This window comes from Eschrichtius robustus, chromosome 19 (assembly GCF_028021215.1).
Source record: "Eschrichtius robustus isolate mEscRob2 chromosome 19, mEscRob2.pri, whole genome shotgun sequence".
In the NCBI taxonomy this organism is placed as follows: domain Eukaryota; kingdom Metazoa; phylum Chordata; class Mammalia; order Artiodactyla; family Eschrichtiidae; genus Eschrichtius; species Eschrichtius robustus.
The window spans coordinates 473,227-541,416 of record NC_090842.1 but is presented as its reverse complement, the minus strand read 5'-3'; the positions used below and the strand labels follow the sequence as shown (position 1 = coordinate 541,416).

Genomic DNA, 68,190 nt, shown 5'->3' with positions numbered 1-68,190 from the left:
ATACGCCTCATTATAGATCCTAGGATCCAGGGGTCCCAGACAGCCCAGGACAGATCTCCAGCCCCTACAGGCACAGTGGCCTTTTGTACTCATTGTAAGAAGCACATTTTATCAAATTTCAGTATCCCCGAAACAGCAAACCATCTAGTCGATGGTGTCACAGAGCCAATGGAGTATGGTAATGGTTAACTTTTAAAGTCACCTTATGTCTACTTTTTTATTCTTTTCAGCTCCCTTTGGCAGTGGTCTGGTCTTTATTTTGTAAATCCTGGTGTCCTGGCCTGTGTCAAAGCTGTGCAGGGGAGGAAGAAAAAGCAGAAGATGCAACTTCTGGCATCAAGGACACTGATCTTTTGGCTGGAAGGATGTGAAGGAAGCAGGACCTTTGCTTGGTCCTCGTGCACAGTAGGTGCACCGTAAATGCTGGTTGAATGAATGAGCCCAAGACCCCACCCCAGAGTCACTAAGCGGCTGTGCTAGGAATCACCTGGGTCTGTCTGATACCCTCTCGATAAGCCCTTGTAGGAGGAAGGGAGAAATTCTTCCCGAGTGAGACCCCCTGCTCTTTCTGGGGTGTGAAGCAGAGGAGTGACCGATCACACAGGCAGGCACAAGGGCAGGGGTCCTTGGCAGCCTGGCCAAGCCGTAGGCTGGGTGGGTTCAGCAGACCCCAGGGTTGCCCAGGCCAGGGCAAAGGTGAGCGGTGTTTCTGATGCCCCAGGGTCAGCAGAGCACTGGCAGCCTGGCAGAGCCCCCAGTGAGGGCGTGAAGCCCCTGGCCCCTGCTGGGGGGCCTGCTGCCCTGCCCTGCGGAAGCAGCACCCGTGTGGGGAGGCTGGAAGTGGCGGCCCAGGGCCTGGTATGAACGGATACGATAGTGTTACCCTGTGCTACACTGCTGACCTATTTTCTAGCACATTCGTGCCAAGAACTTGGCCCAAATCTCAAGTTCCCTGCTGTGTGCCCAGGGTTTTGCCCCAAGCATGGAGGAGGTGCTCTGCACATACCCAACACGAATGAGTGAAGTAATGAAGTGAATGAATGAATAGCATAAAAACCAGCGTGGCTGCAGGGAGGGAGGGATGGGCACTGTCCCCCATTTCCCCGGCCCCTGTCCCTGGAGTCAGTGCTCCTCCTTGGAGCATTTTGAGGATGCCGGGTGGGCCCCGTCTAGGCTCAGCCCCCACAGGGCAGGGCCCAGGCCTCTCTCTCCCAGTCGGACAGACTTGGAGGTAGGTGGGCTAGAGACTTGGTCTCCCAAAGGCACCTTCGAGAAGCGCACCCTGTCCTCTCCCCTCCATGTCTGTGCACTTTGATATTAAGAAATTACTGTTAATTCATTTAGGTGCAAAAATGCTGTTTTAATTATAAAAGCCTTATCTTTTAGAGGTAATTTCAGAGATACTTAAGGATGAAACAATATGTCTAGATTGGCTACAAATTACTACTGAAGGAAGGTGGGTGCAGGCGGGTGAGCAGCCGGCAGGTAGCATGGGGTGAGGGGCGGGGGGGGGCGCTTTACCATACTGTTCTCTCTACTTGTGTGTGTGCCCCTCTCTCCAGAGTAAGTTCCAAAAAGTCAGCAAACTCAGAAAATGACAGTCACAGCTACCCATGCGTCACGCCCCCATGTGGGCAGGACGTGGCTACGGGGTAAGAAGCGTGTGAAGGCCACCTCCCGCTGCTGTGGCCCAGCCCCACCACGGTGCCTGCACAGAGGAGGTCCCTGGTTAATAACATGTCTGAGCACTGCATGAGTTAGGTCTCTGGGGCTCCAGTAAGTGACGTTCAGAAATTGAAGGGTCGTTAAGCTCCCCCCCGTCAGGCCTGCCCTCTGCTCCCTCTCTCTGCAGGCAAGGGGGGGGGTCTCCACTGAGAGAAGGGGACACGGAGCTCAGAGGGGCCTGGCTGCTTTGCCGGCATCCCCAGCCCTTGCTCTCCAAACCTGCCCCATCAAATCCTCGCAAAGCCGCCACCCGGAAGCCCCGGGGTCCTCCTACTGCCAATGGGAAGAAAAAGCTGGATCCCTCCCACAAACAACAAAACAAAGAAAACCCACACCCACTAGCCCCTGAATGTCTCTGGTGGTGCTTGGAGGGAGCGTGACATGGGCCCCTAGACAGCCGTCTGGAATGCACCTGCCCAACTCAGCCTGCAGACAGAGCAGTAGGTGGACCCACTGCTGCAGGACACCGCCAGGGCCAGCATTTTGGTCTCCAGAGCAGGCCACTGGTGTGGCTAGGGGACCCCCAGCGGACCCCTTTGTGGTTAGGGAGTGGCTCCTTGGCATGGGACCTCCAGGAAACCCCGGGTGCATCTGGGGCCTGGCTGGGTGGGTGGAGGAGCCCGGCACTTTGCATCCAAGTTCCGAGGCCGATGGCACAGGAAACCCCTCCTGAAAGGTTCCTGGGAGGTTCCTATGAACCTGTCCTAGGAAAGGTTTCCCTCCCACCGGGCCAGGGCCAGAGTAGGGCCAGACTCCAAGGGGAGAGACCCCCGGTACATCTCTACCGTCCCGACAGCTGGCAGGGGCCGTGAGGAGGGGTCACTCCGTGCACACCTGCCCTCCCAGATGTGTGAGCTCCTGGGCCTCGCCCCGGCAGCCAGCAACCCCTGCCGGCGTGGGAGCCCCGCAGGCGGCGCCAGGTGCGCCCCCCGCTCCGAGCCCCTATCTCAGCCTGGTGCCCCGAGGATCCCGGCCGCGGCCTCCCCGCCCTACCCCCAGGGAGGCTCGGCTGGGCCGAACAAAGCAGACGCGCAGCTAGGAGGGCAGCATCCCCCCCCCCACGCCTCGCTGACCTGCATCCCGACTCTGGCCCTGGCACGCCCCATCTTCCAGATCCCCGGCTCCGCTGGGAGGGGGCTCAGGACCAAGCTCTGGGCCAACCACTCAGGAGCGCGCCAGGCACCGCTGCCCGGGTCGGGAGCGCGGAGGACGAGGGGGCGGGGACGCGATCCGTGCGCCCCCCGCCCAGCGCGGGGGCCGTTCCGGGCGGTGCCCCCGCTCGTCTTCCCGGGCGCGGCGCACGAGGCTCCCCCCACTTCGGCCCGGCGCAGGGGGACTCGGAGCTGCCGGTGGGTCTTCACGGCCCCGGGGCGTGGCCGATGTGTGGGCCCAGGGGGAAGGGGCTGCGGGCCGCTGCGGGGAAGGCGCAGCTCGTGGGCTCCCGGGGGCTGGGGCCGCACTCACCTCCCGGGCTGGCGCCCTCCGGGGGCTCCATGCGGCCGGCAGGGCCTGGGAGGGGCGCGCGCGGCGGCGTCGTCACCCGGCCCGGGCGCCCCTGCAGCTGCGGCGGCGACTCGGCCCCGGCTCCCGGCGCAGCGCATTGGGGCAGCAGCCGGGGGGCCGCGGCGGCGGGGAGGAGCCCGCGGGGCGGGGCGCGCAGCTGCTCCGGGGCCCTGTTCTTCACCCACCCCCACCCCCCCCCCACCCCCCCGCCACCCCGTTCTCTTTCCCAGGCCCCGCAGCACAGGTGCGGCCCCGCCCCGCCCCGCGCGCGCCCCCTGCCGGGCCCTGCCCCTGAGGACCCCCTCCCACATGGAGGCTACCCCCTCCTGCAGACCCACCCCGACCTGGCCGCGTCCCCCAACGCTGGCCCGGCCCCTGCGGCCCCTGCGCGCGCCCTCATTCAGCAGCCGCGCCGGCTTCCGTCCGTTTGTTCTCCCCCGCAAATTTGTGGGCCGCCAACTACGTGCCGGCGCTCTGCGGGGTATGGAGGGGCGGGCCTAACACCCTAGGGCCCTTAAGCCAAGAATTGCAGATTGTGATAAATGCTATGGAGAGACACGGCGAGGGGGCGGGGGGGGGGCGGCGAGAGCGTCTAAGGGCTAGGCTGGGGGCAGGGGCGGGGGGAAGGGAGGTCAGGAGAAGGAGGCGGGCAGAGAGGGGGCCCCGGAAGGAAGGCAGGCAGGGTCTGGGCGTGCTGAGAGCACCAAACGGTTCGATGGAGCCCCACTTCCAGACGCTGGACCCTGCACGAGGCCCTGGAATGCGGCTTTGTGCCAGGCCCTTGGTGCATTAATTCTCCCGGGGAATCCTTAGAAGACGGGATCCTGATTTTCCAGGTGAAGCTGAACACAGGGTAGGCAGCCGACCAAGGTGCCACAGCCGGGCGCTGGAAGCCAGGAGATCCAAATGCAAGCCCATGGTCTGCACAAAGACAAAACAAACCGAAGAAAAGCATCAGGGAGACAGAGTTTGTTCCCAGCTGGGCGTGGAAAAATCCTCAGAGGAAGGAGGTATGAACTTGGTGTTTGCAGGAAAGGCACCCTCCCAGAGGCAGGTTGTCCATACAGCTTCAGCCAACCAAGGGCCTCACCACCTGGTCCAGCTCCAGTCACACGGAGCCCATGGACTTTGAAACGGTCAGTCAGTGAGGCAGGCTAATAGTTCCCATTTTTCTTTAGTTTACAAAACAAACAAAAACAAAAACTGCTAAAATGATCTCATGACCCACGAGGACAAGCCGCTGCAGTTTGTACTCTGTGCCACTCCAAGAGGCAGGTCAGCCCCTTGGGGACAAAGCTGAGCTACAGGGTGGGTGGTGGGGACATAAGGAGGTCAGGACAGTAGGTGGGCACTGGCTGCTCAGACTCAGCTGGGGTGGAAGTTTGTATTGTCTCAAAATGGTCAGAGCAGTATTTCTGATTCCCCGTGTCTTCCAGAACCTTCTGCTCCCGTCAAGACATTCCCTGTCTGTGCCCCTTCTGCTCGAACCTGGGCAAGCTTGTGGCTGCTCTGGCCAGTGGACTGTGGCAGGTTGATGCCATGTGACTTCCAAGGCTGGGTCTTAAGAAGGATTCAGCTCTTTCCGAAGGCTCCCCTGGGACCCGGCCACCCTGTGTGAGAAAGCCCAGGCCATTTGAGGGGCCACTTGAGTGTTTTCTGGCCCACAGTAGCCAATGAACCAGGCATAAGGTCTCAGCCAGTAGCCAGGCGTGAGAGCCTGCCTTTGAGCCACCCCCAGGGGTAATACGTAGAACCGAGGTGGGCTGTCCCCACCGAGTCCCAGCCAAGTTGCAGATTCATGGGCAAAACAGATGTTGTCGGGCTTCCCTGGTGGCGCAGTGGCTAAGAATCCGCCTGCCAATGCAGGAGACACAGGTTCGAGCCCTGGTCCGGGAAGATCCCACATGCCGTGGAGCAACAAAGCCCGTGCGCCACAACTACTGAGCCTGTGCTCTACAGCCCGTGCTCTGCAACAAGAGAAGCCACCGTAATGAGAAGCCTGCGCACTGCAATGAAGAGTAGCCCCCCGCTCGCCACAACCAGAGAAAGCCCGCACGCAGCAACGAAGACCCAACGCAACCAAAAATAAACAAAGAAAGAAACTTATTAAAAAACAAACAAACAGATGTTGTCACTGTATTTCATTTGGGGGCAAGCTGTCACACAGCCATAGTAACTGTAACAGTATTGGTGTTTATTAATTATCCCCATTTGACATATGAATAAATGGATACAGACGGAGTCTTGTCAAGGGCATCCCAGCTGGTAAACAGCAGGTGATCTGACTCCAGAGGCCAGTGCTTATTTTTAACTTTTCATTGAAAGCCTTTTCATGTAAATCAACTATACTTCAATTAAAAAATAAACTAAAATAAAAAAGGAAAAAATCCATTTTCAAACAAAAGTAGAGAGAATAGCACAGTTAACCTACGTGAACCATCATCCAGATTCAACGATTACCAACTCATGGCTGATCCTGATTTTTCTTTACTTTCAATGCCTCCCCCCACTGCTGGGTTGTTTTGAAGCAAATCCTATATACATTATGCCATTTCATTTGTAAATACTTCACTGTTTATCTCTAAAAGAGAGTCTAGGCTTCTTAAGCACTGTGTTATCCTAACATCCAGGCCTCCATCGAGTTGCTGCTGTGGTCTGAGGCAGTTTACCTGGATGACCAGGTACGTGGGTGTTAGGAAGAGCCAGGTATTAGACATAGGTCGGTGGATTTGTATGTATTAACATTTGGTCTTTGATTTTACAGGAAACTCAGATGCCACTTATCTGGATTTCCGAGATGCACAGCTTGATGCTGAATAAAAGTATCTCAAGCCACCCATGTGAAGAAAAGGCTCTTTTCTAAAAATCTGAACTCAAATATGAAAAGCACAGGTCGCTGTGGGTCTTACTGGGAGCCCAGAGAGCTGGCAGCAAGGCCTCCCTGAACTATTCATCTCTGCAGTGCACACTGATAAACCACGCCGTGCTGTTGATTTGTGGCAGATGAATACCCTGTCTCATTATCCTGAGCTAACCCTCCTATTCTTGCCCTTTTTGTTGAAAGGAATTATTGTTAATGCATTTATTTAATTCAGGACTCCCAGCCAGACTTCTAAAACAAAAAGCCCGTCAGCATGAGGCACCTAGCGTATTGGGTCTGCAAAGTAAGTGTTAAATAATTATCATTACCCCACTGTGCTACCCAGCTGCACTGTCTCACCTGCCAAAACCCCTCTGGGAGGACCCCATCTTAGGGGAGAAGACCCCTATCAGGCCAGAGGTTTCTGACACAGAGGCTCAGGCTCTTGTCTGCCCGGCACAGTGACACCACCAGACCTCACAAAGGCCTCAGGGCTGCTATAAATAAATCACGGCCCTGTGCCATACAGTCCCTCCAAAGGGCTGTTCCTTTCCAGGAACGATCAGGGCTTGGGTGGGCAAACAGGAGGCCCCCCAGGCTCGTCGCTGTGGCTCTCACATGCATGCCCCTGTGTGGGTGCCTGAGCCTAAGCAAGCCCAGCTACGGAGGCACCTTTGTCTCCCACCTGAGCCTTGTTTCATCATTCACACCCTGCTCCCAAGGAAGCTCTCCAGGGAGAGAAGATTCTTCTCCATCCCAAAACTGATGGAAAAACATGACCTCATGCAAAACCACTATTTAGGAAGATGCTAAAGTTGAGAGTGTAGAAAAAAGACAACAAATGGTGTGTAAAGACAGCACCTTGCATGTAGGTAATTGGGTGGGAGGAGGGATTGGAAATTTGCTTTGGAAATCTTAAAGCGGTTAGCAGTTTTCAGAGCAAGAGCTTAGGAAAGGAACCTGATGACTTTTTTTTTCCTGCAGTGCGTGTCTGGAAACCTCTGGCAAAGGTTTCTAGTTTTTCCTCATCACAAGGACAAGGCCTCTTCAGGCAGACCGGTTAATTTTTGTGAAGGGGAGACTTGCTGATTGCAAAACTTCGGACCCAGCTGGAACATGTTCTCTTCCCTACTTTTGTTTCTTCTGAGGGTTTGTGGAAACCCAGCTATCTTCCAGCCTCAGGTGGGAGGAATCTTCAAAGATGGGCGGGGGTGGGGGTGGGGGTGGGGGTGGGGGTGGGGGTGGGGGTGGGGTGGGCCCAGGGGCAGAGCCTCAGCCTGAATTTGAATCTAATTTGGAAAACGTCGCGGTGCATATCTTTCCGGCCCCTCCCGTCACTCACTCACTGAAATTATGCACTGTAGGACCCGTACGCACGTACAGTAAGAAGTGGATGGAAACAGTTCCTCCCACCTCCATGGAGCTTAAGTTCTAGTGGGGAAGACCCGCAATAAACAAGACACGTCCCGCAACGAACGCGTTCACGGGCGTCGTGGAAATCTAGCTTGTGGATGACGCCCAGCTGCGGCCCAAACCCAGTGACTCAGCCCAGCGCGTTGCTGGGGACGCGCTCCCGCCGTTGCCAGGCCCTGACCCCTCGGGCGGACTCTCGCGAGGGTCCTCGAGACTTCGCGCGGAACCTAGCAGCGGTTGCCTGGAGACCGCGCAGCCTGTGCTGTGTTGGCGCGGTGGTCTGCGGGTCGCGGCCGGCGGGACTCCGGAGCCATGGTGAGGAGGGGTGGGGGTCTGGTAGGGTCCGCGCCGGGTGCCTGGGGCTCGGGGGCCTGCCCTGCGCGCAGGGAGACCCCGGGACGGGAGGCCTGGAGCTCTGGGGTCCCGGAACTGAGGGCTTGGCGCTCTCGTGGAGTCCTCGCGGGGAGGGCCCAGGGTGCTGCGGACCCTGGACCCCGGACCCCGCACCCCGCACGCACCTGGAGCTGAGAGACCTGGGCTCTCCAGGATCCTGTGCTCACAGGGGTGGGTGGTCAGAGAGCACCCGCCTCCCCCGCCCCCCAGATCCAGGGCCTGGTGTGCACGGCGTCCAGAACAGAGGACTTGGGTCGAGGGGCTTTCCTACCTGGAATGGAAGGCTCATTGATGAGATCCTTGGGACCTAGGGTCTCACGTGGCAGGGGCCTGGGACACACAGGTCCTCCAGTCTCTGGGGTCGAGAGCCCGCGGCATACCAGGGTGGTCAGAGGACCCTGTACACCGGAGGGTCCTGACAGCGGGTCCAGTGCCCGTGGAGTCCTTCGGGGCAGAGCTTCAGGGTAGAGGAACCGCTGTTTCCTTGGAGAGCCCGCGAGGAGTGAGGCCGGTACTGAGCAGAGCAAGGCGGGAGCTTGCTGCCTCTGGGGCTCTCCATCCCGACCCCTCTCTGTGGTGGGGCTCACAGCTGCGCCACCCCACCCCCGCCATGATGTAGGGGTTGTCGGTAACTCAGTTTCCAGGCAGGGTGGCCATCAGCTGTGGGAGGCAGGGACGATGCCTCTCTGTGGGGGAGCCCCAGGGGCTCTACCGGCTGACTGTGCCTGACGCTGGGTGGTGACAAACCTTCAGGCTCTTCTGATGGGGTGGACTTACTGGAGTAGAGGGATTGGAAAGAGGGCATTGTATTAGGAGTGAAGATTTCCGTGGATGGGTCTTTTGAAAGTCAACTGGAAAAAGACCACCAAAATACATTACTTTTACTAGCTTGTGGGAGTATAGGGTGATTTTCCTTTTTTCTTTACGTTTTGTAAGATTTCCACCAAAACTTTTTTTGTAGTGAAAATGTTACAGAGTCATGTAGATGCGCGTACACACACACATACACACACACAACACGCACACACGCACACACGCACAAGCATGGGCCACAGAAACTCGGGAGAAGTAAAGGCAGAAGGATAAGGAAATTCATCTGCTGAGCGGCCCTCGGGAAGGGAGTGAGGGTGGAAGGTCTCCTCTGGCACCTTGTTAAAGTTGTTAAAAGCGGCCTCGCCCCATTGACAGAGCCCACAGTGAGTGCCACGGTCTGGTCCGGCTCCCTCCACCAGGGTTCTCTGAGGTTTTGTGTTTTGAAGGAAGGAACCCTCATCTTGCCAGCTTTGATTGTTGCTGTGAGGCACCTCTCCGTACACTCGCTGAACAATTTATTGCAGGTTTCCTCATGGTGCTTGCCAAGCACTATAACCAGTGTGGTAACGTTTGACAGTGTGGTACTGGGGAATCTTCCTTTTTGAGGCCGAGTAGACTTTGCATCCACACCAAGGAGGTCTCTGCTATATACTAAGGAACAAGTTTCCCTCCCTTCCTTTCTGAGGGAAAACAATATTCTCTTCTGAGAAGGCAGATTTCCCCTTGCTGCTCCAAAGGTGTCAACAGAATGTGCCTGTGGTTAACAGTGGGAAACCTTAGGGCAGAGTGATGTGGTCTGGGTGGGAGCAGGAGACAGTGGGCAGTCAGATGGACGTTCCAGAACAGGAATTCCTCTCCCAAGCGGCCCCGGGAGGGAATCAGCCAGCCAGAAGGCGAGCTCTAACCCAACCATCTATTCTTCAACCGAAGGCGCCCAAAAAGAAAGGGAAGAAAGGGGAAGCCAAAGGTACCCCGATCGTTGACGGTCTCGCTCCGGAGGACATGAGCAAGGAACAGGTGAGCGGGCTGGCCTGAGCCGCGGACCAGCGCTCGGTTGGAGTGGGATGGGTTTGCTACTCCGCGCTTCTGGGAGCCTCTTTCAGACCGCTGCCCCCGCTTCCGCGTGCACCTCCCCTCAGCCTGGCTCCTGCTGCCCTGCCCACACGAGGATACGCCCCTCCCACGCCTGCACGCCCAAGCACAGCACGTTTGTAAAACAACGCGGTACAGGCACATGGGTGAACTTTTTTATAGGGTAGTAGGCATTTGGAAGGAAATGTCTTTCTGATATAAAAGCTGTTTTAAGTTTTCTGTGTTTTCTTTCATTCTTATCTTTTTTAGGCACCTGATGTTTACAGAGCTGTTATCGTAGTACATACACCTATAGCATTCTCATTTATTTTATTTACCATTAAACATTGTGAATTATTTTTGGCCACTTGTTCATTTTGATGAACTTAAGGGCTAGAGAACATGGTTATATAATTACAATTTCAATTACAAGGCTCCTGAAACCTGTAACATGTGCAAACTGTGAGAGCAAGTGTGGTCTGGGAGCATCTGACATGCACTCCTGTGAGCGTTAATGACACTTACTTACTTTTGATGGTTTTGAGATAAGGAAATGAAAGGTGACTGAAAGAGGCATAAGACCTGAAGTTGGAGAGCTGGGCCGAGGCCCTTGAACAGTGGTGGAGAGGCTTTGTGTCACAGGCAGGGAGCCCGTTGGCAGTGTCCGCAGAGGGTGGTGGGTCAGGTTGTGCTTTGGAAAGGTCCCCAGGCTGCCGCGTGAACGGCTTACCCACCGCGCTGCCCCAGCCGTCAGGCTGTTTCTCGGCTCCCCGTTTCCTCCTGTCCGGCGGGGACAGAACTGTGACACGGCAGTGGTCAGTCTGCAGAGCAGAGCTTGCTGTCCGGTGTTCCAGGTGTGGACACCTCGGAAGCTTCCAGGGTCCAGGCAGGAGTGAGAGACTCAGGGCAGCTGTGGCCAGTTCGCTGCATGTTAACCTGTGGGCCCTGGGCTCCAGAGCTGTCTGTTTGCTGATTTTTGAAGAGAAGCTTGAAATCTAGATATTTATAAGAAATCTAGATATCGAGTGATGGAACGTCCAGAGTGAGCCAGTCAGAGTCTGGAGGAGCCTGGTTTGGGTCCTTTGTTTGATTGACACAGTAGACCCCCCTGTAGACCTCCCTCCTGGGGAGCCCAGCCCCGCCCCGGCCTGGTGGCCCTGTTTTTTTTTTTTTTTTTCTTTAACCTATTTGCAGATTTGCATTTGGCTCTGGACCAAACCATCTTGACTGTTTTGGGTCTACTGGTTTTGTATATTTTTTGCTTAACGTATATCTTTAAAGGTGAAAGGTTTTTTACATTTTGCATTGTTTTGTGAATATATTTACATCATTCTCATATCTTTGTGTTGTTGGGCCATATAACCTTCCAGCTGTTATACTCTAATTTCTCAACCATTCTCCTATTTATTTATTTATTTATTGGCCGCGCTGCGTGGCTTGTGGGATCTTAGTTCCCTGACCAGGGATTGAACCCGGGCCCCGGCAGTGAGAGTGCGAAGTCCTTATCACAAGACCGCCAGGGAATTCCCAACCATTCTCCTACTTAAAAGCATCTTAGATCATTTCCTTTTTAATTATTTTGCTGTTGTAATAATTGTGTAGCTAATATCTTTAAGTGGAAAGCTCCTGTGTTCTTTTGAGAAATTTCTTTAGTGTAAATCCCCAGGAAGGAATAAAAGGATATAATCATTTTATGACTCTTGGCCAAATACAAGAGATTTCTGCTGTTTGCTGAACGTTCCCTGTCCCCGAGCCTTCCCAGCCCCCTACTTTAACTTCTCACTTTTAGCTCTGATTTACTTTGAGGTGAGAGCGGCCCCTCCCTCTTTCTTCCTGGCCTTTCTCCGTCCACGCTCCCCTGGCGGCAGGTGGCCCCGTCCACCCCGCCTGCCTCACTGGCCCCGTTCTGCCGGCCAGGTGGAGGAGCACATTGGCCGCGTCCGGGAGGAGCTGAGCCGTGAGCGGGAGGAGCGCAGCTACTTCCAGCTGGAGCGGGACAAAATCCACACTTTCTGGGAGATCACGCGGAGGCAGCTGGAGGAGAAGAAGGCTGAACTGAGGAACAAAGACCGGGAGATGGAGGAGGCTGAGGAGAGGCACCAGGTGGAGATCAAGGTGAGTGGGGCTGGCCTGTCCCCATAGGAGTTGCCACATGGGCAGAGGAGCTGGACCGGGGGCCAGGGACATTGTCTCGCCTTGCTTTTGGGAGTCACAGCCCTTTGTGTCCTTGACGTGGGGAACCTGAGGGTATTTTTTATGTGTGTGCAGGTGGGCATGTGTGTGCAGGTGGGCATGTGTGTGCAGGTGGGCATGTGAGTGCAGGTGAGCCTCTGTGTGCAGGTGGGCATGTGTATGCAGGTGGGCAGGTGTGTGCAGGTGAGCCTGTGCAGGTGGGCATGTGTGTGCAGGTGAGCCTCTGTGTGCAGGTGGGCATGTGTATGCAGGTGGGCATGTGCGTGCAGGTGAGCCTGTGCAGGTGGGCATGTGTGTGCAGGTGAGCAGGTGTGTGCAGGTGGGCATGTGTGTGCAGGTGGGCATGTGTGTGCAGGTGGGCATGTGAGTGCAGGTGAGCCTCTGTGTGCAGATGGGCATGTGTGTGCAGGTGGGCAGGTGTGTGCAGGTGAGCCTGTGCAGGTGGGCATGTGTGTGCAGGTGAGCAGGTGTGTGCAGGTGAGCCTGTGCAGGTGGGCATGTGTGTGCAGGTGGGCATGTGTGTGCAGGTGGGCAGGTGTGTGCAGGTGAGCAGGTGTGTGCAGGTGGGCATGTGTGTGCAGGTGAGCCTGTGCAGGTGAGCAGGTGTGTGCAGGTGGGCATGTGTGTGCAGGTGAGCCTGTGCAGGTGAGCAGGTGTGTGCAGGTGGGCATGTGTGTGCAGGTGAGCCTGTGCAGGTGAGCAGGTGTGTGCAGGTGGGCATGTATGTGCAGGTGGGCATGTATGTGCAGGTGGGCGTGTGTGCAGGTGGGCATGTGTGTGCAGGTGAGCCTGTGCAGGTGGGCATGTGTGTGCAGGTGGGCATGTGTGTGCAGGTGGGCAGGTGCGTGCAGGTGAGCGGCGGTCCTCCCCCGGCCCGCAGGTCTATAAGCAGAAAGTGAAGCACTTGCTGTACGAGCATCAGAACAGCTTGATGGAGATGAAGGCGGAGGGCACCGTGGTCATGAAGCTGGCGCAGAAGGAGCACCGCGTGCAGGAGGGGACGCTGTGCAGGGACGTGCGGGCGCTGAAGGTGGGGCTGAAGGAGCAGGAGCTGGCCAGCGAGGTGGCGGTGAAGAACCTAAGGCTGGTAGGTACCGGGCTGGCTGTGGACGCCTCGGGATTCAGTCGAACTGGGAATTCATATTTCTGTATAATAACTCCTGCATTTTGGCAATTAAATGTTAAACAACAACAGCAGTAGCATGCAGCCAAACAAGCCCTGTTTGGGGTCCAGACGCAGAATTCTGTCTCAGGCTTGAGCAACAGGTTGGCTTCCCACGAGGGAAATCCAGCCCAGGGTCCCTCTCTGCATACTGCTGACCGCTGACCCCAGAGACGCGTGCACGGCCCCTGAAGCGAGCAGCCCTCCAGCCCTTTGGCAGCCACAGCAGTTTGTCCTGTGATCTGTGCTCTCAAGTGCCTCGCTGACCTTTGAGACTCTTTGGTCCTTTCTGAGGGAGGCTGCGGGGTTCCTGGTGGAGGTTGGAATTCCTTCTTAAGCGCCGGGCCCGGTTCTGATCTCTGGGGACACAGAGGATGGGGCTGACAAAATGCCTGCCCATGCGCGGCTGATGGTCTAGAATGGAGAGGCTACCCCTGAGACAGAAGACAAAATAAATTGTCAAACCTGTGTCGCAGGTCTGCGGGCATTAGCGCTACAGGAAGGTGCTGAGAATGAGGGTGGTTGCATTTTTCTACGCGTTCTGGAAATTCATTGAGAAGGTGATACCTGGGCAAGGGCTGGGGGAAGGCAGGGCTGGGGGAGACCAGGCCCTGAGAAGGGCTGGGGATGGACCAGTGCCACGGCCCCCAGGAGTGAGGAATGAGGGGTCTGGGGGACAGGACTGAGTCGGGGACCTCTGGAGGGCGTGGGCAAAGGGAGGATATGTCCAACTTTGGTTTTCAAAGGTTGTTCCTGGCTGTGGGTTGAAAGACTTTGTCGGTGCACTTGCCTCTGTGTATGTCTGGAGGCAGCCCAGCCTCAACTGAATCTGGAAATAAATCAGTAACACTGCAGACTTTGCCGTGAAGCTTGAGGGTGCTGAAGTCTTGGACGCTTGAGGGCGGTCTGGTCTTTCTGACAGAAGCACAGAGCGGGCTGCCTTCCAACAAGTACAGCGGTGCGGGCTCTCTGCTTACGCGAGGCCTGGGCGTGGAGTAGGTACCTGGTCAGAGTGCCGCTCTGAGTGAAAACACTGCTCTAAAGTCTAATTTAAACTTTTTATTCAGAATTTATAACTGTCTCTTAAAATAATTTGTAACGGTGTTCTAAGCCTAAGCAGGTTAGCAGACAGCGGGGAGCCGGCAGCTCTGTGTGGGTCTGGCCCCTGCTGTGCAGCCTCTGGGCAGGGTGGGAGGGGCTGGGCAAGGCCAGGGCTCGGGATGTGTGTCAGCGTTCTCTGCAGCTCCGAGGCGACCTGCGCTGAGGGAAGTCCATTATCAAACATGGAATTTACCAAACCTTGTTATTCCGGGCTGGGTCCATGAGCTCGGAGGTGGGGGGCCCAGCAGACGCAGCACAGGTTTACTGAGCCGGGCTTTCCTTGCCAGTGAGGCGAGGGGCCGGGCTGAGGGGCCGGCGTCTGTCCCGTCCCGTCTGACCTCCAGTGACCGGCCACTTCCGCCTCTGCAGAAACACGCCGAGGAGATCACCAAGATACGCAAGGACTTTGAGCGGCAGGTGCGAGGTCAGCGTCTCCCGCGCTCCGTGTAAGACGGCCCCAGAGCCCCTCCCGTCAGGAAGGAACTGCCCAACAGCGCTTGCTAACCAGGCACATAAACCAGTTAAAACAGCCCAGACGTGCAAAGCGAGGCTGGTGGACTATTCAGGATCCCAGAACACCCTATTTCCACGAGAGGTGGGAGGCTGTGAGGACCACCCACTACCCGCCCATACCCCCAGGCACAAAGCGGCACCTAGAAGCGGGTGGTAGTTATCCAGCCTCGTGGGCAGCGTCCAGGTCTCCCGGCCTGCGGAGGCTCCAGCCTCGGAAGTCTGTCTGGTTTACTAATAGAGCCCGTAGTCTGGCTGGCTGGCCGTGGTTAGAGCCCGTCGGGACTGGGTGACACTCGGCTGTTGGGATCCCTGAGGCAGGGATTGATTAGCAATGCCTGCGATGGGCAAGGAGGGCAGGCAGGTGTGTGTGCTGGTGCCACAGAGCAGGAGAAACTCCCCGCCCCGTCCTGCTGTCCGCAGAGCTGGTTGGTGAGGCCTTTGTCCTGGTGGGTGTTCTCGGCCCTGGGCACAGCTGCCATCTCTTCTCGTAGCCACAGGGCGAGCATTCTCCTCAGCCGCTCTGTGTGCTGCTGCCTTTCAGAAATCGAGGCCAAGTATGATAAGAAGGTCAGGATGCTTAGGGATGAGCTTGACCTGCGCCGGAAGACAGAGATCCACGAGGTGGAGGAGAGGAAGAACGGCCAGATCAGCATGCTTATGCAGCGCCACGAGGAGGCCTTCACGGACATCAGGAACTATTACAACGAAATCACCCTCAACAACCTGGCTCTCATCAACTCCCTCAAGGTGCCGCCGGGGTGCCCAGCCCCCTTGGGCCGACACCCCTGCTTGTAGAAACATTTGAGCCTGCCCTTCTGCTGCCCTTGATCGAAGCTCACAAGTTGTGTTGCCCGCTACAGCCGTCGCTGCGGCCTGGCTGTTGCCCTAACCCTCACGTGGCAGGGAAGTGATACACCTGTGTGCACTGGGGTGTCAGAGGTCAGGCGGAACCACAGGGGCGTCATCGTCGCCCAAGTGCTGGCAGCCGTGCAGGATGTCCTCTGGGGGTCACAGCAAAGTGTAATCTCTCAATTTGCACGGAGGCTGAATTACTAGAAAATTCAGAATAAATTAAAACTGCGAAAAAATACTGTGTGTTTACACATAAAACAGATGCAGGTCCTCACGGTGCCGGCAGGACCATTCTCTGTGGGCAGGAGAGCTCGCGGCCCTCTCCCTGCAGACCGCAGCCCCTGGTCCCGGCTGCCGACGCCCCGCCCCTCGCGCCCACGGGAGCCCCCTGACCCCCCCGCCCCTCGCGCCCACAGGAGCGGATAGAGCGCATGCGGAAGAGGGAGGAGCTCCTGGAGAAGGAGGTGACGGAGGCGTCCACGCAGAACAGGCGCCTGGCAGACCCCCTGCAGGAGGCTCGGGACGAGATGAGTGAGATGCAGAAGCAGCTTGGGGGCTACGAGAGGGACAAGCAGATCCTGCTGGTGGGTTTCTGCCCAATTCCTGGCCCCCCCCGGCACCTCCTCCTGGGCGTGGAAGGGCAGGAAGGGCAGGGGTGCTGAGCCCCTCCTTCCTGGGCCTGGTGGCCCTGGGGCATGTGCGGTTGGCACCTGTTCTGGGAGATGGGTGGCCCCGGCGGGCCGCCCTGGCGGCTCAGCCCCTCAGGTCTGGGAGCCGGTTCCCTCTGACGCTCCCCTGGCCTGGCTGTTGCTCGGGAGCTGCATCGTGCGGGTGCCTGAGCCACCCCCACCCCCATTTTCTCTCCAGTGCACGAAAGCCCGTCTGAAAGTCACCGAGAAGGAGCTGAAGAGCCTGCGGTGGGAGCACGAGGTGCTGGAGCAGCGCTTCACCAAGGTGAGCGCCCGGGACGCCCGAGGGCCGGGCAGGGCTCCCAGCTCCAGCAGCTGGAGCTCCCGTTGCCCTCCCCGTTCTGCGCGGCTCGCAGTGGACAGCCCGGGTCTCAGAGGGCAGTTCCTGGTGGGGAGCGGGTTGTGCCCACTGCCGTCCCCCGGGGCTCTCCCCTGAAGCGTGGAGGTGGCCTGGCCCCTTGAAGGAAGGGCTTTTTTCACCTGTGTGTGTGTTTCTAAGTCCCAAACCTTTATGTGTGCGTTGTAAGAAAGCCTGTGGGTGCAAACACGAGGGCCCTGGGGCTGTGCGCTGGTCCTCACAAGTGGTCAGAGCTTCCTGACTCTCCTCCCAGACTCTTGTGTGTCCCGGCGTAGGGACACTGCTTCCCAGAAGTGAGGGCGTCTGGAGCGCCCGTGTTCTCTTCTCAGCCTGTGTGCCGTCTCTCCGATCGGGTCACACTTGAAATCTCTGTTTCAGTCCTTTGCTGTTACAAGCATCCTTTTAAGTTCGTCTTTGTGCAACTGTGTATCCCTTTCAGGGAAGTCGATTCCTAGCAGGGGAACTGCTGGGCGAGAAGGTTCACGTTCAGGGTGCAGATAGTCTGCCGGGAGGGATGTTCAGAGTTGTGACCCGACCCACAGTGCCCAAGGGGCCACTTCTGCCGGCACCAGGTCTTCGCTGACGTGATTGGGTGGCAGGTGTCTCGCTGCACGTGCTTTTCTGCAAAGATGGCCCTCCCTGCCTGCAGGTCCCGGGCTCTGGATTGAAGCACATCTTGAGAATACGATCCTGTACTTAGAAAGACACGGTGCTACAGGGTTTCAGCACAGCCCTCTCCTCTTCCTAGCAGTGATGTGTGTTTTTACGGCAGTGCAGAACGTTCTGGAAGGAGTCCCAGCAAATGCTCAGATGGTGGCCTCTGGGAAGCGGGGTTGAGGAGTGTTTACTTTTTCCGTTTTACACCCCTACTCAGTCTTGATTTTTTAATGGTGCACTGTTAACAGTTAAAGGAGATGGAAAGGACCCTGTCCTTGGTGGACAGGCGGGTGGCTCCAGCGCTCGCTCTAGGCCCGTGTTCCAGGGTCTGGGGCCGGCAGAGGGAGCGGACCTCCAAGGGGCCCCCACCCCAACACTGCTGAGTCAGGCCCTGGACCTCATGGGGATGATCAGGGATGTGGTCCCGAGTCTGCTGCCCAGACCCAGGGCAGGGCTGGCCCCAGCCCCTCTGGGGGTCTGTGCAACTTGTACTAGGGTCCCCGTGGCTTCCTGAGACACCTTCCCAGAGTTGTTTCCTCCTGCCGCCCATGGTGTGGACAGCCGTACACCTCTAATTCGGTCACAGAGAGTGGGGCTCAGGCAGTGTAGAGGATGCAGACCCACCTGCCCGTGGCCGGGCGCTGGTGAAGGTGGTGTGTCGTGGCCCTGGGGCAGAGCCGGGAGGGCCTTCTTGCCAGTGAGATGCCCGGGCGCATCCCGCAGGTGCAGCAGGAGCGGGACGAGCTGTACCGGAAGTTCACCGCAGCCATCCTGGAGGTGCAGCAGAAGGTGGGCTTCCAGAACCTCGTCTTGGAGCGCAAGGTACAGGCACTGGCCGCCGTGGTGGAGAAGAAGGAGGTGCAGTTCAACGAGGTGCTGGCAGCCTCCAGCCTGGACCCTGCGGCCCTGACCCTCGTGTCCCGCAAGCTGGAGGTCGGTCCCGGGGGCTCCCGGGGAGGGGCTTCCGGCAGCCTGGGCTCCGGTCGGGGCTCCTGTCTTGTGCCCCAGCCTCCGTCCCTCAGTGGAGAGTCTCAGTTCGCCTCGGGGAGGGGCGGCTGTGGCTTCCTGGGCCCGAGCGCCCAGGCCCGTGTGTGCCATCGGGCTCCCCAGGTTCCCGGGCTCTGCCCTAGCATCTCTGAGGTCTGCCCCGGCCCCTCCTTAGCCTCCCGGCACCTTCGAGCCCGCGTCCACTGCCCATTCCAGCTTAGCCTCTCAGCCAAGGCCGCGGCCGCCGTCCGCCTGGGACACTGAGACGTGCTGGTCGAGGCCGTGGCAGGGGGAATGCAGGGCCGTGGGTGGCCTTTGTGATGGCTGCTGGGAAGGCTTCCCAGAGGGAGTCACATCTGAGCAGAAGCTGGAGCGTCTGTTCACTCGTGAGTCTGCACTTGTGTGTGGCTTTCCTCTGTGCTGGGACTGTCCCGGGCATGGGGCACAGCAGTAAAAAGACAGACGAGGCCTCGGTGCCCACAAGCCAGCAGGGTGAGCTGAGGACTCAGGACGGCGGTTGCCACTGCCGCTGGCTCAGCAGGCAGGAGCCCTGATGCCCCTGGCGGTGACCTTACCTGGAACTGGCCTTGCCCCTCTGCTCCCTGACCTGGGTGGGACGTGCCACAGAAAAAAATGGGTGATGACGGACAAGGGGTCTTTGGTGCTGCTAGGGAAGCGTGACCTAGCTCTGGGATCCTGGCCAGTTGGGTGACCTGTAGCTGCCAGGCCTGAGGTGGCCCCAGGTACGGTTTCCCTGGGGGTCTAGGAGACGGACACAGACCACAGCTGTCCCCATGACTCCACGGAAGGTCCTTCCACGCTGGAGGGCCTGTCCGTCCCTGCTGCTCATTCACACAGAAGCAGGTCTTCTGGGTTACAGGCCTCAGATGGCAACAGGAGGGCAGGAGAGGGTGGGCAGGGCTGACACAGGATGACTCGTCACCAGTGGAGGAGGGGGCTGGGGTCCGAGGTGATGCCGTGCCCACGGTTCTGGCTGAGACCAGGTGTTTGCTCACAGGGGAGCGGTGGCCCTGGCTCAGTGGGTGGCAGTGCCTGGAGGACCCCAGTTACCCAGGCTAGGCTCTCGGGGCTGGGGTAGTGCAGCCTCGTGGTGGCGCCTCGTCTGGGCCGGCATCACCATGGTCCCGAGTCTGGGGGCTCGTCTCTGTTCTTGTCCCTGTCGTGTGTGAATCACAAAGGGGAGGAGGGCTTTCCTGCTCTCCTCTTGGGAAGGACAGCCGGTCTGGCAGCTCGGCCAGGCCCTGTGCTGCCAGCGACCAGGATGAGGGGATAAAAGCTAGGCCCGTCCATGGCAGTCACCATGGCTGCGCCTGGGGGCCAGGGCAGGGCAGGTGGGGGATCGAGGGGGTTTTCCCTGGGATGGGGTTGGCAGCCGGGGTGGCTCCAGAAACAGGCCAGGCTGCCCCTTCTCACCATCTGGGCAGTTTCCTTATGGAGACGCAGATCTGTCTCCCTTGGAGACCTTTCCACATCAGCCGCTCCCCGTGTGGACATCCTGACACCTTCCTTTCCTCAGGACGTTCTGGAATCGAAGAACAGCACCATCAAGGACTTGCAGTACGAGCTGGCCCGGATCTGCAAGGTGCGAGGAGACCCCCGCCCCTCCCCCATGTTCTGCAAGGTGCCCGGGGCTCCACACCCCTCCCTCAGGCCCCTTCCTCACCCGCGACCCCACCTGATCTTTACCTTTGGGTGCTGACACAGTCTGAGGCCATCTGCGCCTGCCCAGGGTCACTTGGCGTGCACGTGGCCTGCAGCACATCCGCATGGCTCTGACGCTGTCCTGGTGTCCCTGATGGGGCCTGCCCAGTGCATGTCTGGTGTCCTGTCCAGCAGGCTCTGTCCCTGTGTCCCTGTCCGACCCTTGCTCTGGCCCCACGGTGCTAGCCTGGCCTCTGGGGCGGTTTGGGGCGGGGGGTCTCTGCCCCTTCAGTTTAACGTCCACGCCTTCCAAGCAGGGGCAGTTAGGGTCTGATCTCTCCTGAGTCCGTTGTGAGTCTGGCGAAAGCCACACGCAGAGGCCTCCTGCAGCTGGGGAGTGCAGTGCCCTGACCCTGGTGCCGTCCGTGCCCTGCACCCAGCGTCCCCAGCTCCGTGGCTGAGCCCGCAGCTCTGTCAGTGCTTGGCCCGTGGGGACGCAGACACGGTGCTGCCTGCAGACGCGCTGACCGAGAGCGCGCACCCCGCGGCTGTGACTCATGTGAGCCCTGGGCTGTGGAGCCCCAGGATGAAGGCAGTGCCCATCATGGGCACCGGGCTCCGTGGTGACCAAATCCCCTGGGCCTTCCCTGCCCATAGGGCCCTCCCCAGGTGCTCTGGGAACCCCTGATACTTATATGCATTCTTGGGGGTATTTCCGTAACGCACATCTGATTGTGGGGAGGGCTGAACCCCAGAGATGGGTGAGGGCCAGGGCCCAGCCCCTGAGTCGTCCTGGAGCCCGGCCCTGGCTCACCCTGGCTCACCTGGCTCTCAGCTCCCAGCACCTTGTCTTGGCGGTGCTGAGGACAAGGAGCCCCTTTGAGCTTTTGCTCTGAGTCGGGCCAGGCTCTAAGCATGTAACATGCATCAGCTTTTCAAACGCTTGCAACCGTCTGGTGAAATGTGCCCTTTCAAAAACATCTGCTTTTAGAGGATGGGGGAACAGAAACCCTGTCTGCGTTGGCCCTGCCAGCGCTGTTGCCCAGATCTCGGCATTTCTGGGGTGGGGGAAGGGAATAGATGCCAGTAGACAAGGCAGGGGTGCTGAGCCTGGGGAGAGAAATGCTTGCAGGGAACCGGGAACTCAAACCACAGTCCTGCTCTGAGTGCACACCCTCTCAGTCTCCCCAGCTGTGGAACAGGGATGGTGGGGGCATCTTCCATCGTGGGTTAACCGAGGTCCCGCACATGAAGTGGTTGGGTAGTGCCCGATAAAAGTCCTCAGACTCGGGCCAGAGTTGTTCTCGACAGAAGGAAAGCCTCTGGTTGTCTTCTAGCTGAGCCAGGAGGTGTCTGTGCATGGCCATCACCACCTGCTCATCTGGACCCACTCTTCTGGGGAGGTGGAAACTCAGCTGCATAAGATCCCTGGGCAAGTCACTTGGCTTAAAAGGGTGGCCCCTTCCATGGGGCCTTTGATTGGTTTGGTCTTGATGACTCCAAACACTGGGGTTTGTCCTGCTTTTAATCATCATAATCATACCCCTGGTGCATTATGTTTTCCCAAAAGCTTTAAAGGCATGTTCGCAGCCACTAACCACCAAGCAAACGATCTCCTTAAGACTGGAATATTGAAAAGGACATGGGGAATGACGGACTTAAAAAGTGTGAACCCGAAGTCTTGACCTGTGAATCCCAGAGATTGAGGAAAACAAAAACAAAAACCCAAACAGAATCAGCAAAAGCTGAGATAATACAGGTGGTAGCTGTGAGCGGCACTAATGCCTTAAAATTTTGATCCTATCTCTCAGGCTAAGAGTTTGATCAAAAGGGGGGACTGTTAAAAAGAAACAACAGGCCCTAAACGGAGTCACTTATGTGAATCCTACCAAGACTTAATACCTAATCTAATTGAAGTTTTAGCCTCTCCCTAGAGTGGAAATTTAAACCCATCAGCAGTGGGAGGTGATCTGCCTAAGACCCCCTGCCTCCCCCAAGGGAAGGTGCCCACCCTTTTAACCTCCTTGTCGCACCCTCCTGTGCCCACAGAAGCCTCCATTCTGTACAGCTCCTTGGAGCACCCTTCCGCTTACTAGATGGGATGCTGCCATGAGTAAAGCCAATCAGAGTCTCAAATTTAAATAAGCGTGTGAGGGTCTGGGTCTGGTGTAGTGAGCACCTGGTGAAGGCTAGCTCTCCACGGGGCTGGGTGGGCCTGAGCGAGGGTCAGCCCAGGCTATCCCTCCCCTGAGGCCTCTGTGTCCCCACAGGCCCACAATGACTTGCTGCGTACCTATGAGGCGAAGCTCCTGGCCTTTGGGGTCCCCCTGGACAACGTGGGCTTCAAGCCCCTGGAGACGGCCGTGATCGGGCAGACGCTGGGCCAGGGCCCCGCAGGACTCGTGGGCACCCCAGCGTAGCCCCTGCCCGGGACCACTGCCCGGATGACACCCCCCTCACGCACCGAGGACAGCAGGTATTTGTTCTGTAGACGTGCGTCGTCAGCAAATGAAGGTTTTCACAAGTGCTGCGTGTCCGGTTGCGTGGCTGTGTGGAGAGGCGCCCCCAGGGCCCACGGTGCCATCCGGCCCCTTCCCCGAGCCCGCCAGCTCTGTGTGCACGCCCGCCCCCATCCCACCTGGGGCTGGGCAGCTCCGGCCGAGCGTGCCTAGTGACCGCAGCCGCCTCGCGGATGCCAGCAGCAACTTTACTGAAGCCTGAGTGACAGCTGCCACTGGGAAATCGGGGCCAGAACGTCCCCGGGAAGTGTGAGCCTGGTGCCCGTGAGCAGCAAGCCCGCCCTGCTGGTCGGGGGCGGCTCAGCCTGCCGCGGTGACGGGTCCGGGCTCGCAGGCCGGCTGCCGCTCAGCCGCTAGCTCCCTCGGTACGTGGTATAAGACCACGGGCTCAGCAGCAGCGGCACGTGGAACTTGTGGGTCTCATTCGTGACGGTGAAAACGACCTGCGGGCAGAGGGGACACCGGGATAGCCAGGGGCCAGCATGGAGCGCATCAGCCTGGCCCCAGTGCTGCCGTGGACTCAGCAGCCCAGACGGCTGGCCTGGGGCTGCAGCTGTGGGGCAGGAGCCCCAGGGCCAGCGGGGAGGGGGGGGGGCGGTGGGTGTGGCTGGGTCCTCCCCAGAGAAAGCACTCGGTCTGAGGGGCCCTGGGCTTGCAGGCTCCCAAGGGGTCCCGCCCGAACAGGTCAACTGAAGGGGGACGGTGAGCTGGATGGGGCTCGGGTGACCCTCTGTCCGCAGGGGCTGAGGCAGCCTGACCCCGGAGCAGGGCAGGGACAGGCGTGATGTGGTCAAGTCGGCACCCCTTTCTCCTGGGAGCCCGAAGCAGGTGCGAGGTGGTGGGAGGAGCAGGGCCAGCCTGTGGGTCACAGTGAGTCACGGGCCTCCACCCGTCTGGCCCTCACCTCCACGTACGGGTAGAAGCTCTCCTGGCCCCTCTTCTGCCAGTAGTCCTCAGTGTCGAAGGACAGCTTGTAGGTGCCCACCTTCATCTGGCCTGGCAGCAGGAGCCCAGGGCAGCGGCCGTCAGGGTCCGTGTAGCTGGGGAGAGGAAGGGGGGGGGGGCACTGCAGAGGGGGCTGAGGAGCCCCCGGCCTGGGTCCCCCGGGGCTGCGTGCCCACCGGCCTCAGATGCCCCCGCAGCCCGACTGGTTCTCGGGTGAGCAGGCCTGGGCGGCTCTGGAGCAGGACAGCCTCCAGGACCTGGGGCTCTGGAGCAGCCCAGGGACACTGCGCACTGTTTAAGAAATCACAGAGAAGCAGAAGGGAGAAAATTCCCACAACCTGCCCCGTGAGCAATAATCACTTTGTATCTGGCATGTATACTTTTCAGATTTTCTCTGTGCATAAATATGCTTATTTACAAACTTTAAAAACGGGTTGTACTAGTCACACTGTTTTATAACGTGTACTTTTTGTTTAATATACTGCGCGTGGCTTTCTGGTTCAGTAACCGTACCCAGATCGCCGTCCGCATGGTGGCCTGTTTCCAGCGGCACCAGTGGAGGCTCTGAGGGCCTCTGCCCACCTGGAGCCCCCGCCACCTCTAGCCGTGCTCGCAAGCATCTGTGCTGTGATCAGAAAGGGTGGCGTTTACCAGCGCAGTTTAGGGCGTGGCTGGGAGTGGGCCTGTATGGCCCCCCCGCCCCGGACTCCGTGTGTTCCTCCAAGCTCAGGCGGGACCTGGACCCCCGGGTTTTCTGAAGGGCTCCACACCCTCAGGCCCGGAACCTCTGGGGTCCAGCCTATCAGCCCACACCAGCGGGAGGGTCGGGGGAAACTGCTCACAGGCTGACCCATGACACCTGCCAGTCTGGGCTGGGCGTCCCCACGCCGAGCCTGGGCCTGGGGCAGGGGTAGCGCTGCCAGGCGGCGGACACCTCCTGCTGCCCCAGCCGTCCCCCCTCGCCCCCCCAGTCTAGGAGAGGGGTGCCTGCGGTGTCTGTACACAGGGTGTAGTGAGAGTATAAAGAACGTCCCGTGCTCGCCTGCTGCCCTGCACAGGCCGCCCGGTAGGCAGTGGCAACCGGGCCTTTCAGGCTGCACCTAGGCCTCAGCCGGCCCAGCCCGCAGGAAGAGACAGACCTCTCTTGCCCCTGCAGCGGGCACTTGCGGTGTGAGCTGCCCAGCACGTTCTGTGGCCCTGACCAGGACTCCACGGCCTGGGGAAAGAGCGGCCCTGAGGGTCTGTAGGACACTGTCCGGCTGGGGTGAGCCCTGCTCCCTGCCCTTCAGGCCTGCACCCCTTGCTCTGGTGTGGGGCGGGGAGGTGGTCTGGACTCGAATCCTGCCCCAGCCCGCTCTCCTACCTTTTCCTCAGCTCGGTCCACTGCTGGCCATGGTCCTCGAGCCTGGACAGACGGAGGCAGAGGCCCTGGGCCGGAAGCCCTGAGGCAGTGTCCAGTACGTGTGTGGTCAGCGGGCTGCTGCCCGGCTCCATACCTCTGCCCTGGGCCACGAGAGGGGCAGAGATGCTGCCTTGTGTCTGCGCCCGCCAGTATGAGGCAGCGGAGTTGGTGTAAACAGCCCCGGGGGACAAAGTCCCAAACTGCCCCTGGGCCCTGGGTGAGGAGCTGCGGGTGGAACTGCCGCGCAGGCTGCGGTGACACACTGCCATGCAGGTCACTGGCCTGTCCCCCTCCTCCCCCAGCAGCCCCCTCCCCCCAGCACTGAAGGGGTCTCCACACCCAGGGGCCTCTCCCTCAGTGCCGGCTGTGGGTGGCCACACGGGGTTCTTCTCCCGGAGCCCAGCTCTGTCCCCTCAGCCCCAGGTGGAGGAGAGGTCAGGGGCTCCGAGTCCGGGCCTGTCCCCCTACCTCCGGGGAGCCCAGGTGTCGCTGGAGTGTCCGCAGCCGCAGGGCGACCCCGGAGCTCATGCCGGGCCGGCCTGGGGGCTGGCGAGGTGGCCACACCACGCTGCCACCCCCAGAACCTCCCCGGGCTCCTGCCCTTCCCCGGGCACCTCCCAGGCCCCGGGGGCCACGTGTCTGACCAAACACGGGGCGGAGCCACAGGGAGGGGGGAGGCCGGTCTGGTTCGCAGCGGCCTCACCTCCGTGCCCACCTGGAGGGGCCCGGGGTGCCCTGAGGGGTGGGCGATCGCGGTGCAGAGACCTGCGGGGCCGTGGAGGCTCCTCCCGGCCCGGAAGTGGAGAGGCCCTGGGGGGGGGGGGCGGGGGGGGGCTCGAGGGGTGGGGCTCAGGGACGTTGGGGTGGAGTGCTGGGCGGGACCGGACGGGGAGGGGCGCGGGGAGGGGGTGGGGCTCTGGCGGGGCGGGTAGGTCCAGCCAAGGTCCACTTCGGCCGCTGGGCAGCGCGCAGGGCGAGCCTGACGACCCCCGGGAGTCCCTGAACCGGTGTAGCTTGTTTTCTTCCCTGGGAAGGTCGGAATTTGATGGAAGCCCCGACAGCCCACGTGGTGGTGCCTCAGGCGGGACCGATGGCCCGTGTGGTCGCACTGCCCGCCCCTCCTCCTACTCCCTCTGGCCCTCGACCCCCAAGGAGCAGGGGCCCTGCCCACTGACAGGGTAGGGTCTGGGCTATTCAGAAATGAGGAAACAAGAGACAAGGCTGAGCCGACGGGCACGAGTCCATCATTGTTTCGCGGTCGTCCATGATGTGCACACGGAGCAGACTTGACATAATGTATAAATAAAGATAAGGGCGTTCTCTATTTACAGTCTGGCTGACTGTTGCCTGATGGGTTGGGTTGCTCTGGCTGTGGAGTCATTTTTCTTGTCGCTAAAGAGCCTTTTCTAATGATTTGGATAATGAGTGTGGCCAATTTGTACGTAAAGGGTCAGACCCCTCTGAGGTGGGGAAGGGGACTTTTCTAGCGACACTGGGGTGTGGGTTACAGTGCTTTGCTGGCAATCAGGAAACGTCTGTCTGAGATTTAAATGCCTGTGACGTTTGGCAGGGCTCATGTCTTTAGGAGGTGGCCCCAAAGAGACACACACCTGTTTTGGTAAATGCCCATGGGGACGGGACCAGAAACAACCGGACTGTCCCCACGGGGGACTGTTAAATACATGAACTCTGCCACACACAGCAACTGTGCAGCCCAGTGAAAAGAGCGAGGCCCATTTGTGTGTAAGGTGAATGGTCTTGGGGGGGGAGGCGTGTATAGCTTCGTGGTTTTAAATCCACAGTAGCTTTCAGCCCGTTACAAGGGCAAGCTCACTTATCACCATCACAAGCTCAGGGTGCAGCTGTTAGAATCCCCTTTTCACAGAGGAGGAACCTGAGGCACAGGGGGGCCATGTACTGGAATACTTTCTAGTGTGGCACACAAAAGAATGATGACACCAGGTCCACCTCTGGGACAAGCAGTTAATTATTTTCATTCTGTAACCTTTCTTTGTACACTTAAAGTCTCAAATGTCGTAAGCAAGCTGACAAAAACAACAATCAAACCTTTTTTGGAGGGTGCCCTTTCACCCCCTCCGTCTACAGCGCTGATGCCTTCTCTGCCCCGAGAGAAAACCTAGTTCTGGGAGAACGCGGGGCAGGGCAGGGCGTTGTCACAGCTCCTTCTGGGGCCTCGCTAGGGCCCCCTCCCCAGCCTGCAGGCTTCACCGGGAACCTTCCCTGTGCCTCTGGGAGGGCAGTGAGTAGGCATGGGGGTCCAGCCTAACAGGCCCAGTGCCAGCCATGCCGTGCTCGCTGCGTGACCCCCGAGCTGTGACCCTGCTGCCTAACACGTTCCAGCCAGGAGTGGCCACAAACCACACTCGGGGGAACAAAGTGCGCATCTACCTGGGATAGGCTTGTGATCGCAGCCGCAATCCCAGGCACCAGAGGCACCAACACTCCCATCCTCGGCCCGACCTCGCAGTCCAGCTGAGACCAGCGGATGTCTCGTGAACTATGTTCTATGGTGGCCCATGTGTCACTGCTGAGCAGCAGTGTCATGATGCAGGCCAGCGGTCCTCAGCCTGGCGGAACATTAGAACCCGCTGGGACGCACTGACCCACGAATGCTCCCTGTCCCAGGGCGAGGGCAGCCAATCCTGGCCCAGGCGGTGACCCGAACGGGCACACAGGTGCAGAAAGCAGAGTCCACGACACAGACAAGGTGCAGTTGTCCCGGGGCAGGGAAGGGGCCTCATCTCTGGCCAGAGCTCTCCGATGCCCCGGCTTAGGGCTAAGGAGGCTTCGGGCACAGGTGGTGTGGTGGGAACAGACTCGGAGCTGCTTCGGAGACGCGCAGTGCAGGACACACGGGTGAGTGAAGGACAGAGGGAGCTTCCCGTAAAGAAACAGAGTGCAGACGGGCTTGGGGTGGAGGAGAGCCCTGTGAGGGCTGGGAAGCAGGGCCCGGAAACCATGCCTCTCTCCCTCCCGCGCTCTCTTGCATCTCTGCCTTCTTCATCTACTTAACTCCCGCTCTGCAGCCTGACGTCTCTGCCCTTGCGTATCTGCACACTCACTGGCCCTCTGTGCATATCTGCACACTCCTTCTGTCCATTCATTCAAGGGATATTGATTTAGCACCTACCTCTGGCCAGGTCCTATCGCAGGCAGAGCCCGCGCACCGCAACAAAGAGCGGTCCCCGCTCGCTGCAGCTAGAGAAAGGCCGCGCACAGCAACAAAGACCCAATGCAGCCAAAAATAAATAAATAAATAGTAAATAAATGTATTTTAAAAAACTCTAAAATTAAATGTCTTCGCTTTTTAGTCTACGCACTATGCAGATAACAAAACCGCATCAGGTGATGTAAGTGCCAGCTCAAATACTTCACCAAAGTCTTATAATTATTTCCAAATGATTTGTTTACTTTCTCAGAAATCTTCACGTCATCCTTTGACGTGACTGTCACTATAGGAACCCTGTGCACCATTAACCTCAGGGGCTGAGACACTGTTAGGTGGCTGAGGGGAGGGCGGTCTTCCGTAGCCCATCTTTCTGTCCGTCCCGCTGCTCTCGGGTCCCTTCTGTCCTCCCTTTTCCTCTACCGTTGTCAGGGGACTCCTGTCTGGACCCTGGCCACGATGCAGGAGCTGGGGCCGAGCACACAAACCAGAGGGAGAGAAGTGGTGAGGCTGGGCCGAGGGGTTGGGGGCAGTGTGTCCTGGTTGCTAGAACCAAGCCTCTGGTGTCTGGTCCACGGAGAGGACCCGAAATGGCTTTGCACCTCAGGAGGGCGATCCGAACACAGCCTGTGCTGCCTGGTGAGTGGCGTGGAGGCCCAGGAGGAAGCGTTAGTGGCTGCTGGTCGCAGGCCAAGAGGGGACAGAGCACATCCTCTCACGGCTCCCTTTGCTACGAAATGCCCGGTACCTCCTGTGAACCTCAGCGTCCATCCCCAGGTGTCGGTCGGAAACGATGGGTATGTGGCCATGGCAGCGCTGCCCGTGGTGCCTCGTGAGGCCAACAGAAGCTTCCGGAGAAGCAGCTGCTGGGGCGCCGCCGAGTCTGCGAGCAGGCTGGCGCCTGGGGAGGGAGAGCCGGAGGGAGTCCTGCTGGCCCCGGAATCAGGAGCAGTCAGTCAGGTTGCTGCCTTCAGGGGCACGAACTGGGGGCGTGAAGGGAATGGGGCCAGAGCAGCCGCGGGGGAGGGTCTGTGAGCAGGAGGGACACGGCAAGGGTGCGGCCGCCAGCGGGCGACCCCGGACAGCGGGCAACCCTGGACAACAGCAGCCCCACGATCCCAGAAGGGCCCCCGTGCTTTGTGGCCCCTGTCGACCCATCTCCGTGAGATTCTGCCTGTGGGTCCCCCCAGCCCCAGTGCTGTGGAGCAGGGCCTCTGCTGCTTGAAGCCACAGAAACCTGTGCAGTCCTGGAGCTGCCCCTGCTCCTGCCAGGGGGAACCTTCAGGGCAGTAAGAGTTTCTTTGATAGTCGTACTTTAGTTTCCCAGAGTCTTCATATTTTCCCTGATTCTGCTGCCGTGTGTCCCTGAAACCCTCTGTTGTCTCACGGGGTGGGCTTTCTCGGTCACAGACCCCCTCAAAGGCCTCCCGCCGGGTGAACGTGGGCTTGTCACTCGGCTGCACGGTCTCCACGGGGCCCCTTGTCCCACTCTTGCTGTCCCCAAGCTGGGTCTAGAGAAGGCCTGTCCCAGCGAGAACCCACTTTCTGGCTTTATCTCTCGTCCCAACGACCGGGGAGTCTTCCAGCCTTGGAAAGATCACTCAGGGTTTCCTGCTTCAGTGCTCACGGCAGAGAGCTCGCGTCCTCACAGGAAGCACTTCAGCTGGGCACACACGTCCCTGCAGCTGCATGTGACCCGTGACCGCGCTCCCAGGGACGGACCACGAGGGGTGACGGGTGAGCTCCTGCACCACTTGCCTGAAGGCACTTTGCCCCCCGGCCCCTTCCTTCTCCCCACTCGGGGGTGGAGTGTGGGCCTGGCCACGAACTCGCTTTGACTGTGGGTGAGGGCGTCCTGGAGGGAGAGCAGGGAGGGGGACCTGGGTCCCCAGGGAGGCCGCCCAGCGAGGTGAGGCTTCGTCTGGGCCTCGGTTGGGCTCGGAGGGTGTGGCCGAGGGTCTGCTGGACAGGACACCACGTGCAGAGGGCCCTCAGCCTCATACTGATGACAGCAGAGCCTGCGCTGAGAACTTCCTGTACCAACCCGACAGCAGGGGAAGTGGAGGCTCCAGGGCTTCACGGCAACTAAGTGCAGAGCAGGGACTTGACCGAGCTGAGCTGGCGGCTTGGATCCTGCACGCTTAACACTGGAGTGACAGGACCTGCTTGTTCTCTCCGCTCAGCCCTCCTTGCCACCTTCTCCTCCACCCCGCACCCTTATTTTTGCTGCAAGAGTCATGCCTCTCGCTTTATTATGTATCTTTGCAGCTAATACTTGCGGTAGAAAATGTCTACTCCGCCATCAGAAGCCGGCATCTCATGGAATCCTCAGCCTCGGTGAGTCCTGAAGCTCTTCCACGACCGTAGAGCTGGTTCCTAACACCCAGCTCTGCCCACCTCCACCTCTGCAACCCTCATGTGTGGTACCTGCAATATAACAGGTGCTCAAAAAATGTTTCATGAATAACTTCAGAACTCAGTGGTTGTCTGACATATTTAGAAAAGGAGTGGCCGCCCCTATTGCCAGCACCCCTGAAACCCCGCAGGAGACACAAGCTAGTGTGGTCCCTTCTCTCGCCCGGGGGAGCGTCACACCAGCCGCCCTGGCTCCCTGCCTGTAACAAACACACCACAAGGAGGCTCGCTGGCCCCTGGGCCAGTGATGCTGTAAAAACCCGGCCTTGTCCCTGTGAGATTTGGTGTGAAGACAACACAGAAACAGAACCAGCAAAGAAGGATCCTGGTCAGGAGTAAATCCCTCTCCATAGTGACCCTGTGAGACCCAAGCACTCCCTCTGCTAAGCCTGCTCCGACTGTTTGGGAAGGGGCCCTTGTGACTCTCCGGGCAGCAGGTGGGAGGGATAACCCAGTCTCTCTTCTGCCTCCTCAGACCGAGGTGGGCATCGGGGAAACAGCCGCACCTCCGCCGGGGGTCCAGAGAGGGTGTCCCGAAAGGACAGGGCCTAGCCGTCCAGTGAGGCCAGGTCTTGTCCACACCGCACGGACCTGCTGGAGGGTCTTGGGTTTCCTGGCATCCAGCACTCCCACCGCCAACCCCAGCCTGCAGCGTCTTGGGAGCCCCTCGCTGGCAGGCCCCCCGGGGGCAGAAAGCCGCACAGCCGCCGAGAAGGAGGCTAAGCGCGCAGGACAGGTGAGGCCAGCACTGCGTGTCCCATGTCCCCTCTGCTCCCCAGGGAGCACCCCAGCCCCGGGCCGGCCATGGCCTTTGTCCTCTTTGGTAGTGTCTTTGCAGTCAGTAGTCCCAGACACCTTCCTCTGGAGGGGAAGACGCAGTGACCGCGGGAGGGGTGAGGGCGGGGTGTGCTTTAGCCCTAAACCCGGGAAGCTGCAGAACTTCCTTGAGCCCCGAATGCACCACATGGGTAAACCTGCAGCAAACCAGGCCAAGATCTGGACAGATTCTCTCTGGAAACACTTTTCATGTCCAACAGGAGAAGGTCTGTTAAACCCCGGTCTGACCCCGGGACGTGGGGCACGTTGTAACCATGGAAACTGAAGGGAAGGCGTTTGAGAGGCTTCTTCCTCGGTGTCTCCCCTAATGGCCCCTGAAGGTACTGGACCCGGAGGAGAAGCACTCGCTCTTCTCTCCTCACTTCAGGCCAGGCGGTGCCCACCCCTCACAGCCCCTGCTCCTCCGCCCTGCTTCTGAGTTTGGTCACGATGCCAAAGCGGGCTCGTCTTGGTGAGCAAAAACAGAGGCCGGTGACAAGGTAAGATGGGGCCTCAAAAGATTTCGTAGAAGAAAAACATTCATGTGTGTTCCTGTGTGTGTGCACGTGTGTCTGTGTGTGGTGACCAGATGCTGTATTAATTGGTGTTCCCTATACAATTATGGGTGGCTTTTATTTTCTGTATTTTCTAAATTTCTTTTTTTTCTAAACAACTGCATATTACGAGAAAAAAAACAACAAAGCTGTTGACATCAAGCATGAGAGCTTGCAAAATAAGATCTTAAGGTACATATTTCAGAATGTTACAGGAGTTTTCTCTGGGTGATAGATGAACGGCCTTCTACTTTTAAAAACGAACTTAAGAAAACCTCTTTGGTAAGTTTTCAGCGGCCTGAGCTTTGAGGACAGCGTCTGTGGGCGACACCCTCCCCACAGGCAGCTCTGCCTCAGGTACTGGCCGGGCTCGTGGCCGACCAGGCGGAGTCTGGCAGCCGAAGACCAGTTTACCCTCTTGTGCTCCGCGCTCACCTGCTCAGCTAGGGTCCCGGTAGAGCAGCAGGCAGGTGGGGCTGGCACAGCCATGGGGCCACTGCGGTCAGAGCGGCACGTGTGATGGAGGCTGTTGGTGCCCTGTGTGCCCGTCCAGGGCACCCGCAGTGTCAGGTGGAGGCCCGGCAGGTGTCCCGGGGACAGGACAGGCGCCTCAGCCGAGCCCAGCGCGTGTCAGGCGGCGCACATTCCTCCGAGCCCCCCCTTCAGCACGCAGATCGTGGCTGCCAGCAGCTGCCGGTGGTGGGAGGGTGTATAAACCGCCAGCCCCCTTGCTAGAGGTGAGCCGAGACTGGGTGAGAGGCCGGAGTGCCTTTTTGTGCCTGAACTGTGGGGTTGCACACCACCGCCGCCACCACACGGGTCCTCCATCTTCTGTGCAGGCCGTGGATGATGGGGGCCAGGGACTCGGGGCGTCTTGGGGGCTGGCGGCCTCGCCAGGAGTGAGGTTTGTTGCCAGAGGGGAGGGGAGGGGAGGGGGCAGGCCTTGAACTGTTCAGCCTTGCAGGGGATTCTAGGGCCACCTCTGGTGGGAGGTGCAGGTGAGAAGCCCCTGGAAGTTTCTGGGGCCCCTCCCCCACAGTATTTCAGTCGAAGCCCCTCTGCCGGCATCACCCCCAACTCCGTCCCTCCCGTGGCCCCTGCAGAGAGCCGCAGAAGATGGAAAGTTTATGGCGCTTCTCTTCCCATAGGGAAACAAAGACACAGACACACACGTTCCCTTAAAAAAGCATGAAAGAAAGGAGACAATAATAGTGGATGTTTGTTATTGACATCCACATGGTTCACGCAGAGATGCTTCACAAGCCTGCACGGGGAGGGTGCCTAAGGGCCGTTGTTCGTGGTCATGGGGTCTGGGCTCCCCCCTTCGGCCTTCCTGAACCCATCCTGGTGGGAAGAGGACTGGGCCAAGTTAGGGCTCCCTCAGGGGCAGGGAGGTTGTTCAGAGAGGAGAGGATGGGGCCTCCTTTCTGTACCAGAACTCAGTTCTGGGTCTGAGCACAGCGTGGCCTCCTGGAGCTGTCAGTGCCCTCACCTACCCAGCGGGAGAGGCCTCGTGCCACCTTGTCCTCACGTGCAGGCTGTGCACCTGCACTGCTGGCTCCACGGGAGCCCTGAGCTCCCGGGGCCTCAGGGCCGTTAGCCGTGAGCCCGCACTGTGCGGGCCTGCTCTGCTCACAGCGTGCCCCATTCTCCATCAGACTTCTCTTAGAAAAAGTGAGTTGAAGGATAAAATATTCAACAGCGAAGAATTTCAAGGTGGCGACACCGTTGCACTGAAGCACACAGGCCCAGGTACACAGCAAGTGCGTTAGAGAAGCTGCGGTGTGGGCTTCGAGGACACTGCGTGCAGGGGGGCAGGAGAGGTTCTGAGACTCACGGGTGGTCCGGTTCCTGCAGACGCGGCTCCAGACTCTGTTCTCAGCAGGTGTGGGCGAGGGCCGCCTTTCCCAGGTGACTGTGTGTGGAGGGGCTCCGGGCCTGCCCAGGCTCAGTGGGAAGGGCAGCGGTGGGAAGGGAGGTTGCCCAAACTTAGCATCCTGACCTCTCACCTCCTCGTCAGGGCAGCTGAGTCTGCAGGTGCAGCAGCTGTGTCTGACCAGTGCCTGAGTGGCCCCTTCTTTGTCCAGCTCTAAAGACCTGGAAGACGTGGGCAGGGAGAGAATAACAAAGGGCGGGGCTTGCACTCTCAGCCAGCCTCTGTGCCAGATTCTGCCCGTGCTTATCCATCAAACCAAAAGGCTGGCGCTCCCATCCCATTTTATAGATTAGAAAAGAGGCACAGAGAGGTTGAGCACTTGCCCTAGGTCACACAGCTGGTGAGGGCAGAGCTGAGAATTGACCCACTATGGCTGGATCTGGAGTCCACATGCTGTGCTGACCCTGAGGGGACAGCAAAGAGAGAGCGAGGGAGACCAGATACCCCAGATTGAGCCAGGCACACAGGCATGCACACACACATGCACGAGGCCTTCACCTTTGAGGCTTCAGAAGTCAGAGGAAACCAGAGAGGAACGAGGAGAGGCCAAGAGAGGATGCCCTTCCAGGGGTTCAGTTCCTATGGAGACCGGGGCTGCGAGTGTGAGTTCTCTGTGGCCCTCTTGGACCCCACTGCTTTCAGTGATAAGGGGGGAATGAGGTACACAGTCTGGGCTTCAGATTTGTATGGAGACAAAATTTATTAAAACAGGAGTCCAAAAAACCATGAAGGGGATTGGTATGAACATCTCCAGGGCAATTAAGAAACCCTCTGCTGTTTATCTACCTTCTCTCTTATCGTGAAAGCGGAGGGTCTATTTAACCCGTTATTTCTGTGCTCATCACACTCTTAGGGAATGTAAGGGGTCATAGACTTCCTTTGAAGCTCCCTCAGAGCTGAGGTATGTGGTGGCTACATTTATCCTCCCGTGGCTAAGATGTGGTTTTTTGGTAATGACTCCCTCACCCTCCCTGCAAACGTAGGGCTTCTCCCCTGTGTGTGTCCTCTGGTGTCTGATGAGACCTGACTTAAGCCTGAAGTCTCGCCCACACTCCCCGCAAACGTAGGGCTTCTCCCCTGTGTGTGTCCTCTGGTGTCTGATGAGATTTGACTTAAGACTGAAGTCTCGCCCACACTCCCCGCAAACGTAGGGCTTCTCCCCTGTGTGTGTCCTCTGGTGTCTGATGAGAACTGACTTAAGACTGAAGTCTCGCCCACACTCCCCGCAAACGTAGGGCTTCTCCCCTGTGTGTGTCCTCTGGTGTCTGATGAGAACTGACTTAAGACTGAAGTCTCGTCCACACTCCCCGCAAACGTAGGGCTTCTCCCCTGTGTGTGTCCTCTGGTGTCTGATGAGATCTGACTTAAGCCTGAAGTCTCGCCCACACTCCCCGCAAACGTAGGGCTTCTCCCCTGTGTGTGTCCTCTGGTGCTTGATGAGACTAGACCTATCCTTGGAGCCTTGCCCACAGCCTCTGTACTTGACTTTTACAATTCTTGATACTCCTGCCCCCATGAGTAATTTGCCTGTGTCCTCTGGATTCACTTTCTGGCCTGTGCTGGGCCCTTCCTCCATCATTCTCTCATGTACCCTAGAACTCCCCATTTGTCCTTTGGGAGAGTAGGAAAAGGCCCTTGAAATCCTCCTTAGCCTTATCCTTTTCAGCAAAGGTTTGGACCTTTCCTTGACCTCTTGACCTTCAGGTTTGTCACTCCAGCTGTGTGGATCAGAATATTGCTGCTGCCGATTTTGATAGCCTGGGCAGGGATCCTCTGGTTGGACGCGGTCTCTTGCAGGTGTTCTCGGGAGGACCTGAGATGGGTGACTGCGTTGCACGTGTTGGCTGAGGAATTTCTGACTGGAGAAGGCCAGAGAGCAGGAGCCACATGGATGGATCTTGGGCTCTGGGTCTGCTGAAAGAGGAAGCTTTTGGTCAGGTAGATGGTTTGTCTCCGGTAAGGCCTGAACCACTAATCATCTCAGTGTTGACAGCGCAAGCTCTGTCTCCCAGCAAGTGTGCCTTTACAGTCTACTTTTCCATTCCATTTTTACTCACTCCGTCTTCTTCAGAAATCCAGAAAGCCTGTATCAAGGGCCTTTTCTACCTATGGCCCTGACTAGGGACCTTCAAGTAGCATCAGAGGCAGCGTCACTCCTTATAGGAGGTGGAACTGCAGTGACCTTTGCCCACATACGAGTATCTGAAAAGTCCTATCACTTTGTGACAGAGGGGCCACAGGTATTTTATCCTGTTGGGAGAGAACACTCTTGATGACGGGTGGAATTGCCCCGAGTGACTTCCTACAAGGGGAAGGGATTTATTAAGTTAGGGGCACTCATCCTGGAGATCTCCAGGTGTGGAAGGCGGGGTAGGGTAGTGGTTAGAGCACCTGTGAGTAAAGCTGGATTTGAGGCTCCTCATTCACAGAGACATATTAGTTGAGCAGCCATTGTGTCTGAATCTCTGTGAGGAGGTGGGATTCAGATTGGACAAGACCAAGTGGTCCAGGTCCCACTGACTAAAGGACTCTGGCTCCTGATGCCCCCAATAGGTCATGAATTGCTTCTCGCTCAGTTTTCCATAAAGCGGAAAATGAGAATACATCCTTCCTCAGAAAGCCTCACGAATATTCACACCTCATTGATTTCAGTCAGGCTTAGTCCGTTTAAAATGCAGTAGGAAGTCCTGTTTAAAAATACACCCCAACTCCTGCCCTTCTTCAGGCAGGACTGCCCTTCAGTCCACTCTCCCCTCTGCCCTGGTGATGAACTGACCGCTGAGCGGATTCCCCACTGCTATCTCTTTCCAAAAAACGAGCCAAAGCATCATCTTAGAGCAGAGAACATGCCCCTCGCAGCTGAGAACCGCACGGTGGTTTCACGTCACCCGGGAGGACCCCCGTGTCTGTGCGTGGAGCACAGGCCCTGAGGCCTCCGTGTTCTGTCCAGCCTCCTGCCTCTCCCTCTGTGCTTCCTTCTTTGACCACCTGCATGGCCTCTCTTTCCTGCCCTGGTGCTGCGGCACTGGCCGCTCCCCTGCCTGGAACACTTTGCCCACAAATGCTGTCTCTGGAGAGCGCCACACCCCACCCCTCCGCTCACATTGATCCAAGGCACTTTTTCTGGGCTACTTTTCCTCAAAGCACTAATTGCTGTCTGGTATGAGGCACATGCTGCTCTAGGGCAGTGATTCTGACCGACCTGTTCAATCTCTATTTCCAGTTCGTGGAGCCCTGTCTGGCACAGTGTATGAACTCGTGTGACAGCAAACCGAAATGGTGACTGAATGCAAATCAACGTGTGCACATATCATCTAGAAATATGGAGGAGATTAAGAAGAAACAGCTAAAGGTGAGAGAGCTGGTAGGTGCTTGAAAACTTGTTTTTTTCCTCTAAGCCTTTCAGCCCTAAATGACGTTATATATTTTTTGCATGAAGGATTAAAAAAATCAGAAGAAAAAATTTTTAATATAAAAAATTTTCCTAAGAGTCAAAGGCTTATGAATCAATTTCTGAAGCATCTTAATTGAAATTTTACTGACTCCAGACTGGAGTTTACTCCATTCAAGAGCCGGACCATGAAAGCTCCCCAGGAGCGCTTCTTGCTTTGTGTTGGAGGAGAAGCGGTGCCCACCTCTGCCCGCCGCGAGCTCGCCCTTCCACCTGCTGCCCCACTTGATGCCGAGCTCCTGGCTGTACTCCTCCCCGTACCAGACCAGCAGTTCGCAGCCCGGCCTGACCACCTGGCAGGTTCGGTAGAAGATCTGCCTGTGATACTGGAAGGCCACCAGGTTCTGCTCCTCGTCATCCCGGGCACAGTTCACATACCTGGGGTTGGGGCCGGGAAAGGGAAAGAAGGCACAGGCGATGAGTTCCCTCCGTCTGTCAGACCCAAGCCAACTCCTGGCCTCCGCGCTCTGGCGCTGCCCCCAGCTCCCACTGCGCCTCCTCGGCAACCTTCTGTTCACACCTGCGACCTTGTCCTGTGAATCCCTATCTCCAGGTGCTGTTTCCAGCGCGCATCCAGGCCGGATTGCTTTTCTCTCCTTACCTAATTAGCTGTTTTCCAAAGCCCAGTTCCAGACTTGTCTCCACCTGGATTGGCCATAAAACTGGTGACCTCTGGCTTCTCTAAACTCTCAATGAAGTTCTGTTTTTATTCCACAGAACTTGGTGCTTCTAGTTTAGCACACATCCCTCAGCACTCAGCCCCAGCCTACGTTCTCTCGAGAGGCCTGTCTCCAGTCTCCCCACGTGTATCCAGGGCCCCCCATTCACTTGCCTCCCCCAGGTTCCTGTAGAAACTTGGAGAGCTCTCTGACTTAGCTCGAAACACAGAACAATAGTAGTTTATTCACTTTCTGCCTCCCCTGATGAAAGGAGGGGACCTTAGAGAAAGGGGCGGCTCACAACCATCCTGCAGTCCGTTTGTTCCCCGGCTTCAGAACCCAGTTCTCACTGGAACCAAGGCTGGGAAGGTGGCCGCCCTCACAGACTAAAGGTCCCTCATGTTAGGTTATGCTGGTGCTGTGCACTTCTTGAAAAATAGGAAAATTATGATTAAATATTCCTAAAATCAATTGCTTAATGTCTGTCTGCAGTGTGTCCTCCGTAAGGACATGGGTTATGTGATCTGTTTAAGTAATGGACTCCGTTTTCTAAACTGGAGCATAATAGTAAGTGCTTGATAAGTGTTAATTAGGTGAATAAGTGTCCCTGGTGAGTCTAGACTCCTCAAGTTGTTTTCAAGTACCCCAATTTTCTTGAGCACAGAGACGTATTTTGAGGACGTATACTATATTTTTATTTCCTTTTTTCTGACGTCTCTTGAAGTGAAAGAGCACTGTATGGAAAAAAAGAGGGACAGAAGATGTAAAAACCATTGAGAGGGGCAGTTTGAGAAGGAAAGGGACATGGGCTTGAGAGAGATGAGTGTCCTCTCTGGAACCTGGAAACCTACTGGACTTACCTCATCCAGTTGGCCCAGGACTTGTCCTTTCCATCCACGTACTCGTAGCAGTTTCTCCCTTTGGTGATCTGAGTGTCAGAAAAAGAAGTTAAAGGCTTTTTTTCTTTTCTTTTTGGTGGGAGGTAATAGAAGAATTATTTCACTCTGCTATCATCAATGCTCTTCAGCCTGCATGGATGCAGCTGCCGGTCGTGACCACACAACAAGCTCCTTCATCACCATCCTCATGTCTGAGTCTATTTGTCCCCTCAGGTCAAGGGCCCCGCACGGGAGGAGCCACTTCTCTGTGCCGGTACCACCGTGCTCCCACCCGTCCTCTGATCTTTAAACAGAAGTTCCGTGTTCATGCAAAGTGCACTCAGTACACAGAGCTAACCGTGTTGTCCCCATCCACGTCCTAGCATGTTGAAGGTGAGGCCCCCCCCCCCCATCCACAGAAGGGATGTGGAGGCCAGAGGACAGGGGAAGAGGTGGGTTTCTCACCAGCCAGGAGTACCCGCTGTTGGCGGCCTCTTCATCTTCTGTGATCTGGCCCTCATAGGGGCCAAAGTGCAGACCCAACGGCAGATCGGATGCCTCGTTCCATACGCCAAGCCCAGCCTCAGGGATGCCTGATGGTCTGATACTTAATCCAGGGGGCAGAGTGAGGGCTGAGCGGTTGGGATGCCCCTTCTCCACTGCACTGTCCTTTACAAATGTAGGGGCCCCGTGAGCAGCACAGCTGTCAATGAAGAAGTTCTGACACTTCTCACAATCTGGAGGCGAGAGCAACAGGGATTAGGGAAGATACAGTGCGTGTTCCTGGTCGTAAAGACCTTCAGAAAGAACCGGGGCGCTCATGTCATTTGGCCTCAATCCTGTACCCCAAGTCACTAGACAAAGGGGATGATTTGGGGACCAAATGCTAAGGTGAGATTATTGTAGCAAGACATAACAGCCTTCTCTGTAATGGGCCAGTGGGGTCACTCACAGAGGTAGTCGTCGTCCTGGGGCTCGCTGACCTCTTGGTACACATGGCCCTTTCTTTCTCGTAGGCTATACATCTTCACTTCAATCTGCTTTGTTCTGCGTTCTAAGTTGGAGAAGAGTAGGTAACTCTAGGTAACAAGGTTGGTGGGGTCTGGAGTGTTGGTCCCTGTTTTATCAGAAAGTGTGAAATCCCCTCCCATCAAATTATCACCTGTCCTTCTGTATACTTTGTTTTTTCCCCCTTTAACTACTGGTTCAGAGAGACCGAGGCTCCACACTGACTACAGATGCCCAGTTCAATGTTAGCTTCCTGTTCTTCCCGTTATTAGGTTTAACTTCCCAACCTTTCTACTTAGAAAATGGTTCATTGACACATTTACTCATTCAGAAAATATTTGTTAAGGCACATTACATGTTAGGCATTGAGCAGAGGCCTTAACTAAGAAAGCACGGTCCCTGTTATCACAGATGGATTTTTGAACAACGTGTATGTGTCAGTACTTTTATATTTAATTTAATGCTTTCAAACACTATACGAGTTATGTATCCTTATATTCACTTTAGAGATTAGCAATCAGGACCTCAGAAAATGTGTAAGATTTTCCCAAGGCCTCAGTGCTAACTTCACGTCTCAGATCAGTCCAGCCTAAACCCACGCCTACCCCAAGTCCACCCCACACACCTAGGCCATACTAATCAGCCTTTCTAGAGGAATTAGAGGGACTAAAGCCCCCAAGGTATTTTCTCTTACCCAGCTTTTGTCTAGCGTGCCGTGCAGAGGTGCTTGCTGCTCCGGGAGGGGGCGCCGGGCGCTGGGCCTGCGCAGGGCCCCTTGCCTTCTGCGGTTGCGCTGCTCCTGGCAATTTCTTCAAACTAGATTCACTACTTAATGGCACCGGGGGCACTCCCTTCAACGGGAGAGTCACATAGTAAAAGACAACATGCATTTCTTTAGTTCTTTAGGGCTTATGAAGTGTTCTCACATGCATGACTTTAGTCAGTACTTCAACAACCCTTGGAAATACCCGGGGCGGGTGGAGTCTGAACGCTAGAGCGTAAATAAAGGGCCTAAGCGGGTAGTGAATCAAGACTAGAACCCATATCTTAAGGTTCCTTCCCTTCAACTTTCTCTCAAATTCCTCCGTAAAAGTGAGAGCGAGGCAGGGAGAATAATTGGGAAGAATCAACAAAGTCTGGGAAAGAAGCGGTGGGTAAGGGCTTATAGAAAAAAAGAGGGGGTCTTCTATTAATTAGTGGACCTCTGATGGACGAGGAAATGTGGAAAAGTACAGAGGGGACAAAACACTTCTGGAAAATGAGGTGACAGAGCAGTGAGATTGGGAAGAGAACAAAGAAATGGTATGGCAGAAACATATCTAGACAATAAAGAAAACGATGCTGAAAGTTGCAGGTTGCCATATCCCAGAGAGAATGTTTGGAATTAGAGTAGCTGGTTCCCATCGATTCTGCTTGAATAAGGCTGTACGACTAGCTAGTTCTCCTCAGTTTCCTGATCCATAAATTGGTATACATGCTAATTCTTAACTTTACAGTGGACATGAAATTTAATAACGTTCACCAAATTGTTTTGTGAGCTATTGATATTTAACACAGTGTGAATGTGAGAGTCCAGCCCTGCTATCAATTTACCCCCTCAACTGTCTCCCTATTTGAAATCTAGCTCACAGATACTATCTTCAGCACTCCTTGACCCTCTTACTTCTAGGTGAATGTTTAAATGTGGAGTCACTCATTCAGAAAACACGCAGGGGGCCCTCAGGGGCCTTGAGCTGGGCCTGGGACTTCTGAGAAGAAACGGGTATGGACCAGTCTCTCAAAGCTTGCAACGCAGGGGCAGGCTAAACAAATGATTCCAAACATGAGAGTTGCCTAATTAGAGCTCAGAGGAAGGAGCTGTTACTTCCTCCTGCAAGAATGAGCATTTGAAATCAGTTCCAGAGGGATGAGTTTCTGTTGAAACGTGGGTAACCTCTATGAAGTCCTTAAGTTATTTTCTTATTTGTTGTTTTCAATTATCAAACTTGAAGCTAGTCAGGGCTGGGAGATGCTTCCTCTTATTAGAGTAGGAGGCTCTGAGGTTGGGGCATCCATCTCCTTCTTTGTCTCGGACAATCCACTCTACAAATTGCCTACACATCTGTCAGCTTCCCTTAGTCAGATGGTCTTAGCATGTCACTCACTTTGGCGTAGCAGAAAAGAACTGAAGTTGAAATCATCCATCAGATGAATGATATAAAGATGTATGAATAAGACAGTGTAAACTTTATAAAACTATGGAAGTTCTACTCAACTTGTAAGTGTTTTAGAGAAGGAGCTTTGGATGAGATTGCACTACCAGTGATACTGTGATCTCAGGCATATAATCATACATTTCTTTACCTCAGTTTCTTGATCTATTCAATATAAATGGTGATAGTTACACTACCTATAGGTACTATAGGATTGTTTTAAGGTTTAAAGTGAGTTTAATTCATGTAAAATGCTTAAAATAGAGTCTGAAATATTATGAAAATAATGTGAAAATAGAACGACCTACTATTGTTGCTAGTCTTATTAACTATAAAAGTGACAATGATATCAGACATTGTGCTAAAGAATCATGAAAGGAAGCAGCCGTGTCTAGGATACTCTGTGTGTTCTCCTATTCTTACCTGTGATTGGATCCATGAGGAAGATTTCCTTGTCAACAGGATTTGGGAAATACTTACCTTCTGGTGTTTACTGTGCTCCACTCTGAAGGCCACCCAAGAAGGTTTAACTAAAAGATGATGAGAAATCAGTGTTTTCGGTTGGTAAATGTTTCCAAACTCTGGGCATCTGAATTAAGGACACAGAATTCTGAACCAGAGAGGGACAAGTACAAGGATTACCAAAGGGGGAATGGAAAATGATTTCTGTATCATCAACGCCTGTGCTTCCGCTGGGAGCATCACATAGTTTTCTTAAAATTAAAAAAAAAATAGACAAAACCTCATCTGTGCTTCATCCTATGTTCATAAAGTATCAAATAAATTTACTTCATGACAAAAATACTCAACAAAGTAGGAATAGAAGGAAATTACCTCAATATAATAAAGGTCACATATGAAGAGTCCACCTCTAACATCATACTCATTGGTGGAAAAAGTGATCTCTTCTAAGATCAAGAAAAAAGGCAAGGATGCCCACTCTCGCCACTTCTATTCAACATAGTACTAGAAGTCCTAGCCAGGGTATTAGATAAGAAAAGGAATCAAAAGGCTTCCAATTTGGAAAGAAAGAAGTAAAATTAGGTTTGTTCACAGATGACATGATTTTATGTGTAGAAAATCTTTAAAATTCCACAGAAAACACTGTTAGAACTAATAAAAGAATTTAGCAAAGTTGCAGGATACAAAATCAACACTCAAAAATCTTTCTATGCACTCGGGACTTCCCTGGTGGCGCAGTGGTTAAGAATCCACCTGCCAACGCAGGGGACACGGGTTCGAGCCCTGGTCCGGGAAGACCCCACATGCTGCAGAGCAACTAAGCCCGTGCGCCACAACTACTGAGCCTGCGTGCCGCAACTACTGAGCCCGCGTGCCGCAACTACCGAAGCCCGCGCACCTAGAGCCCGTGTTCCACAACAAGAGAAGCCACTGCAACGAGAAGCCCACGCACTGCAAAGAAGAGTAGCCCCCGCTTGCCGCAATTAGAGAAACCCCGCGCGCAGCAATGAAGACCCAACGCAGCCAAAAAAAAAAAAAAAAAAAAGAGAGAGAAAACTATTGAGAATTATACTGGAAAACCCATACATCCACCTCCATTCAGTCTTATGTCACCATTCTGCCACAACCACTGCAGGTCTTTTAATTTCTATTTCAAAATTCAGAAACAAAAACAAACAAAAAACTAACCAAGACACAGTGAAGCCACCTGCCAGCCCTTACTCCTCTGGTGATGAATTTGGTACTTCTTATTCACATTCAAATTTTTATACATTTATGGCCTTTTAATGTACCTATAAACAATATATATATATATATATATTTTCCAACAAAAGGTCTCATATTTATTACTGAGCCAAAGCACTAATGCAGAAACACTGACACAAGGAGAAAAATCATTTTTTTCCAATAAAACAAATGGATGCGTTTGTCCAGATAGTAGTGATGTTTTCAGAGTGATATGGTAAGAGGCAAGTGACCTTCCACAGCATAAATACGTGTGCCACCTCATGTGTGGCTCCTTATAGACCCAGCTTGGCTCTTCTCCAGTGTCTTCTCTTGGAGTTGTACCTGGTTTTATTACCAGTTTTCATTTGAGTCCACTGGGGAATGGGGCGATTCTACTTTTGTTTCTTGCCCAGGAATCGCTCGATCGTGAAAGTCTTGTGAGAAGACATGGTGAGGAGCAGAGTCAACCGCACATTGGATGGCAGAGAAGGGGAGGCTAATTATTTTACATATTTAAAAACTTTATATGGATAGTCTCTTACTGTATAATATTCCGTTTTGCATCTCGCTTGTTTGGTGAACAATTATGGGGGTTTTTTGCTAATGCCTGAGATGCAGCTGAGACCTAAACCCAGGTTGGTTTCAGGAAGACACCTCTAAATCTTCCTGGCCCCTCACCTTGCTGCCTTGGAGTCCATTCTTCGTCAGAATCCTCAGGGTCATCCACCTGGGGTTTGGTGGCCTGCCTGCGGTGACACATGAAAGCTGGCCGAGGGGCTCTGAGACCTGGAAAGAAGCAAAATCTTCGTTCCAAAAGGGAAGAGCTGGAAGGAGGAATAAAGCCCAGAGGCAACGGAAAGCGCCACAAAGTCAGTGTGACTTGGTAGGATGGGCTGGGAGAGTCTAGAACGAGGCGAGAGGCGAGCTCTGCGTTGCCAGGGCCAGGCCCACACCGAATACGAAAGAACACACGTTTCCTGCAGGTTCGTCTCCACACAGAAGGGAACTGTGAGCCGACGAGGCCACCTGAGAGAGAGCCGAGCTCACACGGAGACCGAAGACCTGCTCCACGCCTCCCAGGCTCCCAGGCAGCCAGCATTTCCCGTTACCTATAGCAATCAGGGCTTCATAGTTCTTTTTCACATTCCTGTATCGGACTTTTTCCCATTCTCCCATCTGTGTCCATTCGTCCTTGGAGAAGTATATGGAAATGTCTCTGAAAGCATCTTTGGCCTAGAGAAAATAACAGCCTTCCTCAGTGACTCACTCATCTCAGTCGAACTTAGAGCTGGGCCGCCCCCGCCGCCTTGGGCAGGCTGTAGCCTGATGCCGCTGGCGGCCTCTGTGAGACAAGGATGAAGGCGCTCCTTCCTGACTGTGTCCTGCTTCACTGAGCAAACGCTGAGCATTTTCCTCGCTCTCCCTGGACACAGAGCGGTGGACGACGCTCGTGTCCTGTGTGCCCCCCCCCCCCGCCATCTTAGCCAGCACCAGGCACCCCCATCCTGTGTCCCTTCACAGAGGAGGCCACCCAGCGGCGCAGGCCCGGGGTCTGTGGCCCTGCAGGGTCCAGCTCCGCGAGCCTCCCGTAGAGCCGGCTTGGCGCCCGGCTTTGCCTCCTGCAGCCCTCACCGTGGGCGTCCGCTCTGCTCTCCCAGCGTCGCCCTCAGCGCGCTCCTCCGGCCGCCTGTCGGTGCTCATGGGCCCGGCACCGCCTCAGGGCCGAGGCGCCTGTGGGAGGGGAAGGCGCTGAGGTCGCTGCCCAGAGCCAGGTCTGCGTCCCCCGGGTGGGCTGTGCCGAGCAGGAAGGTGCGAGGAGCCCCGCAAGGGTTAGAGGATGCGGAGGGTACTGATGGCGTGCATGCAGCCTCACCGGCCACGGCAGCGCCGCCTAACGCGAACCAGGCTCGGCTTCCTCAGTCCCCCTGCAGCCCGGCGCCCCTGAGGAAAGGCACTGGCAGGCCGTGTCTGCGGGCGTCTGAGGGAGCCCCGAGGAGCCCGGGAGCCCCGGATGCGGCGCTGGGGGCAGGGCGACGACCAGGGCTCGGTTCCAGCGACGGACGGGGACGGTTTCGCCAGGAGGGGTTTCGGGGCTCTCCACCTGGGGGCTCCGGAAAAATCTGGGCGTAACGTGCGCTCTATGCCTAAGGGACAGATCGCTCAGCCTGAGGAGATCTGGGCCACTCCGGCTGAGGGAACTGGGGTTCCTCAGGCCCGAGGGGATTCGGGGTCCCTTAGGCTGATGGTATTTGGCGTCTCTGGGCTGAAGGGATGTAGAAGGCGCAGGCTGAGAGAACTTGGGACCTGTGAGCCTGAGGAAATCGGGGGTCTCTCGTGAAGGGGCTTTAGGTTCTCCCACACTGAGCGTAGCTGGGGTCTTTGAGGAGGAAGGGGTTAAGAGTTCCCGGGCCGAGGGTACTCCGCGTCTCTGAGGTTAGGGAAATTTGGTCTCTCTGCGGGTGCTCTTTTTAGGGCGCCTAACCTCTAGGGGTTACTCCAGGTATTTGGGGGGTCTAAGCATTAGGGGATTTGGTGTTTCTGTGCGTGAAGGGACTTTGGGTCCCCGAAGCTGAGGAGATGTGAGGTCCCTCAGGTTAGGACCCGGGGTCCCTCCAAGCTCACGGGACTTGGAGCCCCTCAGGGTGAGGGGAGCTGGGGCCTCCCAGCCTGGAATCTGGAGGCCTCGGGCTGAGGGTTTATAAGGGTTTCGCAGGGCGTGTTCCCGCCAGTCTCCCCGCTGTCCCCTCGCGTGGCCCACCCCGGCCCGGCGCGCGCTCCGGCTCCCGCGGCTTCGCGTCCTCCTGAGCTGAGGCGAAGCGAAGGGCGCGGAGCCGGCTCGTAAAGCCCCGTCAGGCACAAGCCACCAATCGGCGCTGCGACCGAAGCGGTCCCGCCAATAGGCGGCCGGGAGGGTGCGGAGCGCGCACAAGGTCCCGCCCCGCCGCTCGGGGATTGGCTGCTCTGGGTCCCGCGCGTGTCTAAAAAGAAGCCTCCAGCGCGCAGGAGCAGCTTAGCGGTTTTCATTGCTTGCTTTTTCCGCCCGCCGTCAGGCACCCCGTCTTAATCCTGGAGCCTCAAGCGGGCGGTGGGTCTTTAGGGTGGACGTGGCCATCCAGTGCCCTGAACGAGAGTCTTTGCTGCACCGGACGGTAGTCGTGCTCCCGAACTTTCTCCTAGGCCCACGTGTTCCCTTCCTTGTAAAATCCAGTTTTGGCAAGAACTGTATGTGATGAGTATTGCTTTATTCAGGGGAAAACTAGGTAATTAACTAAAATCTGATGAGACACAAAATAAACAACATACGGTCAAAGATTTAAACGCAACAAATGGAATAATAAGTATATTAGAAAAAACACTGGGAGAATTTTAAATCTCAAAGTAGAAGTGGCATTTAGGAGTAATCTGTATGTTTAAGCAATGTAGGTCTAAAAAGGCTTCGGAAATGAGATATAAATAAAACCAAAAAGCCCTGCAAGTGTTTTCCATTAAAATGAGGCATCAAATTCGAGGACAATGGATCTGCAGAGGGGGCTTCACAAGATAAAATGGGGAGAGTGTTTCTGCCCTTTACCTAGCTTTGGTCACAGAAACATAACATGATTTCCATGTATTGGAAGCAAGACAACTGACTGTAGAATTATGGTCAAGGTGGGACCACGAGTGCTGGTTGGGGGTCTGGATGGAGAGACGTTACCAGAAAACTGGGTTTGCCTCTTGGTGGGTGTAGAGCCAAAAGACATAACCCAGCCAAAGACTGGGAGAAGGAGGGATTTATTACTTGCAGCAAGTAAGGAGAACACCAGGGATCTTGCCAAAACAGTGTCTCCCCAAACCCCCACACTGGGGAAGTTTTAAGCTATGGGTACATGCATGTTCATGGAGGGCCTTGGGCAGTAGGCAGAGTCCAAGCTTTAGATGATTGAAGTCTTGAGGGTCAGAAGCGGTCACCATCGGCCTCCCTTAGGTTACATTTGATCTGGCGTTGATAGATGATGTAGATATAGATATCTATTCTTTTTCAGATTCTTTCCCCTTATAGGTTATTACAAAATACTGAGTGTAGTTCCCTGTGCTATACAGTAGGTCCTCGTTGATTATCTATTTTATAAATAGCAGTGTGTACGTGTTAATCCCAAACTCTTAATTTATCCCTCCCCCTGCCTTTCCCCTTTGGTGACAATAAGTTATGAGATTTTATATTCCTCAGAAATGGGGGCGATTTTAGTTTCCTCAGAAAGAGAGGTATCATTTTCAATGGAAAAGCATTCAAAAGAAGATTGAAGCTTCAGCCAAGATTATTAGATGTACATCCTTGGAAAAAAAATCACTTAATTTCTCTAAACTTGACCTGACAAATAAGACAAAAACCCTCCACTGAACTTGCTTATAATCAAGTGATGGAAATATCAAATGGAAGTGTTAGAAACATCTTATTTTACACGAGCCTTATACACTGCTCTACGTTCATTACAGTTTGGTTTGCACACCTGTTCACTGAAGTTACAGTGTTCCCAAATTCTGTTCCTGATCCTCCAGAATGGGCCCCAACAAGGGTCCCCCTGCCCAGTGTCATTGGAGCCAACAGATCGAGACTGAGTTTGGTTCAGAAGCAAAGGAAAACTTTATATTTTGATCAGAGAATGGAGAGATGAGAGCGTGCGCTCCCCCGCGGGCTGTGGGCCGGGCTGCTGTGTAGGGATCCCGTCAGCGTCAGCGGGAGGGAGGGGGCGGAGCTCTCGAGGGCCGGGTTGGCTGGAGCTCAGGCTCTATGTCGCGGAGTCTGCACGGGGTCCCGCGAGCTGAGGTGTCGGCCCAGCCATTTTGCACTAGGAAATCGGGTCTGAAGTGCCGGGTGTGAGGCCTCTGCGTGCGGAACCCTAGGAGCACGTGAAATTGGACAAAGCACAAAGGAAAAAAAGGTTAGACTTTATTTTATTGCCCAGATTCTATTTTTATCTCCCAGGAATTTTTAATGGGCTTTGCCGGTGACAAACCCCTCCTCTGCCTTTTGTCCCATTCCTCATTCTTGGGGCGCTGAGGGTGCAGACCCCTCTTCTGTAAATGCTTCGTGCTGAGTTGGGTGTCCTCATACCCGGGGGGAGGGGCAGGACTTATCCCCAGCAGCCTCCAGGTGAGGTTGATTGCCCCCAGGCCTCCTCCCTCACTGCTCGTCCGCCTGAGCACCAGCATTGGAAGTTTTATAGATTCTAATGACCTTTAAGGGTCCAGGAGAGAGATGCCCAGAGACGCTGGGGGGGCCGGTTTTACCCCGCCCCACATTTGTTTGGCCACGCTTGGCTGACGGTTTCTGCCAGCCTAGATGCTCTGACCAGTAGTCTGCGCTTTCTTCAATTAGGCTCCTGAATTAACGTACAAACAGCACCAGGTGTCAGAGCCTTGCCTGGTCAACTCCCAGACGGTCCAGGGCCGGTGGTGATCCAGGACCATGACGGCCACTGAGTCAACGGCCTTTTGAAGTAGCTAGGAGTCGAGCCGGTCTCATTGGCCGCCGTCACCGCGGTGGCTGCTGGCTTTTCTACGGTGACAGCGTTATATACGGTTCCCCCGCCAAGCTTATTAGCTCCCCTCTGGGTGCAGTAATTCCTGCAACCAGTAGTCTGCTCTTTTGGGGCACACTCTTGTTGTTTTCTGGAATAGAAGCTCCAGGTCAAAGAGATGGTCACATGAGTCGTCATGGGGGCCCACTGCCCCAGGTTGTCTCTCTGGAGGTTGGAGCTTGAGGGCCTCCTCGCTCGAGGTCAGTGTGTCCACGGAGCGACCCCTGCAACTTCAGGGCAAGGTGGGTGGTTAGGATCACCAAGTGGGGTCCTTTTCCCTTAGGAGGGAGCTGGCCTTGCGTGCTGCTGATTTCCAGGTTTTTAGATACCCCCAGTATCCTGGCCCGGTGGGGCGGCAGGCCCAACCCTTGGTTACCATGGTTTCTCCTACCCGGAGGGCATGCTTGCGTTGTTCCACTTCAAGTGGTCCCAGTTTTTGCACTATTACTCCAAGGACGATTCACCTTCTACCGGGAATGTAAAGGTCAAAGAGTTTAGCTAAGCTAGGGAGGTCCAGGGCAAGGGTCTGAATTGACTGCTCTTTCCATTCTTGAAAGGCCGCTTCTGGATTCTATTCAAAAGGATCATCATCTTTTCCTTTCAGTGTTTCATATAGAGGCCCAGCTATTAGACTGTAGTTAGGGACCCAGATGCAGCAAACCCCGGCCTCCCCAGGAACCCCTAAGCTGTCTTCTAGTTTTAGGAAGGGTGAGGCTGCAAATGGCTTCTTCCCTTTCCTGGGATGGGCTTCTCCGACCTTCTGTGAGAATGAAGCCCAGGCAGGTCACCTTAGTCTGTGATATTTGAGCCTTTTTCTTGGACACCTTCTATCCTTTATTGGCTAGGTAGTTCAGAGGCCTCCTTAGTAGGGCTGGCGATCAGAATGTCATCTGCATATTGAAGGAAGGTTCCCTTCTCCAGAGGGAGATCTTTTAGGTCTTTAGCTAAAGTTTTCCCAAAGATGGTGGGGGAATTTTTGAACTCTTGGGGCAGGACGTTCCAGTAGTAGTCTTTTTGTTGTATGTTGAGTCCTGCCACTCAAAAGCCAAAATTTCTTGTGACTCTGGGACTAATGGAATACAGAAGAAGGCATCTTTTAAGTCTAATACAGAATACCATGTCCTGGTGGATGGTGGAATGACCAGCAGGGTGTAGGAGTTAGGAACTACTAGGTGTATATCCTCTGTGGCTTCACTGACTGTCCTGGCGTCCTTTACCAGGTCCCCAGCAGCCCACGGGGCTCTCGTGGTCAGGCCCCTCCCAGGATATGGAGCTCACCTGGGCAGGTACCCAGCAGCCCACGGGGCTCTCGTGGGCAGGCCCCTCCCTGGATATGGAGCTCCCCTGGGCGGGCACCCGTCAGGGCTGGGCACCCAGGAACCGTGCACGTAGCCCTCATTGCAGAGCACCCCCAGCTCACCTGTCGCTCAGAGCTGACCCAGAGCACCTCAGAGCAGGACTTCAACTAACAAACAGCAGCTCCGACAGGTCTGTGACCCTGGGCTTCACTCTGTGCGGCCTCCCTCCGCCTGGTCTTCCAGAGGCTTCCACTGCAGCTGGGGCACCAGGCCCCTGTCTCCACCCACCACCCCTCCTCTCCCTGACTCCTGGGTTCCTCTCATTAGGAGAGGGTCTTCTTGAAGTTGTCTCCCACTCATGGACCAGATAAAATGATTAGAAAACAAGCCAGAGCTGCAGCCCCGTGTGTATCCTGACTCTCAGGACGCCACACCTGTTCCTTGGGCCTGGCCGGTGCAGCGAGGCCCATTTTCTGCAACTGTGAGCCCCTGAGGGGCGAGGATTGGCTGGCCTGGGCAGCCTGACCCGGCCGGCCAGCCCTCCCCAGGTGTGCCTGGGCTGAGGTCAATATAAACACCCCTCCCGGCAGCAAAATCCCCTGCAGCTGTGCCTGACGCCATATTCTCTGGCCCGTCAGCAGTCTCGGGGCTGGGCTGGTGGGAGGGAGTAGGGCCCACGGCCCTGTGGGTGGCCCGGTGTGAGTGGGGCTCTGCTGGACTTTCTGCAGGAGTTGCCGGGCTGCCACCTGCTAAAGAAGAGGAAGTGTCACCCATACCTGCCGCTGGAATTTCTCCCTGGGCAGAGGTGAGGAAGGAAAAAAGCAGTGGGGGCCGGGACAGGAGGGGTACCTCAGGCAGGGAAATGGAAAGCTTCCAGAAGAGCGCCCGGGGCCAGGACCATCCTGGCTGGCCTGCAGGCACCAAGTCGGGCCTGCGTGCTGTCGCTGGTGTGGCCCTTCCTCTAGTCTTTCAAGTCCTTGCACACATTCAGGTGTTTTACCTGGGAAGGGTGGGAAAAGTTCAGCCGCAGCTGGCCTGGGGCTCAGCTCACGTTTACTCGGAGACGCCGCGGCACGGTCCCCCAGCCTTGCAATGAGGACGCTCCTGGCGGGGGGGGGGGGGGGGGGGGGGCTGCCGGCTGCGTGTGAGACGATTCCCCACCTCTGACCAACTTCAGAATTGTTTACCACTGCAGCAAGTGCCCTGACAGGGTTTTCATCTGTATAACTGGTGGGTTCTGTTTTTTTTTTTTTCTTTTTTGGTTCAAGGTAGGTTTTATTCCTCTTTTTTGTATTTATAGATATAAGCATGGAATTAATTCATTCATATAAATACATCTATGGGAAGGGAAGAACTTTTTTTTTCTGTTTTTTAAAAAATTTTATTTATTTAAAAAAATTTTAAATTAGTTTTTTTTTTTTATACAGCAGGTTCTTATTAGTCATCAATTTTATACACATCAGTGTATACATGTCAATCCCAATCTCCCAATTCATCCCACCCCCCCACCCCCCACCACTTTCCCCCCTTGGTGTCCATAAGTTTGTTCTCTACATCTGTGTCTCTCTTTCTGCCTGCAAACCGGTTCATCTGTACCATTTTTCTAGGTTCCACATATATGTGTTAGTATATGATATTTGTTTTTTCTCTTTCTGACTTACTTCACTCTGTATGACAGTCTCTAGATCCTTCACGTCTCTACAAATGACCCAATTTCATTCCTTTTTATGGCTGAGTAATATTCCATTGTATGTATATGCCACATCTTCTTTATCCATTCATCTGTCTATGGGCATTTAGGTTGCTTCCATGACCTGGCTATTGTGAATAGTGCTGCAGTGAACATTGCGGTGAATGTGTCTTTTTGTATTATGGTTTTCTCTGGGTATACGCCCAGTAGTGGGATTGCTGGGTCATATGGTAATTCTATTTTTAGTTTTTTAGGAACCTCCATACTGTTCTCCATAGTGACTGTATCAGTTTACATTCCCACCAACAGTGCAAGAGGGTTCCCTTTTCTCCAATAAATGCCTCTCCAGCATTTATTGTTTGTAGATTTTTTGATGATGGCCATTCTGTTGTGAGGTGATACCTCATTGTAATTTTGATTTGCATTTCTCTAATGATTAGTGATGTTCAGCATCCTTTCATGTGTTTGTTGGCAATCTGTATATCTTCTTTGGAGAATGTCTATTTAGGTCTACTGCCCATTTTTGGAATGGGTTGTTTTTTTTTTTAATATTGGCCTACATGAGCTGCTTGTAAATTTTGGAGATTAATCCTTTGTCAGTTGCTTCATTTGAAAATATTTTCTCCCATTCTGAGGATTGTCTTTTCGTCTTGTTTATGTTTTCCTTTGCTGTGCAAAAGCTTTTAAGTTTCATTAGGTCCCATTTGTTTATTTGTGTTTTTATTTCCATTTCTCTAGGAGGTGGATCAAAAAGGATCTTGCTGTGATTTATGTCATAGAGTGTTCTGCCTATGTTTTCCTCTATGAGTTTTATAGTGTCTGGTCTTACATTTAGGTCTTTAATCCATTTTGAGTTTATTTTTGTGTATGGTGTTAGGGAGTGTCCTAATTTCATTCTTTTACATGTAGCTGTCCAGTTTTCCCAGCACCACTTACTGAAGAGACTGTCTTTTCTCCATTGTATATCCTTGCCTCCTTTGTCATAGATTAGTTGACCATAGGTAAGTGGGTTTATCCCTGGGCCTTCTATCCTGTTCCATTGATCTATATTTCTGTTTTTGTGCCAGTACCATATTGTCTTGATTACTGTAGCTTTGTATTATAGTCTGAAGTCAGGGAGTCTGATTCCTCCAGCTCCGTTTTTTCCCCCTCAAGACTGCTTTAGCTACTCGGGGTCTTTTGTGTCTCCATACAAATTTTAAGGTTTTTTGTTCCAGTTCTGTAAAAAATTCCACTGGTAATTTGATAGGGATTGCATTGAATCTGTAGATTGCTTTGGGTAGTATAGTCATTTTCACAATATTGATTCTTCTAATCCAAGAACATGGTTTATACCTCCATCTGTTTATATCATCTTTGATTTCTTTCATCAGTGTCTTATAGTTTTCTGAGTACAGGTCTTTTGCCTCCTTAGGTAGGTTTATTCTTAGGTATTTTATTCTTTTTGTTGCAGTGGTGAATGGGATTGTTTCCTTAATTTCTCTTTCTGGTCTTTCATTGTTAGTATATAGGAATGCAAGAGATTTCTGTGCATTAATTTTGTATCCTGCAACTTTACCGAATTCATTGATTAGCTCTAGTAGTTTTCTGGTGGCATCTTTGGGATTCTCTATGTACAGTATCATGTCATCTGCAGACAGTGACAGTTTTACTTCTTCCTTTCCAATTTCTATTCCTTTTATTTCTTTTTCTTCTCTGATTGCCGTGGCTAGGACTTCCAAAACTATGTTGAATAATAGTGGCGAGAGTGGATATCCTTGTCTTGTTCCTGATCTTAGAGGAAATGCTTTCAGTTTTTCACCATTGAGAATGATGTTGGCTGTGGGTTTGTCATATATGGCCTTTATTATGTTCCCTCTATGCCCACTTTCTGGAGAGTTTTTATCATAAATGGGTGTTGAATTTTGTCAAAGCTTTTCCTGCATCTATTGAGGTGATCATATGGTTTTTATTCTACAATTTGTTAATATGGTGTATCACATTGATTGATTTGTGTATATTGAAGAATCCTTGCATCCCTGGGATAAACCCCACTTGATCATGGTGTATGATCCTTTCAGTGTGTTGTTGGATTCTGTTTGCTAGTGTTTTGTTGAGGATTTTTACATCTCTATTCATCAGTGATATTGGTCTATAATTTTCTGTTTTTGTAGTATCTTTGTCTGGTTTTGGTATCAGGGTGATGGTGGCCTCATAGAATGAGTTTGGGAGTGTTCCTTCCCCTGCAATTTTTGGAAGAGTTTGAGAAGGATAGGTGTTAGCTCTTTTCTAAATATTTGATAGAATTCACCTGTGATGCCATGTGGTCCTGGACTTTTGTTTGTTGGAAGATTTTTAATTTTTAATCATTTTCAATTTCATTACTTGTGATTGGTCCGTTGATACTTGCTCTTTCTTCCTGGTTCAGTCTTGGAAGGTTATACCTTTCTAAGAATTTGTCCATTTCTTCCAGGTTGTCCATTTTATTGGCATAGAGTTGCTTGTAGTAGTCTCTTGTGATGCTTTGTATTTCTGTGGTGTCCGTTGTAACTTCTCCTTTTTCATTTCTAATTTTATTGATTTGAGTCCTCTCCATCTTTTTCTTGATGAGTCTGGCTAATGGTTTATCATTTCTGTTTATCTTCTCAAAGAACCAGCTTTTAGTTTTATTAATCTTTGCTTTTGTTTTCTTTGTTTCTATTTCATTTATTTCTGCTCTGATCTTTATGATTTCTTTCCTTCTACTAACTTTGGGTTTTATTTGTTCTTCTTTCTCTAGTTCCTTTAGGTGTAAGGTTAGATTGTTTACTTGAGATTTTTCTTGTTTCTTGAGGTAGGCTTGTATTGCTGTAAACTTCCCTCTTAGAACTGCTTTTGCTGCATCCCATAGGTTTTGGATCGTCGTGATTTTGTTGTCCTTTGTCTCTAGGTATATTTTGATTTCCTCTTTGATTTCTTCAGTGATCTCTTGGTTATTTACTAAGGTATTGTTTAGCCTCCATGTGTTTGTGTTTTTTACACTTTTTTTCCCGTAATTGATTTCTTATCTCATAGCGTTGTGGTCAGAAAAGATGCTTGATATGATTTCAATTTTCTTAAATTTACTGAGGCTTGATTTGTGACCCAAGATGTGATGTATCTTGGAGAATGTTCCATGTGCACTTGAGAAGAAAGTGTAATCTGTTTTTGGATGGAATGTCCTATAAATATCATTTAAATCTCTCTGGTCTCTTGTGTCATTTAAAGCTTGTGTTTCCTTACTAATTTTCTGTCTGGATGATCTGCATTGGTGTAAGTGAGGTGTTAAAGTCTCCCGCTATTATTGTGTTACTGTCGATTTCCTCTTTTATAGCTGTTAGCAGTTGCCTTATGTATTGAGGTGCTCCTATGTTGGGTGCATATATATTTATAATCGTTATATCTTCTTCTTGGATTGATCCCTTGGTCATTATGTAGTGTTCTTCCTTGTCTCTTGTAACATTCTTTATTTTAAAGTCTCTTTTATCTGATATGAGTATTGCTACTCCAGCTTTCTTTTGATTTTCATTTGCATGGAATATCCTTTTCCATCCCCTCACTTTCAGTCTGTATGTGTCCCTAGGTCTGAAGTGGGTCTCTTGTAGACAGCATATATATGGGTCTTGTTTTTGTATCCATTCAGCAAGCCTGTGTCTTTTGGTTGGAGCATTTAATCCATTGACGTTTAAGGTAATTATCGATATGCATGTTCCTATTACCATTTTCTTAATTGTTATGGGTTTGTTTTTGTAGGTCCTTTTCTTCTCTTGTGTTTCCCACTTAGAGAAGTTCCTTTAGCATTTGTTCTAGAGCTGGTTTGGTGGTGCTGAATTCTCTTAGCTTTTGCTTGTCTGTAAAGCTTTTGACTTCTCCATCGAATCTGAATGAGATCGATCCTTGCCGGGTAGAGCACTCTTGGTTGTAGGTTCTTCCCTTTCATCACTTTATATATATGGTGCCGCTCCCTTCTGGCTTGTAGAGTTTCTGCTGAGAAATCAGCTGTTAACCTTATGGGAGTTCCCTTGTATGTTATTTGTTGTCTTTCCCTTGCTGCTTTCAATAATTTTTCTTTGTCTTTAATTTTTGCCAATTTGATTACTATGTGTCTCGGCGTGTTTCTCCTTGGGTTTATCCTGTATGGGACTCTCTGCACTTCCTGGACTTGGGTGGCTATTTCCTTTCCCATGTTAGGGAAGTTTTCAACTATATAATCTCTTCAAATATTTTCTCGGGTCCTTTCTCTCTCTCTTCTCCTTCTGGGACCCCTATAATGCGAATGTTGTTGTGTTTAATGTTGTCCCAGAGGTCTCTTAGGCTGTCTTCATTTCTTTTCATTCTTTTTTCTTTATTCTGTTCTGTGGCAGTGAATTCCACCATTCTGTTTTCCAGGTCACTTGTCCGTTCTCCTGCCTCAGTTATTCTGCTATTGATTCCTTCTAGTGTATTTTTCATTTCAGTTATTGTACTGTTCATCTCTGTTTGTTTGTTCTTTAATTCTTCTAGGTGCTTGTTCTTTAATTCTTCTAGGTCTTTGTTAAACATTTCTTGCATATTCTCGATCTTTGCCCTCATTCTTTTTCCAAGGTCCTGGATCATCTTCACTGTCATTATTCTGTATTCTTTTTCTGGATGGTTGCTTATCTGCAGCTCATTTAGTTGTTTTTCTGGGGTTTTATCTTGTCCCTTCATCTGGTACATAATCCTGTGCCTTTTCATTTTGTCTATCTTCCTGTGAATGTGGTCTTTGTTCCACAGGCTGCAGGATTGTAGTTCTTCTTGCTTCTACTGTCTGCCCTCTGGAGGATGAGGCTATCTAAGAGGCTTGTGCAAGCTTCCTGATGGGAGGGACTGGTGGTGGGTAGAGCTGGGTGTTGCTCAGGTGGGCAGAGCTTAGTAAAACTTTAATCCACTTGTCTGCTGCTGCATGGGGCTGGGTTCCCTCCCTGTTGTTTGTTTGGCCTGAGGCAACCCAGCACTGGAGACTACCTGGCTCTTTGGTGGGACTAATGGCGGACTCTGGGAGGGCTCACGCCAAGGAGTACTTCCCAGAACTTCTGCCAGTGTCCTTGTCCCCACGGTGAGCCACAGCCACCCCCTGCCTCTGCAGGAGACCCTCTACCACTAGCAGGTAGGTCTGGTTCAGTCTCCTATGGGGTCACTGCTTCTTCCCCTGGGTCCCAATGTGCACACTACTTTGTGTGTGCCCTCCAAGAGTAGAGTCACTGTTTCCCCCAGTCCTGTTGAAGTCCTGCAATCAAATCCCGCTAGCCTTCAAAGTCTGATTCTCTAGGTATTCCTCCTCCCATTGCCAGACCCCCAGGTTGGGAAGCCTGATGTGGGGCTCAGAACCTTCACTCCAGTGGGTGGACTTCTGTGGTATAAGTGTTCTCCAGTTTGTGAGTCACCCACCCAGCAGTTATGGGATTTGATTTGATTGTGATTGCGCCCCTCCTACCGTCTCATTGCAGCTTCTCCTTTGTCTTTGGATGCGGGTATCTTTTTTGGTGAGTTCCAGTGTCTTCCTGTCGATGACTGTTCAGCAGTTAGTTGTGATTCTGGTGTTCTCGCAAGAGGGAGTGAGCACACGTCCTTCTACTCCGCCATCTTGAACCAATCTCCACTGGTGGGTTCTTAATTAGCAATGTGAATGGTAATGTTAAAGGTCCTGAATCAGGATTGAAATACTTACTCCCCACATGGACAGGTGTAAGAACCTGGGGAGGCCACGTGAAGACAGCACCCTTAGGGCTTCTCACTTGACCCCTCAACATTCTGGTGTCCAACCACTGCTTTAGGATTTCTGGGGGCCAATGCTGGCTCTAAGGGTTCCATAATCTAGCCTCTGTCTGCCTTTAGTGAGACCCACATCTCCAGGATCTTACAGAGCAGGGTCTGTGTGACTGTTCTGTGGCTTCTCTAACAAGTGACCGCAAGCTGGGTGGTTTAAAACAACAGGAATTCATCCTCCCCCAGTCCTGGAGATCAGACATCTGAGATCAAGGTGTTGTAGGACTGAAGTCCCTCCAGAGGCTCCAGGATACGGTTCTCCCTGCCTTTTCCAGATTCTAGGGGCTCCAGGCTTCCCCAGGCTTGCGGCTGTATCCCTCCTGTCTCTGCCTCTGTCTTCACGTGTCTTCTCCTGGGTCTGGGTCTCTCCTCTTTTGTCTCTTACAAGGACACTGTCATTAGATAGGGGGCCACCGTAACCCAAGATGACCTCACCTCGAGATCCTTAACTACATGTACGAAGACCCTTTTCCCAGATATGGTCCTGTTCACGTGTTCTGGGGGGACACATCTTTTGGGGCCACCATTCAACCCATTTTCTGTGTATAAAATAACCCTCATTTTAGGAGATTACCAAGGTCTCATATAGATTGGCACAGACAACAGCCATGTGGGTGGGGGTCTGGTGATGATGAGGACCCTAGAATCACCAGGAAAGGATCAAGGCCTGGCTTCATCAGAAAGTGAGCTCGTCCACCATGGGGTCCGTGGAAACAGCCACTCCACTCGGTCCATGGAAAGGGACCCAGTGCAAAGTCCAGAAGTGGTTACCTTGCAAAGCTGGCTCTTCTGGGATTTCATCATCAATAGCATCATGTAGCCAATAACTATGGGCTTGGAGGCATCTCTTTCTGATACGTGATGACAGCACTGTCATTTTAGGCACAGCAAGCCTAGAATAGGAATGTTTGAAGGAGAAGAGTTTGGGAGATTGCGAAGCTTGGTTGTCAAGGAAACTGAGCAGGTTTTTCAAGGTTGTCAAAGAAACTTCTCTCTTAAACTGAAGGCAGGGCTGGGAGAGCTGAACTCCAGGGATCTTTTAAAGGGGCTGCTCTGAAGCACCGTCACCTGAGTGGTGGTCTCAGCATGAGCTGGGTTTTGCGAAGTGTGAAGAGATTAAGCCTGACTTTCTGTGACAGCTGGGGAGGGGTTTGTAAAGCACCTTGGCTTTTAGGGCAAAGGTTTGTTGCTGGAACCAAGTGTCCCCCCCAAAATGGGCTGAAGCTCAAGATGTCTCTGTCCCTTTCATGTGAGAGTCCAGGGCAGGTGGGTGGCAGGTCCCAGGCTCTGTCCCCCTTGTTTCTCCTCCCTGCTTCCAGGTGAGGGCTCCAACCAGCAGGGTGGGGTGACCAGGTGGGCATCATGCCCTCCGTCCTAGGATGCAGGCTGGCCAAGCTCCTCACCACCTCCACCCCTTCCCCTTGGTAACACGAGACACTGGGTCCCAGCTGCAAGGGATGGGAAGGCTGGGAGGTGCAGGGTAGCTGTGAACAGGTAAAAGGGAAATGGGATCTGGTGGGCATCTGTGCGGCCCTGCTGTGAGGGTCACCTGGACGGTAGCGCACAGACTCTGGGTCCTGTGAAGCTTCGATGATTTGTGGTTCTGGAAATCCTATAGGAGACGGTCCACAGCAGGTGAAGCTAATGCCCTCAGTGGAGGTGGTGAAGCCAAAGATCTCAGTTCAGACTGAAGGTGCCGATGTACATACAGGACAAGACCATCTCGTGTGGATGGACTTCAGGCACGTTTAACACGAATGCAGTCGTGTTAATGCCTAGCATCTTCTATCTTGTGCCTCTCCTCAGGGACCCCCTCCTCAGTTCCTAAGGATCCTGTAACTCCCGTACAGGGGGCTGGAGAGTGGGCTCTGTCCAGTCTGAGCCCTGAGTTACCCTGCGTGTGAGTCTGCTCAGGACCGCCGTAACAAATACCACAGACTGGGCAGCTTGAATAACAGACCTATCTCCCAGTCCTGGATGCTGTCTGAGGTCAAGGTGTGTGCAGGCTGGCTTCTCCTGAGGCCTCTCTACTTGGTGCTTAGACAGCCGTCTTCTCCCCAGGTCCTCATGTGGTCTCCCCCTTTGCCTATCTGTGTCCTAATCTCTTCTTGTGGGACATCAATCCTATTGGATTAGGATCCACCCTAGTGACCTCATTTTTACGTTGATCTCCTCTTTAAAAGTCCCATCTCCAAATACAGCCACATCCTGGGGTCCTGGGGGTTAGGGATTCAGCATGTGAATTTGGGGGGACATGGCTGAGCCTATCCCATCCTCCTTAGGAGCCAAGTGTGCCTCGGTCCTTCCTTCCCTCAAGTCACACGAGGTGATGTAGTGGCTCAGGGAGAGGCCACTCGTGCAGAGTCTGTGTCCCAGCTGGGGAGCCCTTCTCTGCTCTGTTTGATCAGGCCGTGGCCGTTGCAGTCCCCTCCTGAGGTGAGCGGTTCTGGGGTTTCCTGCCGTGTCGCCTGGCCGGCTGAGGTGCTCACTGTCAGGGAACCCAGGAGCCAGCAGCCTCGTGGGGATGCCGGGGACTCTCAGGGCCTTGGCAGATGTCTCTCCCAGCAGATACCCTAGCGAAAGTGGGGAAACATTTGGGGGATTACAGGTGGGAGAGAGTCACAGTCTCGTTTATGCTTCGGAAAGACCACGTTGGGGTGGGATGTGAGGTGCACCGTGTGGGCAGGGAGTTTTGTCAGGGCCTGATGGAGGAACCGGGCACAAGATCGGGCTTGGGCCAGGGCTGTGGGTGTAGAGGTGAATTAGTGTGGGAACTGGCCACAGCCTGTTGTCGAAATCTCGGCTTCCCTGTGCACCGAGGCCAAACAGAAATACGGAGACAGGGATTTTGGAGGAAGAGAGAGATAGCTTTATTCTTCTGCCAGGCAGAAGGGAAGACACAGCCGGCTAGCGCCTCAAGAACTGGGCCCGCCCTCCTTGAGAATCAGGGAAGGTTTTATACGTGGGGCTCTCGCAATCCGGGGTATAGGATGAGGATCAAAGTAGTGAAGGTCTTGCATTCCTCCTTTCCTTTGCATTATTTCAAAACAGTCATAGTTGGCATCAGGCCGCCCGGTAATTGGGGTCCGGCAGTCTGGTAATTGCGTCCGTTTGCCTCTGGTTTATCGGCCGGTGACCTTGTTTCTGAAATGCAAAAACTATAGGGGGTGATTTGTTATGAGGGGCACATAGAATGTAAGTGCTGGACATAATAAGGTTAGGGAGTGAGAGGCAGGGGATGTAACTCACACAGAGTTAGGGGTGATGGGTGCTGAATGTAAATTACATAGTGTCAGGGAGTGAGGTTCGCTTTGTAAAGTACAAATCTAGTTACTACAAATTAGTGACAAAGTAAAACAAGGAGTGATGAACTCTTTCAGGCCAGGTTATGTTTCTTCTCTAGCCTGTTCGCTGTTCCCTTTGTTTTCCTTGTTCTCAGGGGAGGGAAAACTTCATTTCTATTTTTGCTGCGACAAGACTCTGGAGGAGCAGATGACAGTCAGTGGGGCACAAGGAGAGTGGGAGCCTGGGAGACCCCAGTGTTACCGAACAAAACTTGGGTCCGCTTGCCCGAGTGCAGTAAAGCCAGTCTACTGACACCGGGTGTGGTGAAGGGAAGTGCAGCTTTAATTGTAAAAGTGCCAATACAAGGAGAACAGGCGGCTTGTGCTCTGAATCCCCGAACCCCCTGAAGGATTTCAGCACAGCAACTTTAAAGGCCAGTTGAAGGAGGGGGGTCGCAGGGTATGCGATGAGCTGGTGCACAGTTCTCTGGTTGATGGTGAGGTAACAGGTGGTTAACACTCTAAATTCTTAGGCATAAGTTCCGGGGCTACCTATTCATGATCATCAGGTAGTTAATTTCTTCCGTTTGGTGGTGGTTTCAGCATCTCTAAAACAACTCAGGAAGCGTGTGTCAGATGCTGTTATCCAGGTACTTCAGAGAGGAGCTACAGCAGAGGATGTGGCGGGGGGGGGGGGGGGGTCTGTCCTGGGAAGGCCCCGTAGGGTCCTGCTCAGTTACAGCAGGTGCCTGGGCTCAGCAACCTGGGAAGGTGGGGCTGCTTCTGGGTGTGGGGAGCTGCAGGATCCCAGTCCTCTGAGGGCCCTGTTAGCCCCCAAGGTGAGATGGGGGTGCAGTGACTGGACAGAGGCGTCTGGCCTGGGAGAGGGGTCCGGGCTGGAAATGTCACTGGAATCATTGCAGGGAGGAAGAAGAAAGGCCAATGGGGGCAGGTAGGTCACAGCAGACTACGTGCAGGTGACTGCGGTCCTGTTGGAAGCAACTCAGAGCCAGAAAGGAGTGGCCGTCAGGGGCTCAGCTCCATTCTCTTGTTCCTTTGTAAAACCGCTGTGTCAGAGCTTGAGTCACTGCCAGGAGACGTCTGGGGCCAGTGCTGCCATGGCTTCATCAAAGGGGCCCAGGGAGAACGCAGAACCACTGCAGACCCCGCCCATGTCCTCACTGGGAATGAATCCCATCGGGGCTCCTGGGCTCACAGACTTGAGGGAACCTCTGTCCTCAGGACTGGTCTTCCTCCTTCCTCTCACCTGCTGGTCAGAGGCCCAGGAAGCCCCAACCTGGCTCCACCCCCAGGGCCTGGATTCTGGGACAGCTTAGGGGTAAGCAAGACCCTCATGCTCCTTTATCTGCCTGGGGGCGAGAATGTCTTAAACGCTGCAATTGACTGATGATGGAGGGCTGAGTGTTTCCAGCAGGTATGGGTGGAAGGATGGGGCGTGAAGTTCCTGTGTCTGCAGGGTCTTCCCAGCGTGAAGATCTGTGTGTTTCCCCCGGCCAGTCAACATCCTCCCAGGAAGCCCAGATCCAGGATTACGAGGGCAGAGGCTCTCCCCTTGCTTATCTGTAACTTCCCGCTCCCACACCAAGGAGCCTGGCTCCCACCATCTGCCGTTTATGTATGCATTGCTCCTTTCCAGGTTACATGTGCAGAGGTTTCAGAATTGTTAGCTACTACACCCTGGAAAGAACTTCGTAAAATAAAGCCCACTGTATATGTACGGTCCAGTTTGCCCTTAGTCTACAGATTCCATTCATTTCCAAAGGTAACTTAGGTCAGCACCTTTTATCCCATCCCCTACAGTGAGTTGTTTCCATATATTTCTAATACATTTAGATTCTGTCACATTACGTATTCCATCCGGCAACACTCCTACATCCTAAAAAACTAAATTTGAATAGATTATGATTGACCCCTTGGGCTATACACATCTGTGGGTTTAGACAAATGCATAGTGACAGGTATCCATCCTAGAGTGTCACATGGAATACTTCAAACCCCCCACCCCATGATCTGCTTATCATCTGTGTAGCTTTGCCTTTCCCAGAGTGTCACCAATGGGGTCATACTGCGTGCAGCCTCCTCAGCCTGGATGCTTTCACGTAGCAGTATATACTGAGGATTTATCCATGTCTTTCCATAGGCTGATGGTGCATTCCTTTCTGCTGAGTGGTATTCCACTGCATGTGTATGGGCGGAGAAACAATTTCCCCTCTACTTTTCTAGGTTCTTGGTTGAGGCCCCCCTGCCCCTGAAATAAAAGACAGATTACCAGGAGAAAAGCGGAAGTTTAATTACATGTATACCTTCTGAATACAGGGGGGATAGCAAGGAAAACTGAGTCGCTCCCTGAAATGACCAAAACCATCCCCTTAAATACCGTCTTCAGCTAAAAACAGAAGAAAGATGCTGGGGAAGGGGGGAAGGCCAGTTTTGGCAGGTTATCCTGCAAAGCACAGTAAACAAGGGTATGAGTGTTTGCACATTTAAGTCAGGACTTCTCCAGTGAAAAGAGTTACTTAAGATTTAATTATCCTTCTATTTTTGGTGCAAAGAGGGACATACCCTTATAAATGGAGACTTCTCTATTGTAAATGTCCTTCATAAAACGGCAATCTCAGTTTTCTGAGATTTTTTTTTGGAATAAATTTATTATTTTATTTTTGGCTGCATTGGGTCTTCGTTGCTGCATGCAGGCTTTTCTCTGGTTGTGGCGAGCAGGGGCTACCCTTCATTGCGGTGCGCAGGCTTCTCATTGTGGTGGCCTTTCTTGTCATGGAGCACAGGCTCTAGGTGTGCAGGCTTCAGTAGTTGTGGCACACGGGCTCAGTAGTTGTGGCTCGCGGGCTCTAGAGCGCAGGCTCAGTAGTTGTGGCGCACGGGCTTAGTTGCTCCGCGGCATGTGTGATCTTCCCGGACCAGGGCTCGAACCCGTGTTCCCTGCATTGGCAGGCGGGCTCTTAACCACTGAGCCGCCAGGGAGGCCTTTATTTATTTATTTATTTTTAAAGCAGACCAATAATCCTTATGCCAGAGAGACATATTTTGGGGTGGCATATTCTACTCGCCTTGACATGGATGTACCCCAGTCTGCTTATGCATTCATCTTTTGAAGGATATCCTGATTTCTTCAAGTTTTTTAGCCATTATGAAAGTGCTGTTGTGCATAATTGCATCCTCGTTTGCATTTGGACATAGGTTTTCAAAGCAGTTGCCTAAATGCTGGAAGCATGATTGTTGGATCCCAACGTGAGACTTGTTTAGCTTTGGAAAAAACTGCCAAATTGTCTTACAAAGTGGCTGCGCATGCATCCCCCCAGCTATGAAGGAGAGCTCCTTTTGTTCCTCACCCTCTAGCAATTGGTATTGTCATAATTTTGGAGCTTAGCAGTGCTAATAGGTGTGCTGTGATATCTCATGATTTTAATTTGTAATTCCCTAATGGTATATGATGTTGAGCTTGTTCCTGTATGACTTTTACTATCTGTATATCTGTTTTGGTGGGATGTCTGTTCAGATCATGCTCTTCACGTTCACGCTGAGAGGAGCCCTGTCTCCTCAGGACCCGCTGGGGCTTTGGCTTCTGGGACACGCGGGGCTGAGTCCACGCTGATGGCCGGGCTTCGGGACAAGCCGGGGTCGAGTCCACACGAACGGAAGCCGGGTCTCCTCAGGACCCCCTGGGGCTTCAGCTTTGGGACACTGTGGGGTCCAGTTCATGCTGAGAGGAGCCTGGTCTCCTCAGGACCTGCCGGGCGGTGACGCCGCTGAGGGAAAAGGTGAGGAAAAGTGGGCAGAAGCTTCCTGTACGTGGCTGACCGCTGAGGGTGTCTGTCTTCAGAGGAGGGGCTTGATGTGGAAAACTGGGTTTTTGGCCCCTTTTGTGTGTGGTGTAGACAGAGTTCAGTGTTGTTCTTTGGCGTGTGGCGTCCGGTTTTCCCAGCACCGTTTATTGAGGGGACTGTCCTTTCCCTGGTGTATGTTCTTGGCTCCTTTCTTGTGAATTAACTGATCGCATACCTGTGGGTTGATTCCTGGGCTCTCTGCTCTGTTCCTCTGGTCTGTGTGCCTGTTTTTGTGCCAATTCCACACTTTTTTGGGACTGTAGCTTCGTAATGAAGTGTGAAGTCAGGGAGCGAGATGCCTCCAGCCCGTTCTCCGTCCTCAGGGTCGCTTTAGCTCTTCTGGGTCCTTTGTGGTTCCACACACATCTTAAGATTGTTTGTTCTGTCTCTATGGAAAATGTCATTGCACTTTTGGTAGGGATTGCATTGAATGTGTACATTAATTTGGCTAGGATGCATATTTTTTTTAAATTAAAAAAAAATTTTGGGCCACACCGTGTGGCATGCAGGATGCGGGATCTTAGTTCCCCAACCAGGGATCGAACCTGTGCCCCCTGCAGTGGGAGCACAGAGTCCCAACCCCTGGACGGCCAGGGAAGTCCCACCTTAGAATGCATATTTTCACACTATTCTTTTTACCCATGAGCACGGGGTATCTTTCCATTTATTTTTGTCTGTTCAGTTTCCTTTATCAGTGTCTTCCAGTTTTCAGTGTGCAGGTCCTTCACGTCCTTGGTTAAATTTACTCCTGCTTATCTTTTTGGATGCAATTGTAAGTGGGGTTTTTTTTTTTAAATTCTTCTTCTGATGGTTCATTATCAGTGTATAGAATCACAAATGATTTTTGTGCATTGATTTTTCTTTTTTTGTATCCTGCAGCTTTACTGAATTCATTTTTTAGTTGTAACAGTTTTTTGGTGGTTGAATGTGGAAAACTAGAATTCAGAAAGCCCACTGTTTCAGCTACATCCACGTCATCCACAGCACCCAAGACATAGTGGCTCCCAATGTAATCTTCCCACGGTGCCTCTCATAGTATGTGGACTCCTACGAGGGTGATTGGCATCCCCACTGCGGGTGAGCTGGATCTGGGTAGGGCTTGGCCTCTGTAACAGAGTTTGATGTCTGTATTTCTGGCGTGGTACGACATGGTTGTTTGATAAGTACTTTATTTTCTAGTAAATTTCCAGTGTATAAAAAACTTTAAGTAGCAGTATCAAGTTTTCCACATTCACAGAATACTCCAGTTTGTTTTACCCTGTGAGAGTGGGAGGGCCCCTCTCCCAGGGAACCAGCACATAACCCCAAAGTGAGGAATAATTATGGTTTCCACATTATAATCCTATCCACAGACCTGCTTCAACTTTCACCAGCTGCCCCAGCTTTGTGGAAATGTATTTTCCCATTCGAATACAGTTTTCTTTTCCTGGAACCATCACTGGGGCTTTTCCTCACTTTAAAAACCTTGCTGGATTTAAAGTGTACAAGATGAGCATGATCTGGGTGGTTTTTCTGTATGGCTTCTTTCACTTAGGATGTTTTCAGTGTTTATCCACATTGTAACATTGATCATTATTTCATTCATTTTTCCCATCGTGATTAAAAACACATAACATTTACCATTTAAACCATTTTTTTTAAAGCTTTTTTAAAAAAAATTATTTTATTTTTTATTTTTTGGCTGTGTCGGGTCTTTGTTGCTGTGTGCAGGCTTTCTCTAGTTGCGGCGAGAGGGGGCTACTCTTCGTTGCCGTGTGCAGGCTTCTCATTGCAGTGGCTTCTCTTGTTGTGGAGCACGGGCTCTAGGCGCATGGGCTTCAGTAGTTGTGGCACGAGGGCTCAGTAGCTGTGGCTCGTGGGCTTAGTTGCTCTGCAGCATGCGGGATCTTCCAGGACCAGCGCTTGAACCCATGTCCCCTGCATTGGCAGGCGGATTCTTAACCACTGTGCCATGAGGGAAGCCCCATTTAAACCATTTTTAAGTATACAGTTCAGTGGCATTAACTACATTCACATTGTTGTAAAAATATCCTCACCATCCATCTCCAGAACTTTATTTTCCCCATGTGAAACCGTAGCCATTAAACACTAACTCACCTCAACCCCTGGCAACCTTATTCTACTTTGTCTTTGAATTTGACTTATCCGGATACCTCATACTAGTGGAATCATAGAACGTTTGTCCTTTTTGTGTCTGGCTTGTTTCACTTAGCATAATGATGTCAAGGTTCATCCACATTGTAGCAAGTGTGAGAATTACCTTAGTTTTAAAGGTTGAATCATATCCCATTGTGTATATGATACACTGTACTTATCCATTCATCTGTTGAAGGATGTGTTGTGTTGCTTCCACCTTTTGGCTATTGTGAATAATGTTGCTATGAATATGGGGTACAGATATCTGTTCCAGTCCTTGCTTTCTAATATTTTGGGTGTACACCCTGGAGTGGAATCAAGGGATCATACATTTTCCATGTTTTTGAGGAGCCACCATAGAGTTTTCCACAGCGACTGTATCATTTTACTTTATTCCTTTATATGACAGAATAATGCAGCTTATGGATCTACCTTATTTTGCTTATCCATTTACCTGCTGATGGACATTTAAATCTTTTCTACCTTGAGCTATTGTGAACAGTGCTGCTATGAATAATTGGTGTACAAGTTTTTGTTTGAACACCTGTTTTCCATTTTTTGGGTATATATCTAGGAGTGGAGTTGTTGAACCACGTGGTAATTATATTTTATATTTTTGAGTAAATGCTAAAGTTTTGTACACATAGACTGCACCATTGTACATCTCCACAAGTAACTTTTAAGGGTTTCAATTTCTCTACACTGTTGCCAACATTTGTTATTTTTATATTTTAAAATTTATTTTAAAATTTATTTTTATTCTAGTGTGTGTGAAGGGGCATCACACTGTGGCTTTAATTTGCATTTTCATCATGACTACTGATGTTTGACATCTTTTTATGTCCTTGTTGACCATTTGTATGTCTTGCCTGGAGAGCAGTCCATGCAAGCCATTTGTCTGTTTCATAAATTTTATTGTTTGTCTTTTTGTTGATGAGCTGTAAAAGCCCTGGGTATATTCTAGGTAAAGAGTC

General features: G+C 53.4%; 3 protein-coding genes, 1 long non-coding RNA gene and 1 pseudogene across 6 annotated transcripts; 2 read left to right on the top strand and 3 right to left on the bottom strand.

Moving 5' to 3' along the window:
* Window positions 1-7,736: 7,736 nt before the first annotated feature.
* On the top strand, window positions 7,737-23,948 carry GAS8 (growth arrest specific 8). 2 transcript variants are annotated; one of them, XM_068528361.1, is made up of 11 exons: window positions 7,737-7,816; window positions 9,638-9,724; window positions 11,696-11,893; window positions 12,852-13,058; window positions 14,604-14,658; window positions 15,289-15,494; window positions 16,016-16,183; window positions 16,467-16,553; window positions 18,027-18,236; window positions 19,828-19,893; window positions 22,223-23,948. In XM_068528361.1, the coding sequence occupies exons 1-11, from the start codon at window positions 7,814-7,816 to the stop codon at window positions 22,370-22,372; spliced, it is 1,437 nt and encodes a 478-aa protein (XP_068384462.1). In that variant the 5' UTR covers window positions 7,737-7,813; the 3' UTR covers window positions 22,373-23,948. The 2 variants fall into 2 exon arrangements, with proteins under 2 accessions (XP_068384462.1, XP_068384463.1); XM_068528362.1 differs by lacking the exons at window positions 14,604-14,658; window positions 15,289-15,494.
* LOC137753280 (5-hydroxyisourate hydrolase-like) lies at window positions 22,641-25,435 on the bottom strand. 2 transcript variants are annotated; one of them, XM_068528370.1, is made up of 4 exons: window positions 25,287-25,435; window positions 24,780-24,919; window positions 23,376-23,511; window positions 22,641-22,914 (listed from the first exon to the last, which is right to left on the bottom strand). In XM_068528370.1, exons 1-4 carry the CDS (start codon window positions 25,344-25,346, stop codon window positions 22,825-22,827), a joined length of 426 nt encoding a protein of 141 aa, XP_068384471.1. In that variant the 5' UTR covers window positions 25,347-25,435; the 3' UTR covers window positions 22,641-22,824. The 2 variants fall into 2 exon arrangements, with proteins under 2 accessions (XP_068384471.1, XP_068384472.1); XM_068528371.1 differs by having other exon boundaries at window positions 23,386-23,511.
* Window positions 25,436-29,671: 4,236 nt separating this feature from the next.
* LOC137753283 (uncharacterized) lies at window positions 29,672-30,996 on the top strand. The gene is made up of 3 exons (XR_011071439.1): window positions 29,672-29,742; window positions 30,274-30,342; window positions 30,896-30,996. It is a non-coding gene; the product is annotated as an uncharacterized lncRNA (long non-coding RNA).
* A 4,392-nt stretch (window positions 30,997-35,388) lies between these two features.
* Window positions 35,389-45,304, bottom strand: PRDM7 (PR/SET domain 7). The gene is made up of 10 exons (XM_068528799.1): window positions 45,236-45,304; window positions 44,713-44,836; window positions 44,282-44,389; window positions 42,395-42,444; window positions 40,417-40,573; window positions 39,667-39,768; window positions 39,180-39,451; window positions 38,697-38,764; window positions 37,334-37,555; window positions 35,389-35,653 (listed from the first exon to the last, which is right to left on the bottom strand). The coding sequence occupies exons 1-10, from the start codon at window positions 45,302-45,304 to the stop codon at window positions 35,389-35,391; spliced, it is 1,437 nt and encodes a 478-aa protein (XP_068384900.1).
* Window positions 43,897-44,052, bottom strand: LOC137753690 (large ribosomal subunit protein eL39-like; annotated as a pseudogene).
* Window positions 45,305-68,190: the final 22,886 nt, after the last annotated feature.

Bases quoted from the DNA above. Each gene is read 5' to 3' on its own strand.
- LOC137753280 (XM_068528370.1), bottom strand. From the start codon at position 25,346: ATGAGCTCCGGGGTCGCCCTGCGGCTGCGGACACTCCAGCGACACCTG. The intron at 24,920-25,286 runs GTAGGGGGACAG...CTCGTGGCCCAG, and splicing joins GACACCTGGGCTCCCCGGAG to GGCAGAGGTATGGAGCCGGG. The intron at 23,512-24,779 runs GTAGGAGAGCGG...TCCTCTCCCCAG, and splicing joins TGGACCGAGCTGAGGAAAAG to CTACACGGACCCTGACGGCC.
- GAS8 (XM_068528361.1), top strand. The intron at 11,894-12,851 runs GTGAGTGGGGCT...CCCGGCCCGCAG, and splicing joins GGCACCAGGTGGAGATCAAG to GTCTATAAGCAGAAAGTGAA. The intron at 15,495-16,015 runs GTGCCGCCGGGG...TCGCGCCCACAG, and splicing joins CTCTCATCAACTCCCTCAAG to GAGCGGATAGAGCGCATGCG.
- PRDM7 (XM_068528799.1), bottom strand. From the start codon at position 45,304: ATGAGCACCGACAGGCGGCCGGAGGAGCGCGCTGAGGGCGACGCTGGG. The intron at 40,574-42,394 runs GTAAGTATTTCC...CTCCCGTTGAAG, and splicing joins AGCACAGTAAACACCAGAAG to GGAGTGCCCCCGGTGCCATT. The intron at 38,765-39,179 runs GTGAGAAACCCA...TCTGACACTCAG, and splicing joins ACAGCGGGTACTCCTGGCTG to ATCACCAAAGGGAGAAACTG.